We start from the raw sequence: 52,352 nt of genomic DNA on the forward strand, positions 1-52,352 counted from the left end.
TTAATGTTTAAAATATTTTATAACAAAAATACATATGAAATAGTTTTTTCGAAAATAATTATATCTCATTTTATTTTATTTTATTTTTTTGTAAATCTCCAATAATAATCCAAACATCGTATACATAGTCTAGTGTACTAAAAGTTTTATTTTAAACGACTACTAATAACTTTTTGTTTACTGATCTGAATATATGATAAGTGTTTGTGTAATTTTTTTATATTGATAACATATAATAGATATACACATTAATTAATAATTAGATAAGAAAAATTGGCAAATTTAGGAGGCGCAATGACTCGGACGAGTGGGTGAGCCGACTCGGACGCAACGAGTATAACGACGAGTTGACTCACCTTGATTTAGAATAATAAAAAAAAACTCGGTAACTGAGTCTCCAGAAGAAACCAATTTCCCTCTTCCTTCTCGTTCTCTAGGGTTATCGTCTTCTTTCGCACCTTCTTCTTATCTCTCCAAAAAATCACACACACTCCATAAATTGTTCAAACTCACCTCACACTCTCTCTCATTTTCCGTCTCACGAATTTTCGTTTCTAACCGTTTTTACCCCTTCCATTTTCTCGAATTTACCATCGACTCTTCGATATAGTTTGAAGTTCCTCCTTCGATTTGCGCTCATTTCTTTTAGATCCGAACAATTCATAGCTTTAAGAGCTCCGGTGGATCAGAATTAGAAGTTTCCGAAGGAAATCGAAGTGTTAGGGTTCCGGTTTTTCTGAAATTTTAGTTTCCGTTTGAAAAAGCGATGGAGCCACCGGTTGTTAGATCGAGAGGGAGGCCGCGGAAGCGTAGAAGAAAAGAGGAAGAAATGGAAGCTCTGGAAGCAAAGAGGCAAGCCTTGGCAACCAGATCGATAGCGTTGGTTGGACGATTCGTGCTGAAGGAGTTCCCGAAAATCGGTGTTTTCCTCGGTAAAGTTGTGTACTACGAGTGTGGCTTGTATAGAGTTAGTTATGAGGACGGTGATTTCGAGGATTTGGATAGTGGTGAGGTTCGTGCTGTTCTACTAAATGACAGTGATTTTGATGATGATTTGACTAAGAGGAAGGGTAAATTGGAGCAATTAGTGTTGAAGAATAGTGTAAAGGTTCAAGCTAAGTCGGTGAAGGCTTCTGATGAGATGAATAAAGATGAATCCAAGGTTGATGGACCTGTTTCGGGAGAACTTAACGGTGAAAACGGTGAGGAACAAGCTGAAGGTGGCGATGATTTGTTGAGTGATGATTATTCTGATTCAGATGCTGAGGCAGTGCCTGCGGTGCCACCGCGGCCGCCTTTGTTGCAGTTGCCACCATCGTCAGGGACTATTGGTGTGCCGGAGCAGTGTGTTTCGCACCTTTTTGCTGTTTATGGTTTCTTGAGATCATTCAGCACTAGGTTGTTCCTGGCACCGTTTACTTTAGATGATTTTGTTGGTTGTCTTAATTGCCGAGTTGCTAACAGCTTGATTGATTCTATTCACGTCTCCCTATTGCGGGTATTGAGGCATCATCTTGAATCCGTTTCATCTGAAGGCTCAGAGCTTGCATCGAAATGCCTTAGGTGCTTAAATTTCTTTCTACTATTTATTTATTTATTTTTTCGGTTTGGCAAGATTCATGTATACTGCATTGATAGTAGAAATGGTTTGTCTACACTTTATTTTGATTAGATTGAAGTTGTTGTATTTGCAGGTGCAATGATTGGGGCTTGCTTGATGCATTGACTTGGCCTGTTTTTGTGATTCAATATTTATTAGTTAATGGACACACAAAAGGACCTGAATGGAAAGGGTTTTATGATGAGGCTTTTGCTTGCGAGTATTATTTATTGCCTGTAAGTAGGAAGTTAATGATATTGCAAAAACTATGCGATGATGTTTTGGATTCAGAGGAGCTAAAAGCTGAAATGAACATGCGGGAAGAATCAGAGGTTGGGGTGGATTATGACGCAGAAGATATCATTGCTGCAGAAAATGGGCCTGGAAAAGTCCTACCAAGACATGCCAATACTGCTTGTGAGGATAAAGGAGCCATGAAGATAGTTTTGGCATCAAATTTTGTGAACCAACATGTTAACCCTAATAATTCCAATTCCAGAAATGCAGGAAACGTTGGTGATGGCGATGATAGAAATGGAGATGAATGTCGTCTTTGTGGTATGGATGGGACCTTGATTTGTTGTGATGGGTGCCCCTCTGCTTATCACTCCAGGTGTATTGGTGTTATGAAAATGCATATACCAGAAGGACCGTGGTATTGTCCAGAATGCAAGATTAACATGATTGGGCCAACAGTTGCAAAGGGAACATCACTTAGAGGTGCTGAAATATTTGGAATGGATTTGTACGGGCAGCTTTTCATGAGTTCTTGCGACCACTTATTGGTGTATGTTCAACATCATTTTGTGTTATTTTTTCTTACTTTTTTTTGTTATATCACTACTGGTGCTTCAGTTCTATTTTGTGTTATTTTTTCTTACTTTTTTTTTTTTTTAAATTTGTGCTTTAGTCTACTTCCTTTCCATCCCTTTGCTATCCTCCTTAGAGTAGATGTACTTTTAACTTCCCAAATTCATCTTCATGATCTTTAAAAAAAAATGGATGATTGCAGGCTCAATGTCAACAATGATGAATTCTGTCTTAAATATTACAACCAGAGTGACATTCCTAATGTTATCCAAGTGCTTTGCGGATCCTTGCAGCATAGACCAATATACTATGATATTTGCATGGCAGTTATGCAATATTGGAATATTTCTGAAAGAGTCTTGCCTCTTCCTCCTCCGTCAAGTGAAGATGGTCATAAGCCTGTTAGCTTGGTGAATGGAGAGTACTCTCACACTTTGAGCTTGATTTATAGTGGCAATGTAGTCCCTTCATATGATACCTCAACAACTAACACTGTAAATCATGGTCCCGAAAGCAGCGGTAATGAGCTCCCTACCACAAATATGAAGCTTCCTCAGGAAACTAGGATGGTGTCACTAATGTCAAATGATTCTGGGTCTGTTTCTGTTAGTAATCAGTCTGAGTTGAACTATCGAAGTTCTGTCAATGGGTTAACTGTGGTGGCTTCTTCACGCTCTTTGATAAACAGCCAATATAGTAATAATGCCCATTCAAATGATATTGTGCTGCCAGTGAAATTTTCTCTGGAAACCAAAGAGAGCACCCGAGTTGGCTTTGGAAAGGTGGAACACAAAACAACTAACAATGTTGGGTACATGGGTTTGTCCTATAAACCTTTGTCATACATTAATAACTATATGCATGGTGATTTTGCTGCATCAGCAGCTGCTAAATTGGCCGTTCTATCCTCAGAGGAATCTAGGTCAGAGGGTCATGTTTCCGACAGTCAGAAGAAAACGATAGCTCAGATCACATATTTGCAAGCAAAAGCGTTCTCACAAATAGCTTCACGTTTCTTTTGGCCAGCTACTGAAAAGAAGCTAATGGAGGTTCCAAGAGAGAGATGTGGCTGGTGCTTTTCTTGTAAAGCCCCTGTTTCAAGCAAGAGAGGATGCATGTTAAATCATGCCCTTATAAATGCCACAAAAAGTGCGCTGAAAGTTCTTGCTGGTTTTCCTCCACTAAGGAGTGGAGAGGGAATCCTTCCTAGTATTGCAACATACATTTTATACATGGAGGAATGTTTACATGGTTTAATAGTTGGGCCCTTTCTAAGTCCAAGTTATAGAAAGCAATGGCGAATGCGGGTTGAACAGGCCACAACATTTAGCTCTATCAAACCACTCTTGCTTGATGTGAGTGGCATTTAATTTTCCAATTTGGTTGAATGTTGTATTTTACTTCTGCATGTTTTTTAATAAATTGAATACATACATTTTTATTTAGTCAATTTAACACTTGTTTTGATTTTCAAATTCTGTATGTGAAGCTCACTATCTATCGCACTTTTTGGAGTGTGCTAAACTTGGTGAATTTTAACAGTTTGTGTACTTGTTATTGGATATAGAATGCTCTGTACATATGTGCATGTTACCCTTTCTCAAAATTATTCATTATGATGCATTTATAGGTTGTACCATATGAGTAGGTTTGTTAAGCCATTATTTTTCCAGTAGCTGATGAATTTTCATTTTCAGCTTGAGGAAAATATTCGCATGATTACTTTCTGCGGGGATTGGCATAAGTTGATGGATGATTGGTTGGTTGAATTTTCTATGATTCAAAGGTCTGCATCTGCTCTTGGAACAACACAGAAACGTGCACCAAGTGGGAGGCGTTACAAGAAACGCTCAGCTACTGAAGAACCTACAGCTGATGGTTGCCATGAAAGCTTTGAGTGGTGGCGGGGTGGGAAATTCACCAAGTTTATATTCCAAAAAGCTGTTTTGCCAAGATCCCTGGTCAGGAAAGCTGCACGCCAAGGTATTCTATTTTTGCCTCAAAAAATTATACCATAATGATGATGAGCCTGAGTAAGAAATCCTGAATTTGATTTTTCTAAAACAAAGCACATATTGATTTGAAATATGTTCTAAAATGTTCATTTTTACTATAATATTTTTGGTTATTTATTATTTATTTTTTCTAATACTAAGAATAAATTAATTGAATTTGTATACTTATTACTTAATTGACATATGGAGCATTTATGCTTCACAATGTTTATTGTATAATTTTTTTACCCCGTAATGCTACTACACATGTATGGTTTTAAGTTCATTAAATTTGTGAAGTCAATAAATAAAGCATGTTATTTATTGTGAGCAACAGGTGGTTCGAGGAAAATCTCTGGTATTTTCTATGCTGATGGATCTGAAATCCCTAAAAGGACCAGACAGTTTGTGTGGAGAGTTGCAGTACAGATGTGTAAGACTGCATCACAGCTGGCACTTCAGGTTTGTATAGTTTATTGTCAGTTTGCTTTCTTCTTTGAGCATATTGAATGTTGCAAAGATTGCTACTTATGATATAAATTGTTTGCATCAGGTCAGATATCTAGATTTTTATATCAGATGGAGTGATCTAATTCGTCCAGAGCAGAATATTCAGGATGGTAAAGGTCAAGAAACTGACGCTTCTGCTTTCAGAAATGCAAATATTTGTGATAAAAAGCTTGTAGAGGGGAAAACTTGTTACGGAGTAGCATTTGGGAGCCAAAAGCATCTTTCTACTCGTTTAATGAAAAATGTTATTGAAATTGAGCAAGGTATAGAAGGAAAGGAAAAGTATTGGTTTTCCGAAACACGCATTCCTTTATATTTGGTGAAAGAGTATGAAGAAAGCAATGGAAACGGACCATCTGTTGGTGAGCACTTGAATACTGCATCACAACAATTGCTCAGTCGGTGGTTGAAAGCATCCCGCAAGGATATTTTTTCTACCTTACCTGCAAGAGAGACAATTTGGACATGTTCTTGTGTTCTGTATGTCATACTGGTGTTCCATTAAGGTTGCCTAACTTTTACTACTAGTTCATTGATTTGTTTTTAATTTCCCTTGCGACTTTTCTTTATTCCTATTGTTTGCTAGACATTAATCTTTATCTGGCATGGTTTCAGGAATGCGCTCAAGTGCAATACTTGTCAAGGTATATCAGTCATCCTTTTACTATTATGCTTTCATAGGTCTCTTGTATATGCAGATATGATTCAGTTATATTTGATCCACATGTTAAAAGGAACCTTGCCTTTTGTAAATCATTGAAAGTAAATCCAGAACTAATTTTTTTGCTGCTACTTTGGCATTGGGGTTGTGTTAGATGGTTTTCTTCATTCTTTATTTTATTTTTTCTTTATAGTTCATTAACGTATCCTGTTTAAAATTTTGTTCGATTGAGCATTAGGTTTTTGTCACGAGGGCTGTTCCCTAAGGTCAACAATCTTCACAAATAAGAAAGTTGAGTACTTGACCACGTGCAACCAATGTTATCATGCCAAGTTCCTTGCTCAAAAGGAGACCAGTAATGAATCTCCAACCAGCCCCTTACTCTTACAAGGACGTGAAAACAACTCTCTTCCTATCCTAAAGGGATTAAAGTCTAAATATTCTGATCTAGCACAGAAGTCTGCCAAGGCAAAGGATAGCCGTCCAGAAGCAAAACAAGTTGCTTCAATGACAGTTTTGAAGGAAGCAAAGACTTCCGCCAGGTCAAAGGATAGTCATCCGGACAGAAAACAACTTGCTTCTGGTTCCAGCTCGGCAACTGCAACCCGTCGTAGGAATTGTTCTTGGGGTGTGATATGGAAGAAGAAAAATATTGATGATACAGGCGATGAATTTAGGCTCAAAAACATACTTTTAAAGGGAGCTTCAGGAATTCCTCAAGAGCCACCAATTTGTCACTTGTGCCGTAAGAAATACTGTTCCGATCTGATGTACATTCACTGTGAGTCATGCTCAAGTAAGTATTCTCTATTAACCTACACATTTTTAAAGGCTTTTTTTTTTCAATTTTTTTATCTCTGTATTTTGGTTTTGGCTTTTGACAGATTGGTATCATGCTGAAGCTGTTGAACTCGATGAGTCCAAAATTTTTGATGTACTGGGCTTCAAATGTTGCAAGTGTCGCAGGATAAAATCACCTGATTGTCCTTATGCTGATACTAAGCGCAAGACACAAGAGGGTAAGAGGACAAGGACTTCAAAGAAAGAGTATTCTGGTCCAGATTCTGATTCTGGAACATTTTCTGATATGAAAGAGTGTGAGCCTGCTACCCCTGTCTTCCCAGTAGAGGATGATCCTCTACTTTTCTCTCTTTCAAGCGTGGAGCTGGTTACAGAACCTAAGTTAGAGGATGCTGAGTGGAGTACTCTCTCTGGCCCTGGGCCTCGGAAACTACCAGTGAGACGGCATGTTAAACGTGAGGGGGACTGTGATGGATTTTACGTAGAGAAACCGTTGTATGATGAAACTTTGGCACATAATGAAGCGGGTGATATGTACAAACCCGAGCCTTTAGACTATGACTCTGTCGTGCCGAATGATAGCAATCTACTTAATGAAGTGGAAGGTTCACAGTATGAATTTGCGGACTTTGAACCTCATACCTACTTCTCTGTAACGGAACTGCTGCTCCCAGATGATAGTAGCCAGCTTGAGGGAGCTGATGCATCTGGTGAATTGTCGGGATATTTGGGGAATTCTTGTACACAAGTTCCTGAAGAATGCGGTGTAACTTTAGATGACAAATCAGAACCTGCCCTATCCTTTGAAGACGCTGTTTATAGTTGTTGGCAGTGCGGGCAAATGGAACCAGCCCCTGATCTGTGTTGTGAGATTTGTGGGATTTTTATTCACAGTCAATGCTCTCCTTGGGTTGAGTCACCATCAAGGCTTGGAAATTGGAGGTGTGGCAATTGCCGGGAATGGCAATAGCTGATTCACATGTCATTTTGTTGAATTTGAATTTGGGAAATTCTCCCTCTGGATTGAAGTGGGTTGAAGCTTCTGATGCCTTAACAGTGATAAATCGTACAAGTCAGCTCAAATGAATATTTGCACTTTCTTGGCAGTATCTCCCCGTGGACGAGGTGAATTGTTTGCGAATCTTTCAAGGGCAAATTATGCTGTGTGCTTTGTCTTGCCATTATTCTGTGCACTGTCACCGAAATATAACTGCCTGTGCAGTGCCCAGCGGACCCGGTGTACTCAATCGACGAAAGGATCTGGTGAGTTTGTCGTTAGTTTGCTTTGATCCTATAACGAGATTTTTTAATCAAATCAGTCGGTCACTCGCATGGGGGATTGTTTTCCCATTTTACGGTTCGTAGATAAGCATTGTTTTTGTGACGCTTATCTGATGGAATTATTTGTATAGATGAGAATCCTCAATTTTTTATGGAGGTTGGTTAAAACTATGAAGCTTCGATCTATTACGAAAGAAGCTTCTATACTGCTTCCATTCATTTTCACTCGTAGTAGTGAAAGAAAGCACGTTAGGATCCAATGCTGGCCTGGCCTTACTCAACTCTTTTGTGGTCTTATATTAAACTCAGGTTTTCCGCCGAATTCGTGTGTTAGCATAGCACCGAATCCAGTATTATTATTGGCAAAAGAAAGTAAACATGTGATACATACAATCTAATCTATGACGCAAAATATTTTACATTATAAATACACCCTGGTAAAAATAGGCAAGAGCTCACGGATAAGAGAACTAAATAAACACTCGAGAGAATTCACTCACTCTAGGGGAAAGAATCTTAAAAAATGCCGACCTACCGAGACTACACTGACAGTTTTCTGATTCCGCCAGTCCACGCATCATGAAATTGTATATGCAACTCAATTGGCTTACGATAAATCCACCTCAATAACGTACAATAAATCATTGGCCTTTGTCACAGAAGAGCAGCAAGCATAGCCCCGGGGTCTGTCGATGCTGCCACATCACTGGCTTGTTGAAGTGGTGTTGGAGATGCTTGTGGAGGTTTCTGGATTGCTGGGGGAATGCTGACTAGCATTTCCTTTATAAACATCTTCAACCTGAAACCAAATGCAAATTATATTAAGAAAAAGCTCTTTCAAATATGTTTGATAAGTCACGTAAATTGAAAACTAAATCGCATACTCAAATGTTAGTGTTGGGTCTCCCGAAGCAACCGTCATTCGTAGCTGGGTTCTGTCTGCTGGATCCGTTTCAATTCTTATCTGAATATTTAAAGTGTTACAACTTCTTTCATCCATCAATAATTCAATAATGCTGTGTATTATCTCTACGATGTAGAATTCCTAAGTAAATAGATTCCTAAAGCAAACATGAATACTAACCAAACAGAGCATTGCTCTTGTATTTTCTGAATAGAATGTTGCACACGCAACAAGATTGTTTGGATTGGGATCCTAAAACAAATAGATAGCAGAAAGAGTTATGATATAAATCAATTGGTGTACAATGGGAAGATACGAAAGATAAAAAATAATAGTTGGGAATTACCAGCCCCGGGCAGACTGTCAAAGAGTAACTATCGAATAAGTTGGCCATTTCAAGCAACGGAAGTGGTTTGACACCTCTAACCTGCAAAAATAACAAAATAAACTGATGACTGCATGATCCATATTCAACAATATACATTTGCAAAGTTAAATTCAACTTCCTAGAGTAAGTATACTACTCTAGGTGCATATAATACATACCACTTCTTGAAGCTTTAAAGGTGGTCTAGATAGGGATCTCCATTGAGCGAAAAAATCTTCAGCAGATATAGATATAGGCTGAAGAAATTTATTTAGGACAGCTGGAAGCTGAAGTTTGACGTTGACCTGTGAAAGGACACATATGTATGCAGTTACACACATAGGGTACTGGGAATGAAGCTCAATGATTTTTCCAGATAGTAACAAACACAGGTTCAAATTTACGTACCATATCATTACCAAACTTGTATGAGAAGTCAAGAACAGCCACATCCCTGCTTGGGAGGAGATTAACAACTTCAAGTGGGCATTGCACCTACGCAGCCAAGAGGTCAGGGAAATGTGAACAAATTATTAAAGCAGCAACATTTAACATTGGTCGTGTTGTCTCACCTGTGCCCGGGGAGGTATAGTTTCTGGTACTAATGAGAGCTCCGTCTTTAAATGAGTGGGTGGCAATATTATAGCTTGAACAGAGAGGAGAGGAGAAGTATTCTTGTTTCCCAAAAAAAGAACAACGCGTCCCTGATGAGCTCTCCATTCTGCTTTAAGGCCAATCTGTTGCAAAAATGAATGTACATACAAAAAAGTAAGGACACCAAGAATCTACTATAACGTTGACCCTTAATTACTGAATACTAAAGATGTCTCTGTCAGTGAACTGCAAGTATATTTTGGACTGATGTTACAAAAAAAATAAACAATAATGTTGGAGGAAAAACCTGAATGTAAGGATCCTCATATAGAACACCACTATCCTTCAAGCACAAAGAACGAAACCTTTCAGCGATATTTCCAATTGGCTGCACAAAGGGTGGTATTCGTTACATTCCAATACATACAGGCGGTAATATCTTTCTAATGTTGAATAACGGATGACAAGTCTCCATCAGATAGGTAAAATGGTCTATCATAAAGTATTCTTCATTCATGTAAAGAAAAGCCTTTGGCACAGAAACCAACATTTGACTCATGCCGGATCATTTATGAAAATGAAAAAAGTCTAACAAGAATGTTTTCCTCAAGTGATCAGTAAAATTTAAATATGGAATGTTCTAGTAACATTCCAATAAAATGGGTAAAGTTAAAACTTAAAAGACTTCAGAATTGTTATGGTACTATAATCAATACAAGTACCTGCACAGCATTAGCTTGCTGATCAACAGGAACGAGGGCTGATGACTCAACTGCAAAACCTCCCAATCCCAAATTGGAATTTGACTTAGGTTGGACAATGCTGCTGGGTGGGCCCTCAATAGCCAATGTATCCAAGAGAACACCATCAAGGTCGGCAGATTGAGGCAGAGCATCTACTTTACTCAAAGTCCCATTTACCTGGGGTAATCTTTGATCCTCTGAATCATTATCCTATTAAAACATGAAGTCCACATCAAACTAAGAAGCAACTGGGGTAAACGTGTTATTTCTTCTGAGGATGATAGAATGAGACTTAAACTAACCATGTTACTCCTTGTGCTGGGGTTGGGCACCTTTAAAAGACCAAGTTGGTTGACCATGACTGCTGGTGTACCATTAGCAGGGTGTTGGTCAGATACAACCAATGCATTTGATGTTTGAGAAAGTTGCTGGGCTCGCAACTTCATTGCACTTTGTTCTGCAGTATCAACTTCAGTGTCTTCAGCCCTTTTGATCAATGCAGACTGAAGCCAAAGTAGATTAAACCATTGGTGAATAAACTGATGAAACAATTATAAATAAGCTGCCTCTAAAATACTGAACCAATAAGGCAATAATACCTGCCGTTCAGGGAATTTAGGCATTTCAGCTAATATATCAACTAATGCTGCACCTTTTCTACTCAAGGCAAAATATTCAACAGCCCGCTGCTGTATCTCAACTTCAATGCAACTCTCATATCTAAAGATATGAGCAAATGCATCAGAATCTCAAGCTTTATGACAAACCATAGACCAACTCATGAAAAATAAATTGAATAGGTATAACTCACTTTTTGAATATTGCCCATATCTGATTCTGTAGATCAGGGTCTGGTGGTTGAGTGTGCATAAGAATTTTAGCATATGTTGATAGAAGAATAGGAATAGTAGAAGTCCTGAAAATAAAGCATATCTAGGTCAAACAGAACATCGGAACCCAGCTATGAATTAAGCGAGGCATCTGCTGATATGGACTGATTCTGCTTACGATACAGTAGGAAGCTTCTCATGTATGATGTTAAATATTTCCCTTGGACTAAACCCAGGTTGACTCACTAGAAGGTGCCCAAACTCTCCAAGGATATATGCACTAACCTGTTGAAATGCATGCAACTAGAAAAATTAATAATGAGCTATAATCAGATCTCATGCTATATGCCTATATCACGGTGTTTTGATTAAGTATAAACCAATTATCTGTGTCTGAATTTAATACAAACTAAAAGTTAATAAACATGAGAGGGCGGAAGGGGGGGGGGGGGGGGGGGAGCTTTTACTAAATGGTGACAACAGCACACAAACCTTAACCATTGTCTCATGTATGGCAGGCTTATCAAGATACTCTCGAGCTTTTGCTGCGGCATAAGGCTGATCAAAGACATAAAAAAGTCCCTGTTAGCAATGTATATACTAGGAAGAAGTAAGAGTTGATACGAACTTCTGTTTCACCTGTAGATCATCATTATTTGTAACAAATTGTATCACACGAAACCAGATGTCATCACTAACAAATTCTCCAGCCTTGTCAATTAGTTGAAGGATCACATCTACATACCTGTAATAAAATAAGGATGGCCCAGTTCATGATGGATAGTAGTTTTAATACGCAAATACAGTACAGTGTACTTCAGCAATGCGACAAATAGCAATAGCATTACCAAGAAAGATCTGGTGTAAACTTCTCCGCAAGAATAGCTGCTTTTAGTGATAATTCCTCTCGCATTGCAAAATCTGCTGTGCTGAGATACTACAACATAGTAGAAGTTACAAAGTAATAATTTGGGTGGTTCAATTCAACTGTAACATCAGTTTTTTTTTTTTTTTTTTTCCCCTAAATAGAAAAACTTCATTTGGTAAGGATACAAAGGGTTTAAAATGAGACCTTCAAATTCACAGGAATCACCGTAAATCTAGTTCATACCTGCAGTAGTTCTTCAACTATATCCTTTGCATTTGAAACATCACACATGCTATAAAGCAAATCCAAAGCACGCCTTCGAATACTGAGTATAAACCAACCACTTAGAAATGCTAGATTCAACAAAGAATGACATTAAGAATAACGGAATTAAATATGTATCATACTGGAGATTTTAAGCACTTTTAGAGTTTTTAGTAGAAGAAAACTATATCGTCAATGGCGAAGGGCATTTTTCCCTTCAGAGTACGACATTAACATGCACGTACAATAATTATATCCAATTTGTGCAAGCTTTACTTGGAACACAAATAACGGGGATGAGATATATAAACTATAAAGAATTGATGATTTCACAACATAGGACAGTGTATAACCTGATGTCAGGATCTTTCAATGAGGTAATAATCTGAGCCTGGTGTCTTTTTATGATATCTTGCACATCTGTAATCATAAACATTCTAGTCATATTTTCCTGCATCACAATAGCATATATGTTATGAACTCTACATTGCATTCTGACAGTAACTTTAGCCTTTTAAACTATAAATATGATATCTTCTACTGCATAGTATTTATATTTTATGTCGCACGGTTCTTCCCCAAAAAGAGAACTTAAAACAAAATTAGGGATAAATGAACAGTGTCAGTGACAGCAATTTACCAAGCCTAGATATCGAATATTTGGCTCTCGAACAGCAATAAATTTTCCAAGAAGAGTCACACATTGAGACATCATCTCTTTTTCAGCATCAAGATGCATAACCTGCAGCAGGCAATTGGAATAGATAATATAACAAAATTACTAAATGTAAAATTGCAAGATAAGAGGAAGAGAATGAACATATGGCTACCAGATGCACTGTACAATTCAATTAAGAGCATGGTAGAAAACCCTACAGAAGAGTCATATGTGTCTGTTAATGACAGGCTACAGAACCTACCACATGCATACACAGAAGAGTATAATTTAAGCCACATGGTAACGTTTGTCATTAGGTTCACAACAGCATCTATTATATTTGAGCAGTTACATTCAAAAAACGAAATCAATCATGAGAATGAATGCGGTTGTCCAAGAATAGTATAATTTCTAAGGAAATTTTCCTAAAACCTCAGCTAATTTGACAAATAAATTCAAAATAAAGAATTTGCATTTAGCGAGTCATTCATAACAAGATCATTAACGTAAAGAAAAAATGCTTTTCTTGTTTAAAATATAAAATGCCAATGTACATACCAGAGCAAGGGCTTCAAAAAGAACAGCATGAGATGCATTATTTTTGTTCACATTTTTTACCACATCAGTGCCCATCAATATCCTTTGTAAGACCTGAAATGATTAATCCAAGAGTTAGCAAGACTTAATAATTAAACAAAGTTATTTGTATGTGTTAAAATATCCAAACCTCAAATAGTGATCTTCTGGTATTTGGATCTTCAATGATCGGAAAATACTGAAGGGCCCTCATTGTTTTGACCTATGTTAAGAACGAACCAAACAAGCAATACAAGGTTGACAAGCGTCGTAAGGGAAAGTAAGAGTTGCAAAATTGGGGAAGCATACTTTTTACTTTCATTAAAAGCTACACTGCAAGAATAGCACCCAAAATCTCCTTAAATCCAAAGCTATCAAAGGAAAAGGGTAAAAGTTACACACCTGAAGCCAGGGAGATGGGATGCCGTAGTAAGTGTACTCTTGCGGAATATCCTGGTTCCTAGCAAGGCGTTCTAAAATTTTTACACACTTGGGAAGACAACTCCAATATGCCTCATAATTGTTTGACACCAAAGCAACAAGGAGACTCATAGAAGAAGTCAAAACACCAAGGTCTCGTTCATCCAAAAGTTGTGCCATCCGAACCGCCCTGAAATATATTATAAGGAATTATCAAGATACATTTGAGGTAAAAACATTGAAGACAGCATGTTACCAGCAAAGTGATATTCAAATTACCACCCATCTACATTGACAACATCTGGATTTTTCCTGTATAATCGCAGTAAGCATAAAGCAGCTTTTTTTTTCACAAGCGGTCTGCAACTGCTAGATACCTAGATCACAAAAGAATAAATTATTTTCTCATGGAAAATATTAATTAATTAATAATTATGCATAATTTCTTACTAGCAACTTCTGTACATCAGGTGCTAAGGACTCGGAAAATTCTCTTCCACCAATATTTCCAACCTGCAAAATAGAATACACAATATGATAGCAACGAAAATAACATTCCAGCTTACATAGCTTGGAATTGGAAGGATAATTTTTTTCAGGACAAACAAGTGAACACATGCAATATTCAGAGAGCAAAGAGTGATAGCATGTACAAAAAAGAAATTTACAGATATTCTGATCCTGTACTCAAGTTGGAAAAAAGGTTCAAAATTTAGGGTAATCAAAACCAAACAAATAAAGCTCCACCAAATGTTTCAAAGTTCTCACTCTCTATGTATAGAAGAAAACTGCATTCTCAAATATTACAAATCAGAATAGTGAACCATATATGGAGTGCTCCATAATCAGATCCCAGAGAGCTATATGACCTCAGAGATATTTTATCCAAGCAGTTGAAAACTATATCTGAATACATGTTTTAACAGTTAGAGTGGTACTGAGAATAAAATAAGAGCAAGAAAGGTAGGGAAATTTACTATTAATGCTTTTAATATGGTCATATTTATCTGATTAAATTAAGCACATGATCATAATGACTAAAAGGGAAAACAAATAACAATATAATGGGGAAACTCATCAATTTATGAAATGTATACTCATTGGAAGTCCATATGGCCATTTAAATTTTTTTTTTAGTGTCAATTGCAAAACATAACTCCGCCTATGCTACACCTGTGGTACATAGCCGGTCCCAAGCCCGGATAAAGGAGGAGAGTTGTGTTAGGCCTTCGACAGCCAACATAAAAACTTAGTTGAATATTCATGACATTGATCAATTGCAAAACATAAGATGTAATATACAAACAACGTGGCCTCTTTTCTAGAGCTTCTCATTATTGCATTTTGAATAAGAGAAGCACAGTTGTACAGTTAATAAGAGAGTAAGCCACATAATTATAGAAGGTTGACAATTTTTCCATTACCATACCATAGTCAATGCTAAGCACTGAAATGTTTCATTGCGACCAATAATATCAGTCCGCACAGTATTTATTGCCAATCTCAGAAAGTCATGGTTTTCATTGACCAGACATGATGTCACAATGTATCCAACCTGCAATTAGTTATTGTGAAGTTAGAAACTATGTTTTCTCTGCCAGGTTTACCTTTGAACAATCTAAGATAATGACAACAACAACAACAACATAGTCTTGTCCAATTATCCTACAAGATGAAGTATGCTATTGAACAATCTAAGAATTGCTAATATATATAGCTGGTAACACAACATTGTGGAAAGATGAGAGAGAGATTTTACCTGCTTTTCTGGATACTTTGGAGCAGATATTAGAGAAACGGCTTCCATGTGACCAAAATCCACATCATAGCCAAGCATATATATGTAAAGCATTTTCCATACATATTTCTTTTTGTCATATGGTTTCAAACCCTAAACATAGAATCAAAAGGGATAAGATCAACATGCATTGCCATGACACTTACACTGCTTTGATTAATAGAAAACAACAACAGAATATGCACATTGAATGATAGGATTTTTCCCCCTTAAAAATATTTGCAACCAAAAAATTATGCAGAGTAACTATCCCTATTTGCAATGTATGTAACTGAATCTGACGAAACGACCTTCTAGCATAATGATAATTAAAATGACACAGCTCAAATGCAGTAATAAGCAAAAATTAACTACCAGGCTTCAACAACAAAATTCTTCATCGGAGTTTTAGAGAACTTTAGCATCAAGTATATTAACAACACTTTCTAATGTCATTCTACATGAACTTGAACTACACAGCTAATGAAATAGTTCAACCACATAAACTCGAAGATAAATTCGACGGAACATTCAAATCCTACGCGAAAAATCAAATAGCGAAAACCGAATCAAACTCGAAGATAAAAGAAAAGCAAAGAATCCTAACCTTCTCGCTCTTGAAGCGAGTTCGGATTTTTCCGAGCTCCTTGTCGACGCGTAGCCTCTCCTGTTCCTTGTTCTGACAGTTGCGGACATCGCTGATGAACACCGACAGACCTCTCATTCCCGATAACGCCATCTCCACAGCTCACAGATCCGCCGGGAGATGGAGCGGATCCCGCCGTCTACTCTTTCGAATGAAAAAAAACCGGTAGACAGGTTCCACCGTGGCTCCGATGATGACGGATTTTGAAGTTCGATGGATCCAATCACCAATGGAAAATTCTGGTGTATGAACGAGGTTCAGATTTTCAGCTCACGGATTCGGAAAAACGAAAATGCATGCTCAGAGAGAATCTAGAGAGATACAATGGCAGAAAAGAAGAGAGAAAAAATGGAGTGAAGACCAAACGAACAAAATTGTAAAAACTGGAACACACTCGCGGAAGCAGCTATATTTTAACACTTTACGATTAAACCAAATATAGAATGATTTAAATGTTATGTATCTAATTAAATAAAATAATCGTATAAAATTCTTTATATTTTTCTGTATCAAAATTATACTCATATAAGTTATAAAATTTACATTTACATAAAGATACATTTTATACCTAAAGAGCTAGGTTAAGATGTACAAATATAAATAATATCTTCATGTTGTAGCATATTCATTATTATTCCATTTCACCTAATCCTTTTTTCAGTTATTATTATAATTATGATTATGATTATGATTTTTTTTTTCTCTGACTGATCTATAATCAATTCTTTTGTTCGTGCAGCAATTTGAGATTGGTAACTTTTAAAATTTATATTGTATGTTGTGACTTTGTGCCTCATACTCTCGTTGCAATCCTCTTTTGTACTCGCAATTTCAATGGTTGAAGTCAAAGGTATCAATGTATCATACACTTGGGTCAAAATGGAGGGAAACAGGTGTGATGCACTTTGCAGTTTGTACCATACACCATAATTCAACTCCTGAAGTGACGCTACTTTAGCTGACACTATAAAAGTTCATTCAAATTAAAGTTTTGAGAAATATTAAACAGCTTAAATATTTACACGGTTGGTTGAGCACCATTAATTTTGTGAGATAAGGCTGACCTGCTTAAATAGTAATGTAAACGAACTGTAAGAATTCTTTAACTTAATTGGCCCCTTCTTCCTATTTTTAGTACTATTGAATTCTGATCAGAAGACACTACAATTAGAGATGTTCAAATCCAAACCAATCTAAATTAAATCGTTCATCCAAATCGATCTAAACTGAAAACCGATTAAAACCGCACTAATTCGAATTTAATTAGATTCTATTTTTTGTAAACCGCTAGATTGCATCAGATTTCGAATTTACTTTTCATAACCGATCCAATTCAATTCAAACTGCACAATGTGCTATAATATTATTATTTTATTATTATATTTATAATTATACTTATAACATGTTCAATTTATTATATATTTTTCTATTATTCATGTATTATTATTATTTAATAAATATTTTATATTCAAAATATTATTTACTTATTTATTTTAACTAACCTATAATTTTATTTCTATTGTTATGTTATCGTTGATTTTTTAAGATATTGTTAAGACTTGTTATATCATTGTTAATTATTTAAAATTTGATGTTGAGACTTGTTATATGTATTTAATTTTTTATTTAAAAAATCGCAAATTCAAACCGATCTAAACCACTTGTAATCAGATCAGACCGAATTTCCAAAAAAAAATCATCCAATCTAAACTACACCACACATAAATTAAGCAACTTTTTCTTTAAAACCGAACTAAACCGTATCGCGAACACCCCTAACTACAATTATGAACTGGAAGGAGTAATTTTATTTGGATAACAAATTGTCTTGCTCTCTTATTACTTTAGTAAACTCTCATTTAATCACAATACCACAACTTACTACAATAACCAATAAATTTCACCAACTATATTAGGTCACATTTCAACTCTTACTCTTTCCATAACTCATCAAATCCAACTATAAATTAATGTCTCACACCTTTAATAAAAGGTATCCATTGAAGACTATATATCTTTATGCAATTTTTTTTAAATAAATTTAGAAAGAAAAATAACCATTACCCGAAAAGATCAACTAAATTAGAAAAAATGGACTTACAAAAATAAAACGCAACTTCTTAATTAATTTTAATATCCCACCATATACATTAAAAACTAAAATAGCACACTAGTTTTTACAAAGGTCCATACAATCCGCATAAGACTTAATTATTCTTGAGTAACAACTAACAACCTTCTGTAAGTCTATAACTATACGATTAAGGAACTAAGATTCCATTTACAAAATTTACTAAAAAAAAAACGAAGTCGATTTTCCTATGCTTCCTCTCCCTCCTCTTCAAGTTTGTTCACTCGTTCACACTCATCAATCCACTCGCTGTATCTGCATTTAGATGATATATAAAACCACATCAAAGTTATGTAAGAAATCCAAGATATAGTGAGTGATTAAGGAAAGAAGTTTCCGATAAATTACAAGATAGGCACTTACATATCTATTGGTTCACTCAAAGCTGCAGCAACAGGATTAAAAAAAAAAACATTAGTTAGTATAAATTCCCAAACTCTTAAACCAGGATAGCAGCCTTAATGAACGTAACTACGGATTAGGGGGAATTTTAAATCATCAATTACCATTCAATTTACCTGTGATGGCTGTGCTGAAACTCTCCTGACATATCCTACATGCAAGCTCACCGATCATATTCTTCATATCACTGAACCCATCACAGCTAGTGTTACAAATAACAAATCTTCAAAGCATCAAAATTTACGCATACAGTTGAAATTAGTTATTAAAGCCAATTGGGTATGCAATTGCCATCCCCATGTTAATTATTTTCATAGCAGTATCTCCATCAAGTATCAATGGCATCATTGCTTTAACATCTATTCATACATTGCAAGAAAATCATAAATGCCACGACATGCAAAACATCAATCAGAGCAATCACACAGTTTAGTTCAAACTTACATATGACACTCAACACTGTTCTCATGGTTGCAGAAGGGGCAACTGAAAACAGTTTCAAGCTTTTCTCGCTTCTTCTTTGGCGCTGCAGCCTTCTTCCTTGATTTCCTTTTCCCCATCGGTTTCGTGTTGAAAAAAATTAAAACCAAACCGTGCCTCCACCTTTACAATCATTCACAATATTCAATATTACTAACATTTTCTTAAAAAACCTCAATAACTCTTAATTAATCTTTATTTCATTCTACCTAAGAATACCTAATCCCCCTCTGATAACCTCCAAGGCAATCAAACTCGAGAGTTCACCCAAAGTCATGGAACTTACACAATTAAATCAATTTAAATCTTAAAAGTAAACTCGTATACTTTTTAGGACAAGTTACCGAAATAAATTTTTTGAAAACTAATATTACTAGAATACAACATTTGAACAAGAAGACGCAAATACAACTTTTATAATTCTATAGAAACTGACATATTAAGAATTGACGTATTAACATTTGTGCCAATTCTATAAAAGTTAATGCTTATAGCAGATTAAGAATTGACGTATTAACGTAAACTGTTACGGGGTGCAGCGATTTAAAGAACTGAACAAAGAAGAATCCGCGGCACTCCTATAGCAGTTTCTTCCCAAATGCAACATTGAGAAAACCGTGGTACTCCTATAGCAACTAACTCCTAACTAACCATAAACGTCTAAAATTTGCTGTTAACGGTGCAAGGAGCTGAATTGTTCGGAAACACAGAAAAAAAATACTGATAAGCTTGGAACGAAGAGAAAGAAATAAGAAACTCGTTATTTAGAAAGAAAAAAAGAAAAGAAAAGAAAAGAATAACAGTGTGATGAATAATAGTGAGAAAATTTGCAATGAGAACCGAGAACGTACCAGAATTGAATTGGAAGTGCAAATGTAATAGATGCGTAAAGAAGAAAGGTTCTTTATAGAGTTTTTAGCATTGAAGCAAAGTGTGACACACTGACACTTGTATTTATATGCTCGCGCTTGGTGGGTGCCATTGAAGTTTCTGGATACTGTTGTTTCTACGACGTCGTCACGAGGTAGTTTACTTTTGGAGGGAAAGACCCAAAAATGTTTAACGGTCAACGTTTTGTATCCTTACAAATTGTTCATACAATTTCTTGTCATAAACAATGATTCAATAAAATCCGTATAAAGTAGCAAATTCAATATTTGATGTTTTATCTAAAATCATATACTACCCATAATACTTTTTCCTTTTTCTAACCGGTGCTATAAACGATCGACAAAACATTAAATTAAAAAGAACACTTCACTAACATCTAAATTTATATACGTCTATATCTATATTAAAAAAAAAAAAATTTGCTCTCCTTCTATTAGCTACTAAAATAAATAACTAATATTCTCTTTTTTTCTATTTATAAAATATATATATTTTTTGTAATTTAAAAAAGTAATCTATTTTAAATTTTCTGTATTAATTAATGTTAATTTTATTTATTTTTTAAAAAAAATTAAATTATTTTTTATAAAAATACCCTTTAGCAAATATTTTAATTTTTTGTCATCAAATTTTTTTTACCAAAATACTCTTTAATAAATTTTTTAATTAATTAAATTATATTTTACCAAAATGTTTTTAAAAAAATTTAATAATTAAATTATTTTTATATTTTACTATTAATTTTTTGATATTAATATATATTATTTTAATATTAAAAAAAATCTTACCACTGTTAATATGTATAACAACATATTGATATTGAAAAATAATTTTACAAAGATTTTTTATTTAATATTAAAATAATATATATTGACATTGAAAAATTAATAGTAAAATATAACTATAATTGTTAACGAAAATTTTGGTAAATTCACAATTTAATAATTAAAAAATTATTGAAGAATATCTTAGAAAAAAATAAATTAATTATTAAATTTTTAAAAAATAGTTTAGTAAAAATATAATTTAATTAATAAAAAAATATTTTATTAAAAGATATTTTTTGCTAAAGTGTATTTTTGTAAAAATATTTAAAAAAAAATAAAGTTAACATTAGTTAATACAAAAATTTAAAATAGATTAAAGAAGAGTTTTTTAAAAATTATAAAGAAAAGGAATGTATATTTTACAAATAGAGAGGAGAAGAGTGTCATTTTATCTCTCAAGAGAGAATGGTGAAATTTTCTCAAAAAAAAATTGTGTACAAATTTTTTTCAAAATATCTTTTATTATATATAATTAATAAAAAATTATTTTGTTAACTATAACAGTTAAAAGCATGTCATTTTAACTTTTGTATAACATATTTACTGTCTTAACTCATCTCAAATTTGTTATTATTGTTTATTTTAATTTATAAAAAGATAAATTAATATGCACCTTAGTACCTTCCAATACACTAGTGTAGATAAATTCGAATGGATGTACATCATCAACTATGAATATTATTGATACACTTCTGAACTAAAATATAATGTACATCTTGCTAAACTTTAATTGTCAATTTCATGGCACAACACTAACTTTGAATTTCCATCTGTATAAAAGTGATATGTCACTAGCTTATGGTTGATGAAGAATAAATACAGGGATAAATATAATAGCATTCCCCAATTCAAAACAAGAACAAAAACATCCTCCAATTAGGAAAATTTGATGTTTCCCGGTGAAACTTTACTTCTATGAAGTCTACATGTTATACACAAGGGAAAGAAATGGAAAATGTCCATTGTCCAAGCTTGAAGCTTGTAAACTTCTCTGAAATTTATTATAAAAGAAATGGATCAAGAAACATTTTCCTTCCCTTTCCTTTGTAGAAATTTAGAAACCACACAAAACTGCAAAACTGCTATGTATGTGTAAAGAGGAGCCATTATTTGTTTATATTACACCAAAGAAAAACTTTTTCTGTGTGCAGACCTATGTGATTGAGGTTCATATTCAATCGATGCTCTTGATCGATGACCAGTGCGATCACGAGTTTCTGGTTGAGTCTCTGAAGATCGACGCCGACCAAGCTTCCACCCAATTTTCCGGGCAACTAACCGAGGAGAGCTAAGGGAACTATGGGATTTTGATATGGTTTTCATTTCTTGCTTTATTTTACCAAATTCTTGTTCAAGTTCTCCAACTCTAGACCTCATATTTTCCATATCCACCTTTAGAACTTGATTTTCGCGTACCACAGTCACCCATCCATCCCTTTGTACGATTTGACCTGCCGTATCGCCTGCAACAATTGAAGGAGCTGCCGGGTTGATTTCATTGTCCAATGCATGGAGACAGCTGGCTAATGCCGTTCTTAACTGCAGCTGTTCGAAGAACAACACTTGAAGAACAACTCTGAGGGGAAACCTATCGTTTTGTGATGCATGTGTGCAGGCATGGATTGAGAGTTTCTGGAAGTCAATAATGCCACACAGTTCTTCTTTCTCTTTGTCTGAGAGCCATGGATGTGCCTGCACAATACCACAGCAGTTACTAAAACAACTGCAAATTGCCTTTCAATTGAAGTGCATCTCAAGAAACACAAACCTTGAAATATATGTCGAGTGCTCTGTAAAGTCCATCATGCAATGATCTTGATGACTCTGGAAGGGATTCTGCGAGGGAGCGTATCTTTCCAGGTTTCAAATTTACATCAGAAGCAATTTCTGCAATGTAGCTATCTATCAACTTTCCAACTTTCATTAAAGATTCAGATGATGGTAGTGCTTGTGGATCAACTGATGAAGAAGAAAAGGCGGTTTTATTTGATTCTGTAGACATAAAGTGATGGACAATCCGCTCAATGCAGTCTGTGTTATATAGCGTATCGGAATCTGAATAATTAGGAATGAGAAGACTATCCAGAGTTGCCAGTTCCAATTGTGTACCTACTCTCCTCTCTAATGAATCCTTGCATGTCTGATTCACATTCAATATCAAAGCCACGCGAACAAGCCCCAGTAGGAAACGACAAAAGGATGTTCCCTTCCTGAAAGGAAGGAGTTTCTCTATGCTTTCCAATAGAACCCTCTGATCAACGGCAGCTGGTGTGAAACTGAAGCTTGCAACCGTTCTAGTCTTGCTACCTTGTCCACTCTGCCAACGATCCAAACCTGGTAAGTATTTCCTACAATAGTACATTATGGCACCTTCAAGGTTTTCGGGTCTTATACCCCTCACTTGCATTGTCTTAAAAAGCCTCTCAAACAAACTCACACTCAGAAATGAGATGTCTTCAAACCACCAGTCAGACTCTGAGCTTTGAATTCTTGCGCCGGTATTTATACCATTCCATAGAATGCTTCCACCAGGACTTTGTAAACTCCCATACATCATCCTTGGCCATCCGAACAAACTAGGATCTGTACAAACCATCACTGAGAGAGCATTCAAACACTTGTCGACTAAGTGAAGCTTTTCAGCCTTCTGTAGAACAGGCTCAGAACTTTGGAGAGCCAAAATACAATCTTTCCAATTGTGCAGAATATTCTTATGGAAAAAGCCCTCTGATCTCGATAACAAATTATCTTCCCCGAATTCATCTGTCATTTCAAGGTAGTCTGCGGCACAATAAACTAAAATTACATTTCTGGCTGTCAATTCCACACGAAAACCGTAACAGAATTTGGCCACAATTAAGAAAGTGTCAGGGCCACCAGGGAATTCTTCCAGCACCAGCACCATATTACTGGATTCTTCATGTTTTTGTGCAATTTTTCCACATTTTGCCACAAGAGGGAACTGCATTGTTGCCAAAGAATATCTTATTCAAAGTACAACTTAAGAATATTCATATCAAATACATAACATTATGGCTAACATAAAACAATTCCTTGTATTATTATTATTATTACTATTATTAGAGTTTTGCTAACAAAGTGCCTTAAGATGATTAATGTAGAAAGTTTTTCATTGAAAACACAATAACTTTAAGTTTCCAATGCTTTTCCAACCCGTATCCAATCCTAAATGTCTGCAAATTATGCATAAACTTAAAATAGCAACAAGTGATCCTTCAAAACAATCCAATATGGTTGACTTTTCTCATCATTGAAGAATGTACAGCATGAGCAGCAAGTATCAATGAGTCTTATTATACTTTTAATTACAGAGGGGTGCTAAACTCATTTATTAAAATAAAACTCTAAACCAATAGCATCTAAGCAATTAATTGCATAGAAGTAGCAGACTGAACACCTCATACTGGAGCTCAAAGCACAAAGTAGTAGAAAGAATAACAATTATTAAAGGAAGCCATTCATAGTATACCTTATGAAGATGGAAAGTAACGCCTTCAATGGAAACACTAATATCACTAGGCAGTTCACCATTGCAAAACCTACCAAAACCACACAGAAAAAAAAATCACCAATCAAACACTGTTTCCTTTCTATACACACAAATGCATGCAGCACACAAAAAAGCTCAACAACAACAAATCAAAGCCCATAGCTCATTCAAACCGATCGTGTACAATAAATTATGGAAGCATAACAATGAATCGAAATTAAGATTGAAAAGGAACATTAAAAAGGGTAATAGTGATAACAATACCAGTGATTGCCTTCTCTACGAAACCCAGAATGCTTCCCAGCTGGAGCCATATCTGAAGGACCCTTCCTTTTCCTTTTTCTCTCTCTAATTATAATCTCTACCAACCCAACAACAACATTCTGTTGCCAAAAAAACCGATTTGGTAAAAAAAAATCAAAAAGGAATAATAAGAAAATGAACGATGAAGAAAAGAAGAGAAAGAATGGATATAATGAATGGAAGAGTCAAATGAATATAAATAAGGTCATGTATGGAACAGTCAACAGTGACGATTGGGTCAGCTAAGAAAATCACCCGATTAAACACTAAAGTCTAAACATAACATTGTAACATTCACAATTCAATTTTTTAATATATTTATTATGTATTTATTTATTAACAATAATAAATTTCATGTTAAAAAAGTATAATTTTTCTTTTCAGTGAAAAAGGGAGTGGTTTTGTGGTTAAAAAAAAAATGAAAAATGACGCACGGATCACGACGCTAAAGACGGTCCGGTCGTCTAAAGTCGGAACCACAATAATGTAGGCACCAATCTTTTGTCCGTCTTCCCTCTTCAAATAAATTAAGGTGATTGTTAAGGTAATTAAAAATTAATGTTTATTCAAATTTTATTATAAAAAATAAGTTATATAAAAATTGTATATAATTAGTTCCCTCCCAAACAAATTAGTAATCTTAGAAGAAATTATTTGATAAACACTTAAATGTTCATAGAGATTGAAATAGGATAAAAATAACAGTAGTAGTAACGCGAAGGGGGCAAAAAAACTATACAAACAAATGACACACCCGGCGGGGATTTAGCCGGCTCTGAAATCATTGGTGTCCCCTTCCTTGTCTCAAGCTTTGTTCCTTTCCATCTTGCCATTTGTTTTAAAAAATTATTGGCTCTTTCTATTCAATTATGTGGGTCAAGGGATTATAAAATAAAATAGAAAAACATATATCTTTAGTTAAAACATTTGTAATTTTAATTGGCGGTACAAGGACATTTGACAAAATCTAATTCCTGAAATTGAACAAATTTCAAAACATCCAGACAAGAGTAGCAAAGTAAATTAGAAATATCAAACCAGAGGACCACTAATTATGTTAGAACTTTAGGGGAAAACCTTTAAGTGCAGTAGAAGGAAAGTGACAATGGTCGCCCCATATAATTGTTTACAATGACAAAGCTTTTACTGGTTCTGCTATGGTTCTATATAATATATATTCTTAAGATAGAATGTTCTCTAATCATCGTCAGAACTCAGAAAGCACTCCATGTGCCCCCAAAGGTTTTGATGTATTCGGTAATTCACCTTACAAACCCACTTAACTCCGCCTATGTTACACTTGCGGTACATAGCCGGTCCCAAGCCCGGATAAAGGAGGAGGTTAGTTTTGTATAATTACAGTTATATGTATGAATATGCATACATACACAAATGATAATAGATTAACGAGTAAGGAAATATCTAAAAATTATGGGTTGAATTTTAATTATATAAATCACGAATAAAATAAGAAAGATCATATTCTTACATTCAACAAAATTATAATTGAAAACCTTTCACTAGTACATGTGAAAAAAAATTGAATTAAAGAAAAAGTTGGCCACACCATTTAGAAAATTTTCATCAATCTTCTTTGCTAGATTCGACAGAGAGACATGATGATGCTAGTAAGTGGAGTGGTCCTTGGTTTTTTTTTAGTTCTTGCTGTCGTTATTGGCACTGCATTGGAAAGCTGAGCTCATGCCCTGTGACTATGGAGAGCTATGGGGTGTATATTGATCATTATTTGATCTTTAACATTAAATGGATTCGAGCTGCAGATGGTGTTAGGAATGGATATGACAAGCAACTCACTAGTAGATACCATTAGGAGGTTATTTCGATGTGGAAGCAAAAATAAAAGAAAGCCTTATAGTCCCACATCCGTGGTGGAGCATATTATAGCACGCTAAGCTGTCCTATATAAAGAGACCAACGAGAACTTCAAAACTATCTTTGCGCTTGGGGCAATGACGCAGCTAGTGAGGTTCTAACCGAGGCGCGTCTATTGCTGGTTGAAAACTATTTCCAAACCCCCTCTTAGGCCTGGGTTTGGCCCAGGCCTTCGAGAATTTCTGGAAGGGCTCCTTTTTGGTAAAGCCCTACAAGTTTAGTTTCAAAATTTATTTTTATCTTTATGTTAAAGCTAGTGTTAGTACTAAATAGGAAACAGGATAGATAGTGATAACACTGATACATGCGTGTGATTTGCACTCTTAGATAGAATTGATCTCTGCTAAGTTTATTTCTTGTAAGTTCTGGCACCAATTAATCAGAAGAACATGAGTTGCTTAAAATTGGTTTCTGCGTAACTCTCAAGCCTACCAGTGATCTTAATTGTAACAAGGTGAAGCCGTGTAGTATAGACTTTTGTCATTAGTTAAAAAGGGTGGACAGTATAAAATAAAATCATCAGTTAACAAAGTCAATCCTAAGATAAATTGAAAAAAACTTCAGTCAACACGACATGATCAAACAGATATTTGAGTTAGGAGATCAATTCCAATTGCTTATATGATTATACCCTACCTTTGTTAGCGTTTGACTGTTTTTCCCATCATCACCATAGCGACGATACAGTGCTAACCAAATATTGTCTAATTAATAGAGAATAAGGAGTACATAATTTTCTCCGTTCCAACTGGAATCCTAACTTATTTCTCCAACATAATTTATTGCAGATTGTTAATATTGCAATTAAGGGGAATAATAATAGTATAAGTTGTATAACACATGCAATCCATTTAACAGAATAAATTAATGACAAATAATTTAGAGCACATGGCTTAGAGGGTCAAACAAAATGTTTTACACTTACATCAGATCTGGAATGACAACACAGTAGTGACCGACAGCCATCTAAAACAACAAAATATGAAAATAAAAAACAAAAAATAAAACTCTATAAAAGGCCTTCAACATGTCTAGTAGCACAAAGCTATTAAAAATACACAAATTGCCCATATGTAATTCCAACTAATCAATCAATAGACACACCTTAGAGCACGTGCTGATTTTGGAATTGGGCTAAATTCCTATTGGCTACGAACATTTTCACAATGTATGCAAAACCAAGAGTAAAATATGCGTTATGGCCCCATGATGGGTTAGTGGAACACTTTTAAGACCAGAAAATAAACCCTTCTGAAACGTTTGTAGTATAATAGTAGTATACAACCCCATTACTGCATAAGCTCAACTTGCAACAGGTTTAGCAATGACTTTCTTAATGGCTTCAGCATATGTCCTGTGCTGATAGGTCAGTGTGGACTCAAGCAGGTCCCAAAGTGAGGTCTTTGGGTTCCATCCTGTGAGAGGAACAACAAAACCATAAAAAAATAAAGAAGCTTGACAACTTGAATATCAAATTCGATTAATGAATGAATGAATGAATGAGGAAACCTACCAAGTTGCCTGTTTATTGTGGTCATGTCAGGAATTCTCTTGTCGCTATCGTCATATCCCTCGCCATAAAATTCTTTCGAGCTGACGTCGATTGTAGGCGTCTCTGGAGGTTGTTCTCCACTTACCTTTGAGTATACCTGTAGAAATTAAAGGTTAATAATTCTTGAATCCCCAGAAGGAGTAACGTGCATGCATTCTGATATGCAATGGTGAATAATTTGATCATTTCACCTTAATCATCATTTCAGCAAGCTGCCGAACTGTAACCTCATTGTTGGGGTTACCCACATTGAAGATATGTCCATTAGCCCTGGCAGGGTTTTCCTGTTAACAATAAAAGGTAACAACAGTTTAAGAAGGACTTCCACAAAGATCAAACGATCAGAAATTCAGAATGAAAAATAAAAGTCAACACTAGGGGTATGAGAACCTACAATCATCAGTGTTACAGCTTCAATAGCATCCTTGATGTAAACAAAGGTTCTCTGGGATTGGCCACCGTCCACTAGCTTGAGGGGCTGCCCTCTGAGAAGATTCTGCAAAAATGAATAAAGGAAAAAAAAATTGGATAATATTGGCAAAGAAGGCAAAGTAATAAAACACCTACAAACTCCTAGAGCCAAATAAATGTAGCTTACATTGCTAAAGCATGCAAGGACCCGGGGAACACCCTCACTAGGACCATCAACGCCAGGAATGAAATCCATTCTAGGTCCAATCCAATTAAAAGGCCTCACAATTGTGAACTCCATACCATTTTCAGCACCCTCAGCTGTCAATGATCACAATGTCACTGAGACTATTCAATCCAATATTGGAAATGATCCCTGTCCTTATATAGATATAAGAGGAAAGAAGTTCAGCTCACCATAAATCAGCCTCTCAATCAACTGCTTTGCACAGGCATAGGACCACCTCTGCTTCTCAATCGAACCAAAAATGCATGGAGACTCATCTTCTTTAAGAACGTAGTATGCAGGATCCTATCACCACACAATATTGTGAACAGTATATAGCACAGTTGATCAGCTCATCACAAAAAGAAACAAGCAAAGCACTCCCTATATCTCAATACAAAATATGAAAAGGCAAACGAAACAGACAAAATGACAGAAAGGGACAGTCCATTTTTAAAAAGTCCCCCATCATTTCCCAAATAACCTGAATAATAAAAAGCCAAGAAACCCAATCTTAAAAAGGAACAATCATATGCATATTTAGGACATTACACAAATCACAACATGTCAATGTCCTTTTAACTTAAAAAAACTCTCTATTCCCTTTTTATTTGTTAAAGATACATAACAAAAAGTGACTGTAACATATAAAAGAAAACAGAGGTAGTATCATGCAATTTTATAAGGGAGCTTAATTTGGGGAGGTGTGATGGGATTCGCACCGACACATTTTTAACACTTTTGTACTGTTAAAAAACAAATACTTTGAATAATATGCATAGATCTGGAAGAAGCTTCCTTTACCAAACAAAGAAAGATTTAAAAAAATAAAATAAAATAAAATCAACAAGAAAAGGAAAGGTTACCTGACGAAGAGGACTATCTTTGGGGAGAAAGCTTCCAATCGTTTTCCCATACACTTCACAAGTAGAGAAGTGAATAAGCCTCTTGTTATTCTCAGAGCAGTACTTCACCTGAAACAGAAACAACACATCAAAAATCAAAATCACACATCTCATTCAGCTCCAACATGAATGTTTGGTCTTTAATTATTTACAATTTGACCTAATCACACGAAGAACACGTACCACAGGGAGAGCATCGATGAAGTTGCTGTAAATTGTGTCAAGGGGACGGGTATTGTAATCCGCAGGGGTGCAAATTGCAGCCAGATTTATCGTCTGAAAAACACACACACACAAATGTTCAATTTCAATTTCGCAATGTAAGCACAAATCCAAGAACAATAACATCAATAATTATAGAATGCAGTTAGATTCGAGCTATATTACACATCAAATTGGCATTCTGCGAACATATCCAAGAACATAAAAAGCTTCAATTACGATAAATTAGGGCATTTAATTAAGAAATAAATTACCAGATCCGACATCTTGATGAGACCTTCGAGCCTTGAATCGTGCTTGATGTTGAGTCGGTGGAAGGTGATGCGACCGTGCCATGGAAGGTTATCGGGCTCCAAGAGGTGCTTGATCTTGTCGTTGTAGACATCCAATGCGAGAACCTTGTGCTGCGTTTCGGACATGAGCTTCTCGCAAAGGTGTGAGCCAATGAACCCTCCGGCACCGATCATGCAGATCGTTAATGGCTTTATCGGGTTCCCATCTAGATCCACGCGAGCTGAGGCACCAACAGAAGCAGAAGAAGCCATTATGTTGTTGCTTTTCTTTGTTTCTTTGGAGAGTGAGGTGTGTCTCTCTTTAGAGGTGGTTGTTATGGGAAAATGACGAGTAACGAAGTGTGTGAGGTGTGCGCTATTTATATATAGTTAGAATGAAGAAGAGGGAAGAAGGAACAAGAAGAAGAAGAAGCGAAAGAAGAAGAAGAAGAAAATGTAGAGAATCAGGAGAGGGAAAAGAAAAGAATATGATTGGGACACCCTTGCGGTCGCGCCACTTTCTTACTCTCATCACTGCGCGCGTGTATCTCTCTTCACTTCTTTTCCTTATACAAAAAATTAACCATTAAATTAATAAAAAAATATAAACAACTTAATTATGTTTTTCTTGAAAAATTGTTTAAATAATATATAAAAAATAATTTATAAATAAGTTATTTTATATTTAGATTTTTAATTTTAAAATTGTGTATTTTATAAAAATATGATAAAAGATAATAATATTATGAGAGAAGTTATTTTTTTAACTTTTCTATAAAAACATTTCTAATGGCCAAAATATGAGTCTCTGTTCCTGACAAAAGTAGAGGCTCCTCATTGGAGAAGAAAAAAAATGAGTTCACGCGTGATTTTCAATAGAAGAGAGTCTCTCTAAATAGAAATTTTTATCATCTAATAATAACTTCTCATGTGACAAGTTATTATAAAATAAATAATTATATAAATTTATAATTAATTTATTAATAATTATAATAATTAATTATATTAAATAATTATATTTTTATTTTATTTAATTTATATTAATTATCTAATAAAATTATTTAAATAATAATTAATTAAATAATTATATTAAATAATTAAATTGTATTTAATTTATTAATAATTATAATAATTAATTATATTAAATAATTATATATTATTTAATTAATATTTTATATTAATTACCTTGATTAGGTGAGAAAAATTTTGTACTGTACCATTAATTTCTGTAAAAAAAGATATTCAATTTATTTTTAAATTTATAAATTTTAATAATATTATTACAAAAAATAGTAACTATATTAATTTTAATTAATTAACTAAGTTGGGTTACAATAGAGACTAAAGTTAGTTCATCCTAATGAAGAAGAAAGAGATACTTTGAGTTCTTATTTACTGTTTATGACGCAAAAGCTGACGTGGAGTTACTTTTTATGACAGGTGTCCCATAATTAGGGGCTGAGATGAATTCTCTACTGAAGATGGTCTAAACTCTTAAATAACTCTTTCAAAAATTGTAAAATTTTAAAAATTGCACCAGACATTAATACTGTAACTTTTTATAAGTCAAAAGCTCAGTGGATATGTCGGATAGTTATAAAAAAAATATGTCAGATGTTCAATTCAATAAGTATGCAAATGATTATGTTGATTATTTTTAATTGGATGATTATTTCTTTTGATTCGATTTATCCATGCACAGTTAATAATGGTTGGATGTTCAATTCATTAGGTGTGCGTTATTATAGTGTTAAGATTTAGAAGGTAATTTAAAAATGGAATATTTTTATACTTTATTAAGTTAATTTTAGAATTTATTATTCATGTTATTTATAAAAATTATTATCTACTTAATAAAATTTTAAAATAATTAATGATATAAAATATATATTAAAATATAAAATATATATTAAAATTAGATTGAAGGATATTTATATTATACAAATATATAATAATTAATTAAATAATTAATTTTTATTTGCAACTATAAAATTCATGAATCATATTTAATTTAGCATGGAGGTTAGGTAATTATTATATATCTTCAAAGGGAATCGTTTAATGGAGGGTAGTTATTGGATTTGTAATATTGTAAGTTGTCTTTTATTTTATGCTTTATTAAAGTTAATTGAGTATTTTTTTTAAAGAGTTTTATTATATATTTAAATATTTTTATCAGTTTAATTCAATTAAATTAGCTAAAATGTAACAAAAATATCTACATAAGTATGTGTGAATTATGTACCTTTTTTTTGTGTGTTTTTTTTTTTATCGTTCTTCTATTTTTGATATTATTGTTGTTTTTTTATTATTATTTCTCTTTTTTTTTCCTTTTTATTTAGTGTTATTATAGTTTTTTTTATTCTTGAAAAAATAAATTAAGAAGGATAAAATAAAAAAGAAAAAAAAGAAGATGATAATAATGATAAAGATAAAAAAAAGAGAAAAATTTAAAATTGTATATAATTTATCAAAAAATAATATCAAAACTTTTTTAAGATTGGCATAGGAAATTTTTGAATTTGAATACTAAAATTTCTTAACAGTAATACAAAAAAAATTTTAACTAATTGAAAATTATCAGAAATAAAAATAATATCAAAATTTTCTTAAAATAACACCGAAATTTTTTAACCGTAACACCAAAATTTCGACTAATATATTTTCTTTTTTTCTTTCTATTATATCTTATTTTTCCTTCTCCCAATATGTCTTTATTTTTCTTTTTTCTGTATCTTTTCATGTTTTACTTAAAAAATAAAAAATTTAATTTAAACAAAATTATTTTTAAAGTTGAATTGTATATTTCTAAATTCTAAACAACAAATTGTTTTGTAATATAACGTAGAGATCAATTTAAATTATGTATTTATCGTGATAAAATTTTGAAATTTATATAATTATTTCGGTATTATTATTATTATATTTTTATGTTTTATATAATTAATGTTGGTGTCTTTTTATTATCATCATTATTTTTTTATTCTTTTTTTCTATAATTTTTTTAAATACACAAATAAATAAGTAAATAAGAACCACAAAATATAAGCAGTTTAAATAATTTATTGCAAATTTGACACGTGAAAAGATATAAAATGATATCATAAAATTTATAATCTTTTGTACGGATTTGGATCCTCTAAATTTTTATTTTTATTTTAGAGAATAAAATGTGATCTCTCATTATTTATTTTATAAATAAAATAAAAAAATATAAAAAAAACTATTTAAGTGTGCGAAATTATAAATTATCTTCAAAAATAAAAATTCAAAATTTAAAAGATTCAAATTCTTTTTTGACATTTACATCAAATATAGACCAAATTAAATGATACAAACATCAAACAAAACACAACTACTAAACCAGCACAGGTTATAAGTAGACATTATTAGTCAATTTATGGTAAATGATTTTGTATATCAAAGTTTTATAATGTGACCGTCAATATCTACTTTGTCATTTTCAAATATATAGTGAAACTTTTATTGAACAATGTTAGATATAGTCAATATAATTTGATGTATCATGCGCTATATGTAATAATTTCATAGCATTCCCTTTCAAAATAATAATAATAATAATAATAATTTCATGGCATTTAAACAATATGATGCGACTTCATCGTGATTTATTTATTTTAATTATTTTATATAATAGCATATTACTTGATATAGTTCACAAAAATACAAGTAACAACGCTATCAGCGTGGTGAATTAAATATAGTTTGAATGAAAATATCTAACTCGTTTTGGCGTTAGGATGCTACTATCTTTTGACTAATTTTGGATTATTGATATTGCTATTTTATTATTTTATTATTGGTTTAGTTAAAGATATCTAAAAACATTGGTTAAGAATATTAAAATAAAAGATCAATAATGTTTAATAATAAAAAATGATTTGTAATATTGTTAAGAAACGTCCTTAACAACACATTTTTATTATTACTATCTAAAAATAGTAAAATTAAAATATTTGCACTTCAATGTGTTTATTTGGGCATCATTATTTTAATAAAAAAAGATTTTTTTTAATAAAAAATATCTTTTATTTTTTATTTTTTAGCATGTTTGTTAAATTTCGAGTAGTAAAAGTAAAAATACTAGAACTAACTTGGGTTAGTTGAGTTGGGAGTTCGAACCTCGCCTTGTGCATGCAGCAACTCATTGGCCAGCAGCAACTCATTGGCCAGCGGCAGACCCTTAAATGGAGCTCAGATCCGCGACGGATTAGTCCTTAACCTGTCGGGTTGGGAGATACTATTTGGGTAAACAAAAAAAAAGTAAAAGTATTAAAAAAATCATAAAAATATCTTTTTAAAAAGCTGTAATTTACATCTTTTTTTAAAGATTTTTTTTTAAAAAAAAAGATGTTTTTATGTAATAAATAAACAAAAAATACTTTTATATTATTATATCCAAACATAGTCACCAAAAAAAAAATATCCAAACATAATTGATAAATAAAAAAATCTTTTTGTATGAGATACTAAAATATAAAATTATTTTTACTTTTTTATAAGATCTTTTAAAAAGAGATAACTCGAATTTTTTTTTAAAAGTTCACTCAAACAAGCTCAATATCTGCAGAAATTATTTACAACGAAAGAGATTAATAAAAATCCGCAAAATTTTATGAGGACGGATATCCATCAACACGAATAAATAGATGCGAGAGAAGATTGAGTATTTGTTCTACAGAAATTTATAAAAAAAATGTACTTAAATATCTTTATACATATAAGTTGTATAAGTAATTATAATTCATTTTATTTTAATTTATATATTAAAATTTTTATGTATATACTATTATATTAAATTTATATTTAAAATTTAAATTATATTTGATTTAATATATTTAGTTAAATTATATATAACTTTTTTATAACAAAAAATTTAAAACTTAATATTTATAAATATCCATCGATATCTATTTTTTCCAAAAAAAAAAAGAGAATTTACGGCAAAAATGAGAGAAAAACAAAAGGTATTTTACTAAATAAAAATGAGAGACGAAAAATGAAAACTCATTACCATCCCTATTACTACGTGCTAAAGTGCTAAATAGTGAAAAATAAAATTAAGAAGAGAATAAAATAGAGTTCGATCACCGTCATATAGTCATATTATCATGGGAACACGTGAAAATTAAGGAGAAAGAGATAGACACGGTTAGTGGCGTAGCCATAAGCCATGAGCTGTACAAGTTTCATGCTCACGTGCTTCATACACTATCTCACATATTCACATAAATTTCCAAATTTAAAAGAATAAATCTCCTTTTATTTCATTCACGCGCCCAACCTTCACCACGCTCTTAATCCTGTCTTGGAATAGGGCAACCACGAGTAGAGGGAAATAAAAAAATCTAAGAACTTTTACAAAATTCCAATAGTGTTTTTGGACATAAATTTTTAGAAGTAAAATTTCTAGATATAAAAAAATTCTTCTAACTATAAACCTACATTTTTTTTTTGGTCGTGAACCTGCATTCTTAAATGTTTATTCAATTAGGATAAAGTTTGATATTTGACAAAAGTTTTAAAAATATTTTTAAATTTTATTTTATTTTAATTTTATTTCAAAAGTTTTCAGTTTGTATCAAAAATATTATCGACGGTTAAATTTTTAAAAAATTTAAGACTAATCTAACAATAATGTATAAAAATTATACTTGATTTGCTTATATTGAGGGTTGTTCTTATGAAATTGTTGTTGAATTGATTTTTTTTTGAAAAATTAGCCACCAGTGAAATATTTGACGCAAATCGAAAATTTTTGATACAAAGTTGAAACAAAATAAAACTTAGGAATAATTTTAAAATTTTTGTCAAACTTTAAAGATAAAAAACATATTTTACTCGATAAAAGTGTTTTTGTTTTCGGTCAGTTATAACACATAAATCACAATGATAAAAGTTTTTTTTTTGTCAAGTGACAATCTTCAATCCTAGGTATTACAATACACCTACACTACACACTTTCTTATACAATATTTAAGGATTCATATTTAACATTAAATGTATTCACTAAGATTTAAATTCGGATACAGTATATCAAGAAGCATATGATTTAACCAGTTAAGTTAAGTAAAAGTTTAAGCAACTTTGTTTTTGTTTAGTTTTTTTTTTTTTTTGGTTTCCCACGGTATCCCCCAACCTGACAGGTCAAAGACTAATCCGTCGCGATACTGAGCTCCATCAGCTTGTTATATGTACCAAAAATGTCATCATCCTCTAGTTTATTGTTTAGCCCATCTCAATGTGCTATGTGTAAGTTACAAACGAAATTAACCTTCAGCGTGTTGACAAAAATTAATGGGCCACTCGATAAGCCGTATTACTTAAGGGTTCTTAGAAATGGTAGGTTTTATTACAAAAAAGATTTTGCTATCCTCTACTTTAAGGATATTGATAAGGCAGCTGAAGTTTAGTTCAACTGGTTAATATTCGGTGAATGTATCAAATGTTGAATATAAATTTTTAAATATTGTGTAAATAAATGTGTAGTGTGAATATATTGTGATATCTAAGATTGAAAGTTGTTCAATTTATTTTTAATATATATTCATATTTTAATATATATTTTATACTGATAACTGATTTTAGTGTACCCATAATATAATTAATATTTTAAATTTTAAACTCTAAATTCTAAATCTCAAACTCTAAATCTAAATTATTGATATAAAATTAAAATTTATTTAAGGACGAACCAATTATTGTTCTCAGAAATTTTATTACTCTATCTCAAATAGTATTCCCTCCTATAAAATTAAAGATGCATCATCACACATTTTAACCAACATCCAACTTAATATTGACAATAACCAATAAACTCTTTATTGGAATATCTTGATTACCCTAAAACATATTTAAATATTTGGCTTTGTTGTTTTCTTTTATTTTTATGTTTCTTCAAATGCTCCCCAACTTGTTGTGTTGAGTTTTCTCGTTAATTTTTTTTTTCAATAAGAACTAGTATTTAACTATAGTTTTCAAAGTGCTTAAAAAAATTGGTTTCTTTTATGGAAAGCTTGCATTAGAACGTTTGTTAATAAAACTCTTAAATATAATATCGAGTTTCATTTAAGAGAGTTGATGGACATTATTCCAAATATTTGATTTTAAAATGGTAGGGAAGAATCAAATCTCAAAAAAAATAAGGAACAAGCACAAATAAAATCCATCAAACAAAGAGGAACAAACACAGATGATAGAGTATCGATGCTTCTATATTAGTCTCTTCTTTATTCATCAACATCCCAGATTGAGTTTCAAATATAATTCAAATTATTTTATCTATATACTGTGGCACCATTTATCACTTTCGTAAGAAATTCACATTTTTTATTTTTCCAAAGCAGCGTCGAATTCAGAATAAGAATATAGTACATATACTATAGGAAGGTTATCAGATGTACCGAAAACACTGGTGTTCCAATTATTTTAATCGTTGATCTAAATTATAAAAATTATATATAATATATATTAATTAAAATCAACGGTTAAAACAATTGGAACACCAACGTTTCCGAATACACATGATCATTTTCCTATACTATATGAAATTTCTATATTGTCACATCACACTCTGTTTTCAGAGACTTTAGGACTCGGTGGTGGTGGAAAGTTTCCAAAAGGGTGGTGCCATTGCCACATAAGAAGCATAGAAACGTCTCTGGCTTTTGACACGTAGATCATCCACTTGCATGCAAAATTCAAGACATACAAGTGTACGTCTAAAACAGCAATAAGGACTTGGCAGAATTATATGTTAAGAGTAATTAGTGTAATGTCATGTACGTAATCATATTTATTAGCAGAACATTAATATACCTATTTTTTATTTTTGTGTGTTGTTCAATTTGGTCAACTTGACTCATTCTAAGAGTCTATGAAGTGGAGGCACATTGATGAGTGTCTTTGGGTGGTTGGTTATATACTTATGTCTACACAATTTGGTGGCTTTTATGTTTTGTGGCTGCACTAGGTGGTTTTCATGGACAAGAATCACCAGCAGGAGTGAGGGAGTGACTGCACTTCACCCTGTTCTTCTTCTTCCTGGGATTTTCAATGGTGGCTTGGAACTCTGGGAAGGGAGGCCTTGTGCTCAACCACTTTTCAGAAATCCATTGTGGCCTCCTACTTTTGCTCAATTCTTCAAAAGGTATCAATTTCAATGCATTCATTTTTTAGTGTACCAAATTAGTTAATCATAATACATTTAGGGTGGCAATGGTTCAGGATGTTGTGAAATCTGTTTTCTCCATTTTCCTTCACAAAATCCTGGCTTAAGCGAACGAGTAAGCTGACTACTCAACTAATTCATGTTGGTTGACGTATACGTTTATAAATAGAGCGAATCCATATAATTTTCTACCTCATTTTGGTCTCCAATTAAACATACCCTTAGAGTTATTAGCTATAGTGTTTTTGGCAATTTGACATGGCCTAATTTTAATTCTAGTTGAGAAGTAGTGACTTGTGAGTTGTCCATTGTTGGTGTCATAATAGTACTGTGAATCGATTCAATTCCATATACTATAATCTTTTTTTGTTCTGTGGAATTCAGGCCTCTGTGCTATTTAGAACATCTTTCTCTGCATAATGAAACTGGAATGGATCCACCAGGCATTAGAGTGAGGGCAGTACCTGGGCTTGTTGCTGCAGATAACTTTGCTCCTGCTTATTCCTTTTGGTCTCTGTTAATTCAAATTTGGCAAAAATTGGATATGAAGGGAAGAACTTGTACATGACTTCCTATGACTGGAGACTTTCTTTCCAAAATACTGAGGTTCAATTATTATTTCAAGAGTCTTCTCTATTTGAAACTGACAAAAAATTTTTCTCATTATAATTTCTGGAGAAGTATACTAGTCCATCATTTTTTGGCAAGACATTTGATCAAATTAAGGTTGTACATTTATATCTTGTTTTATAAGGCATTTGATCACTGAGACTTTGTTTACATGTTGTAGAACAATAATGTTTTCGAGCATCAACAGGAAATTGCATGTGATGATGTATGGACTGAACATGATGAGATGAGCAGAGAAAGCACCCAAACAGTTGCTACAGAAAAGGTTTACACAGCAAGAACTGTTATTGATCTGCTTAATTTTGCAGCTTCAAAAACGATGAAGCGTGCTAAGGCTCACTTCTATCATGGAATTGCAGAGAACTTAGATGATCCAAAATATGCTCATTACAGATACTGGTCCAATCCACTTGAAACCAAGAAAGGATAGTGTTAATGTTGCAAGTGTGAGGAGTGCATGAAGTTAGTTCACATCAAAAAAAGCAAGGAAGAACGAGGAGTTTACACTTTAAGATTTTGAGTTGGATTGGACGTGGTGTCTTCTCATCTTATGTTATCTTAACTGATTCTTTCTCGAAATTTCTTCGGTGGTAAATAACCATGTGACCTATACTCAAAATAACTCATCAATATCACTCACTAATATAAAATATATATTAAAAATAAATTAAATTATATATATATATATATATATTGGTAGGTGATTTTAGTATTTTTGAATCTCAAAATAATAGAGGATGAACGAGCAATGTCACGAAGAATAAAATATATATTAAAAATAAATTAAATTATATATATATATATATATATATATATATTTATTGGTAAGTGATTTTAGTATTTTTGAATCTCAAAATAATAGAGGATGAACGAGCAATGTCACGAAGAATAATATAGATTTGTTGGTGGAATTTGATACAATCTTCTGTAGATATCTGCTACGAAGAAATTACAAAGGTGGTTGCATGTTCATGGTTGTTTTCAAGAGGTCATCACCTCTTAATTACACTATATACTATTCCATTAAAATAGTTAACTGCGGTACATACAAATTCCGGTTACACTGTTTATATGGATAACTATAAATATATCTAATCAACATAGTTAAAACTTAAAGTTGAACAATTACATACCCTTTTTATTTGCACTTGCAATTATTAAATCAAGCAAGGAAAAAGGGCGAAAAGTTTTCTCTAGCACCATTATATAACACATTAACACCTCAATTGTGAATGTATGACAAATGCCCATGCGAATATTCAAATTATGTGGCCGAAATGCTTGTGGGGCCTCCTGGGAAAACAGGTGTCACAGGATCAGAAATCATTTCGACCACAACAACATACTTTATTAGGAAAAGATAGATATAATGATTACCAATAAAACAAGTTTGAAAATAGTTCCTGCAAACACATTATTAAACCAAAACCTATATTATGTTTTCATATTAGAACATTGCTAATATCTGATTAGCAAAGGATAATAATAGTATACAAGTATAATAATCCGTGCATAATATGTGATAAAATTAAAATTTTAACTTATTTTATTAAAATTAATTTAAATTATAATAATTTGATTAATAAAAAATATATATTATGCATTTAAAATAACTTTTTAATTTAATATTAAATGTATAAACTCTAATGTAATTATTAATCGTTTTTATTAATTTATATTTTTAATAAGTTAGACATATATACTCAATATCAAATTAAATAATTTAGTAATATTTAAATTCTCTAATAAATATTTATATGTTGTTTTACTTATTTTACTGTGAAGTAAAAATATATAAAAATGAGCTTAAAATGAATAATAATAAATTAGTAGTGAATTCAAATACACAATTTTTTTTAATAAATAGTAAAGAATTTAAAATCAATAAAAAATAATTTAACACTTTTTTTTTATGATTGTAAAATATATACCTGAAATAATATTATAATAATTTTAATATTCTCAATATGTAAATGTGGAATAAGAATGTATTATCAATTAACACCTAAAATTTTTAATTTTTTTAATTGATAATAATAAATTTTAATAAATTTGATTAAGAAATTTAGATATAACCTTTTTATTATAAGCTCTCAAAAACTTTTCTATTATTCTATATACCGCGTTCAAAAAGAATGCTTTGACTCTTATATCTAAACTCACAAATCGCAAAAAAAAAATACTATATATAACTTTTAATAGTTCAAAGATAATTATGAAAATTAATTATTGATATCAATATCAATTTACCACTATCAACATTAGTATCATATTTAGGACAATTAGAATTACAAATTTATGTTTATTTTTTTATTTTTAATGATTGATATCTTAATCTTTTTAAAAATATATTTTACTTTTTTAAAATATAATGTGTGTGCTGTTTAGACATTTTCTATTATTATTATTATTATTATTATTATTATTATTATTATTATTTTTGATATCAATATCAATTTGTCACCATTAATGTATGTATCAATTTGCCACTTGTTCTGCTTGATTAAAAAAATTTATATTAAAAGTTTTAAAAATAACATATCTAAAAAAAAATAGTTGTAATATATAAATTGAAGTAACAATTTAAATTTTTCTAAAACTAATTTAATCAAATACCAATATTAAAATTAAATTATTTAAATAATATTGAATCTATTATAGTCCTTAGACATGTATATATTAGAGTCATTCGTAACGACAATCAACTGAAATAATATCGTAAGTTCGAACATTTAGAATTTGTGTAAATTCAGACTATTCCCTTGTTAAATAAGCTTCATTATCTACTATCTATGCAATGTGGCAAGGTATAGAATTGTCACACCAAAAAATTAAATTGACATTTATTTCCCTCAATGACATTACATTAATGCAAAAGAAGATCGGTACTTTCTGAAAAAAAGAAATCACAAATGTTATAAAATTATTTTAATTATGAAAAGTTTAAAATAAGAAAATTTGAATATATTACCCATCTTTAAAATTATATCTCTGAGTTTGATCTACAAAAAAATATTATATACCTTTATTAGAACAAAAATAATTATATAAATTAGTTATTATTAAATTAAATTTTTATTATTTACGTTATACATCGTATATTTGTTTTGTTAAAATTATAAGATTCAATTATATCATAATTACAATCATAGATTTTTATCATTATTAGAATAATCCATGCCATTATCATATCATATACATTTTATCATATATATTTTTGTCATGATTAGAATCATAGACAATGTTTGACAATTATGTTAGTATTTAATTATTGATATCTATTATTATTATTATTATTGTTGTTGTTGTTGTTGTTGTTGTTGTTGTTGTTGTTGTTGTTGTTGTTAATTGATATCAATATAAATGGATCACCATTAATGTAACAATTTGTCATTAATAAAATTATTGTATAATGAATGAGAATTAGAATTATATCAATATAATTAAAATGATTAAAAATATTTTCGATTGATAATTAGTTTAATAATGTATTAAATATTGATTTTATATAATTATAATAAAAATATTTTTCTCAATTAGTATAATTATACATTATTCATTAAATGCTAATTGTAATCTAATTATAATAAAGATATTTTTCTAAAATAAATTTAGAAGAAAGAATAGTACTTTTATTTTGGAGAAAAAATGAATTCATAAGAAATTGACACTCCACTTTCATTAGTTGATAGTGTATTAACTATTAATTTTATATAATTATAATAAAGATATTTTTCTAAATTAGTATAATCATGCATTATTTATTAAATGCTAATTATGATATAATTGTAATATAATTATAATAAAGAAATTTTTCTAAAACAAATTTAGAAGAGAGAATAGTGCTTTTATTTTAGAGAAAAAACGAGTTCATGAGAAATTGACACCTCATTTTTTTATTAGTTGGAAGAAATTCAGTTTCAGTATATTAAATAAATAATGCATTAAATATTAATTTTATATAATTATAATAAAAATATTTTTTTAAATTAGTATAATTATGCATTATTCATTAAATGCTAATTATAATCTAATTATAATAAAGATATTTTTCTAAAATAAATTTAGAAGAAAGAATAATGTATTTATTTTGAAAAAAAAATGAATTCATGAGAAATTGACACCTCACTTTTATTAGTTGATAATGTATTAAATAATAATTTTATATAATTATAATAAAGATATTTTTTCTAAATTAGTATAATCATACATTATTCATTAAATACTAATTGCAATATAATTATAATAAAGATATTTTTTTAAAATAAATTTAGAAGAGAGAACAGTGCTTTTATTTTAGAGAAAAATTAGTTCATGAAAGATTGATACCTTACTTTTTCATTAGTTGAAAAAATTCAGTGTTAGTATATTAAGTAGATAAATAATGCATTGAATATTGATTTTATATAATTATAATAAAGATATTTTTCTAAATTAGTATAATTATGCATTATTCATTAAATGCTAATTGTAATCTAATTATAATAAAGATATTTTTCTAAATTTAGAAGAAAGAATAGTATATTTATTTTGAAAAAATAAATTTATGAGAAATTAATACTTTACTTTTATTAGTTGATAATGTATTAAATATTGATTTTATATAATTATAATAAAGATATTTTTCTAAATTAGTATAATTATATATTATTCATTAAATGTTAATTGTAATATAATTATAATATAATTATAATAAAGATATTTTTTTAAAATAAATTAAAGAAAACATAGTATTTTATTTAAAAAAATGAGTTTATAAAAATTGATACTCTATTTTTTTTATTAATTGAAAAAAATTCAGATTTAGTATATTAATAAATAGATGGATAGATACAACAAAAATAGCAATATAAATAACATATTAATAGTCCCACCATGTGTTAGAATCCTATCAACTAAGAAAAAGCAAAAACAGCTAAGTTCTAAGTGTTCATAAAAAAAGGCTTTTAAAGTCAAACAAGTCAAATATTGTGACAGTGATAACCGACAGAATAAATAAGGCACGCAACACAAAAACACTAAGTGGTCACCAACAACAACCGCATTATACTCTAGTCAATATCTCATGTTTGCCCCCACAGTTTTTTTATAATGTTGGTGTGGCCTAGTCATAGGAGCCTGAGACAGCTCAAGATTCAAGACATCAAGTGTCAATAGTTCAACACAGTTATACTTATTTGAGGTTAGTAACCAACCAACATCCTTTAATGTTGCCGTAATTGTTTGTCCCTAGTTTCTTGTACGATGAATACTTCATTCAGATTCAAGTGATTCCATGCATGTATTTCAATCATTTGATGAGTGACATTGTTTATTAGAATTTGAGTGAATAGTACAGATTGTGATTTCTAGTTTAATCCATTTAATTTTTAATCTCCTTGATTTCTGCTAAGATTGTTAATGCCAATTACTTCTTACATTCAAAGCATACTTCTGAGGTTGATATGATTGTCAGTGGTTAAATTTTCTTATAATAAGTTGATACATTAATGTTACAATTCTTGGAACTTGCAGACTTCTTAGCAGAGCCATATTCAAATAGCAAGAGTAAATTAAAGTCATCACATATTTTCCAATATTACAAACCATCTTGAGAATCTGCTTTGTGGTGTGTTTGCATGAGGAAGAAGCTCATTGCTTGAAGAGGAATTTCAAATTTGTGACTTATGGGGTATTCAAGGAGTTCTATATTTCGTTCCTTTGTTGTTGTAGTTGTTGTTTTTGTTGTTTTGGTGGTGAATGTGGGGAATGGACAACTAGTTCCTGCATTGTTCATATTTGGGGACTCAGTTGTTGATGTTGGCAACAATAACCACCGATTAACTCTTGTTAAAGCAAACTTCCCTCCTTATGGAAGAGACTTCCAAAATCACTATCCAACTGGAAGGTTCTGCAATGGAAAGCTGGCCACAGATTTCATTGGTGCTTTCTCCTTAACTCTCTCCTTTTCCCCTCATAATCCTTGAATAATCAGAGAGTTGTGTTATTTGAACTAAACTTTTTCTTGGATTCTAAATCAACTCACTTTTCTCCTTACATTAATTCATTCAATGCAGTTGAGATTCTTGGATTTACCTCTTATCCACCAGCTTACATGGACTTAAAGCCTAGAGGAAAAAACCTCTTGAATGGAACTAACTTTGCCTCAGCTGCTTCTGGTTACTTAGATGCTACAGCCACACTATATGTAAACAATTTATAAGTTTAAAGCTCAATTCTTTCAAAATTTTCAATTCTCCTCCCTAGTTTCTCATTGTAGAAAAATATTTTGTGTATTCATTTTATCTCGCACATCGAGCTGACATATAATTCTTCAAAAGAATGTGTCAGCTTGGTGTGTGAGACAACAGTGAATATAAACAGCATCATAGCGAGCCTTGATCTTCAATTTTTCTTCCCACCTTTTTTTTGGGGTGTAGAATGCTGTTCCATTGAGCCATCAGCTGGAATATTACAAGGATTGTCAGAACCAATTGGTGGAAACAGCAGGGCAATCAAAGGCTGCATCAATTATATCTGATGCTATATATATTGTTACCGCAGGCAGCAGTGACTTTATTCAAAACTTTTACATAAATCCTTTGCTAAACAAGGTTTATACAGCTGATAAATTCTCGGATCTTCTCTTGCAACACTACTCCAATTTCATTCAGGCATGTCTTTTCTCAACCTTGACATCTTATTATTAGTAATTAAATCCAAGGGCATGTTTGGTTATTGAATAAATTGAAATAGTATGACCTGAGCTTATTCATCTTAAGGGTATGTGCATTTTATCTAAAAGAATATTAATATTTAGTAATGAACAGAATTTGCATGCACTAGGAGCAAGGAGAATAGGTGTAACAACATTGCCTCCAATGGGTTGTTTGCCAGCATGCATAACTCTGTTTAATCCTCACAGCAACGAATGCGTGTCGAATTTCAACAATGATGCTATCAACTTCAATGCAAAGCTGAATGCAACTTCTCAGAAGTTGAGACAAATGCTTCCTGGACTCAACTTGGTCGTCCTTGATATCTATCAGCCTCTCTATGACCTTGTCACTAAGCCCCAAGACTATGGTACCAAAATTTAATCATGTCACATTATTATTCTTTAACAGTACAATCCCTGCAAGTTTTTCTGATTATTATTACACTATGACAGGATTTTCTGAAGCAAGGAGAGGTTGTTGTGGAACGGGGCTGGTAGAGACAGCAATATTGTGCAACAAGAAGTCCATAGGAACATGTGCTAATGCAACTGAGTATGTATTCTGGGATGGTCTTCATCCCTCAGAGGCTGCAAACCAAGTTTTGGCCAATGATTTGTTAGCTGCTGGCATTTCTCTCATATCCTAATTAATCACAAACATTCACTATGCTTGTGATTATTGTAATGCTCTATGCACTTGCCTTATATTATACTATGTAAAAGTCAAATTCTAAATCTGGTTTCTTATGTTCTATTGCGAAGTTACCTGTGTGTTCTCTTTTCTGTAAGGGTAATTGAACAACACTAATAATATACTATTATATAATTTATCATATTTTTTATTGTTTATCATGTCAACACATTTTATTTTTCGCTTTAACTCTATTTAATATCAATTGAATGAGGTGAGTTAACAGAAACTAAAACTAACATTCATCTAATAGGGCCAAAAAGGAAATTAGTAATAGAGAATAAGGAATCAAAATCAAAATAATATAATAAGGGACCAAAATTGAAACAAAACAAAACATGCTTATATAAACAAAATATTATTTTTATATTGATAATTTGGAATGTGTGTGGTTTGTCTTTTAATTTTTTTTTTAAATTTTCTATTTTTATCTCATACAAAAATATATATTGAAAATAAGAAGGCAAATTAAAAAGTAAAAACAAAGATAGTTATCTCTTGGGTTTCGGAGCCCAATATATTTGTTTCAGCCCGATCGGGATTTTTGGAGCCCAATATATGTTTCAGCCCAATCAAGGTTTTTGAAGCCCAATCTGGTTTTTGCTTCAACCATTATCGCAAAGCAAATTAGCAAAGGGCGGAGAGAGCGGGAAGAGAGAGAGAGAGATGGATTACAGCGTAGCAGCGTTGAAGGTGGTGTGCTCGCAGCTGAAGCACGCGCGTGAGGTTCAAAATCACTCTCAAAGCAGTTACACACTCGGTGGCATCCTCTTCCAACGCGTTTGGTTGCAGGTACTTACTAAGTTCCCAACTGTTTCCGATTCTCTCTAAACGACGCCGTTTAACTTCAACCGTAAATAACATTCTCGATTCTTCTTCTTAGGGCGCTTTGGTCTCCGACACTCCTCTGGTTCTCGATGACGGCACCGGAGTCATTGAGCTGTCCGTCAGCCGCGATTTCCTCCACCGCCATTGGCAACCTGGTCATCATCCAACTCAACCTCACATTTCCTCCTCAAAATCTGCAACTATTTTCAGATCTAGTTTCACTAATTAATTCATCGTTTTTCTTTGTTTTTATTCATCAATGGCAGGGATGTATGCGATGGTAGTTGGAGGTTATGTTGTCGGTACCGGAGACATTCCCATGGTAAAGGTAATTTACATTTCTCACTGTAATTCTGATTGAATCAAACGATTATAGAACTTCTCATTATGGTTAATTAAGGAATTAGGAGCAAAATGTAGTAATGCACTGTAATATAATAACAGGTTCATAAGATTGTTGATCTTTCATCATGGCCTGATCGAGAGGCAATGTGGTATCTTGAAGTGATGGAGGCATATAAACTCTTCTATCAGCCTCTTATTGAAGATTTCATCTAATCCCAAACACATTATGAATCTTGAGCAATGTATATCACTCTAGTCAAAAGACGTGGAATGAAAAATATGTAGTAAAAGCAAGAGAATAGACTGTGCTAAATATTGTTTGCAATATTCTTTAGATGGTTAGTGTTTTTGATAATCGAAAATTATTAGATAATTTAATATTTTTTATTAAATTATTTAATATAATACCAATTATATGATAAGTATGAGTTTTACATGAAGACATGCGAAGGTGAGAACTGAGAACTCAGAAGTCATCTATTCTTTGTTGTTTCTTTTCTCTTTATGATAAGTCTCTAACAAAAAAAAATATGTCAATTATTTGTGCTTTGTGTTTTTTTTTTTTTTTGGGTCAAGTTTGTGCTTTGTGTTTGAACGCCCAATTTTTTTCGCGCCCAAATCTTTCTATTGCTAAGTTGGGCCATAAGACAGGACGTAGCAAATTGAAGCATCTCAATTTTTGGACTAAAAAGACACATATGTTTGTTGTCCACAGAGATTTTTTTATAGAAGATATGTAATCGCCTTTCGCCAAGACGCCAACGGCCAACCAATCATTGGATACTTTTGAAAATATTAACGTTTATTATAGGGTAGGGCCCTATGATCTCTGAATATTAAACTTTGTTATAGACATCATACATAATTAAGAAACCAAAATGTGATAAGAACTTAAATTGATGTTCTTCTGAATTTCTTTTTGTCTTTTAAATTTCCTACTATACAGATTAGACAGAGGCAGCTTTACCTTTATAAAGTGGAAGGGACCAAAGAGGAAACAAACAACGTAAAGTGGCAAGAGTCTTGCAAAAATTACTTACTAGAGAATAGACCCACTCCCTAAAGATTTTCTTTTCCTAGTAAAGACTAAAGAGACCCTAACATTTTCTTTCTACGACTATAGAATATTGATAATACACAAGCATGGATTACTATTGAACATTACATTCATAATTCATTGATTAAGACGAACAACTCATTGTACAAGGGAGAGAGATTTCGTGATTTTTCAATTAATTATTGATGTAAGTGGAGGAGCATCAGACACGTATATCTTGCAAGAAAAGTTTAGAATAAGTTGGTGAAGCAAAAAGCTGATATGGTATACCCTTATGCACAAGCAAATGAAACTATATATAGTCCACTTTACTCTATCAATCACTTCATCCAATGGTACTATTTTCCCAGCACTTTTCGGTCAATTTTAACTGGATAAGGAAAAGAAGGGAAAAAGTTGCATTATCTTTATGATTTTTATATTGATTTTTTATACGGTTCATATAGTTAATAAAACATACTCAATTTCATTTAAAAAAGAAAACCTTAATTTCACATTTTCTCTATTAAAATACACTAGGTTTGTGGAAATATGACATACGAATTTGTGATGAATTTATCTAAAGCTTTGTTTTCTAAAAAAATAAAAGTGTATTTTATGGTGTCTATGTATAATTACCTAATTTATTAAAAAGAGATAAAAGTTAGTATTTAAATTAAAAAATATAAAATAAATAATTTTTTAATATTTAAAATTTAATATAAAAGATAAGTTCCACAAATTCGACACCAAAATTATAGACACCAAAAAATTTATCCAAAAATAAATATCTGGCGTGGGCATTGTCCATTGTCCATTGTCCATTGTCCATTGAGAAGGAACAGAACCGTACTAAGTACTTGTCCTCCACGGTTTCTCTTCTCCGCACGCAGCTTCCTAACTTTCTGACACAGCATCTGCATAATAAATAAACAATAATGGCAATGCCTTTCTCCTCACTATTGCAAATCCATGCCCCTCTCTCTTCTTCTGTTTACTTCCCATGCATGCACATGCATTTTTATATTATTACTACTTAAAAATTAAATAAATAAATAGTGGGTCTTATATCGCATCTAAGATATATGATCAGTGTGATGAGCTCAAAATATGTTTTGTGGTTATCAAAATGTGAATGAAGCATGGAGATTTGTTTTTGGTCTTGTATGTGCTTATTATTATTGTTTAGAATGGTATAAGATTTTATTGATATAGTCTTAGATTTGCATTCTTTTATCAATTTAGTCTGTAACTCTGTATTATTGTAAACAAGTCTGACCAAATATCAATAAATGATATATGTTAATTAACAAAAGCAATATATTTGTAAGGAGAAATAAGACAAACAAAAAACAAATAATCATTAGACAATTACTGCTACTCCATTAAATAGGGATATAGGAACTTTGGCTATTTCCCGCTTTATATAAAATATAATTATCCTCCACATTGCAGCACAAAAGATGAATATGGTGGACAGAGGATGTGGAAGGCATTTTCCTTATAAAAACCGACAACCTAATGTCAATTTTAAAATTTTAGATAGTTGGGATTGGACCTTCATTTATTAAAAGTGATATAAAATTGAACATATAGCAAAAGATCAAAATACTTTTCCAATGCCTCACTTTCTTATGACTTTTTAAATTTGTATGTATTTATATGATGAGTGATTAAGTAATTATTTAAAATTCTTAATTATAATTATAGCTTTTTGGTTATATAGCTAGTTTTATCACGCAAAAGATATACTTTAAGTAGTTCTCATCATATGTTTTAAGAAAATATTTATATTATTGCAACTTCAATTTGAGGGGAAAATACTATATGAAAGAATTTTTTATTTTGTTTATTTATTTTCCTGAAAAAAAGTATTTGTGACCTACATATTTGACCCCTCTTATTATCAAAGTGTGTTTATGTTATATCAAGTAATTGATTGGATGACAGATTCTGTTGTTACTTTCAAACTTTTGGATTACAGATGTTTGGCTCACCACCTGGAGGATGTGAGAGTATTCTTGGCTTTAGTTATATTATATGGTATGTATTATATATATATAGTTGGGGAAAAATAAAAATAAAGTTGTGAGAAAATAAAGTAAAGGTTGAGTTATAGTGTTTTTCCTATACTAGTATTCTACTCACCAATAGAAAATAAACAGGACCATTGCTAGCAAGATTCTATATAAGATTAATGATACTTTTCACCCAAGTGTGGCACCCATTTTTTAAAAGGAAAATGGATTATCCGTTTGATCCAATAATTTACTAGTTTAAAAGGAAACAAATAAAGAATATTTCTCGTACTTTTGAATTTTTTTTTTTTTGGTCATGCCCTACTTTTGATGTTGAAAATCCTATGTATGTTTAAGCCTGTATAAAATTGGGGCATTTTTTTTGTTAAATAAAATTTTATAATCGAAATTGATAATTTTAAACTAAAAATTAGCTTATAAGCTAAAATAATATTTTAAGTATTATGATTGTGAGTAAACGTTTTTTTATGTATATTTTTTGTTTATAAAATTTGTTAAAAATTTTAAAAATATTCGTAAATTTTATTTTATTTTAATTTTGTTTTAAAATATTTCAATTTGCATTAAATATTTTTTTAATCGCTAATTTTTCAAAAAAATTAAGATAAATTCAGTAACAATTTTACAAGAATAATCTTTAATATAAACAAATTAGTCATAGTTATATATCATGCATTATTTTTAGATTAGTCCTAAACTTTTTAAAAATTTATCTGTAAAAAATATATTTGATATAAATCAAAAATTTTTGGAACAAAATTAAAATAAATTAAAATAGTGGGTGTTTTTAAACTTTTTAGTATATTTCAGAAAAAAATATACTTTATTTTTTATAATAATTTTACTAATTTAATTTTAATTGTAAAATATAAAATAATAATATAAACAATCATCTATATCTATTTTGTAATTATATCATTATTAAATAATAATATAAATAATCATCTATATCTAAATTTAAATAATATTAATTAAATTTGTAACAATAGAGTTTAATGAATCAATGCACTTCACTAAAATGAAAAAAAGGTCATTTTATTATAGAAAAATAAAAAAGAGTCCAATATAGTTAAAAACAGCAATTTTATATAACGACATAAAAAAAAGTGAAACTGCTTGCGTGCGGGTACTATGTTTGGTAAGCAGAAATATCTCATCTTGGCGGACGAATTTCATTGTTTCAATTTCATAACTTATAACTTTTTTAATAACTTTGAAAAGAAAATTATAATTTTCATGCAGAAAATTATTGTGGTTGCACAGTTGTTCTACTTCTGTCTCTGGCAAAGTTCAAAACCAATCATTTGAGTGAGTTGCAAGTTTAGTAAAAACCAAAAAGAAAGTGGAGTAGTATTTACCTAGAGATTTGTGTCAAAAATTAAGATGACTTAATCATTAAGCATGAGTTTATCATTTATAGCCTATAACATGAATATTAGTATTTCTGCACCTAAATATATATGATTTTTATTTTTATTTTTTTATTTTATCTTTCATGCATTAAAGAGGGTAGCTACTAAGCTCATACACAGCGCTTAACATAGGAGAAACTAATTAGGGGAACC

The 52,352-nt window shown here is 31.6% G+C and overlaps 7 protein-coding genes and 2 non-coding genes across 14 annotated transcripts; 5 read left to right on the plus strand and 4 right to left on the minus strand.

Moving 5' to 3' along the window:
- The first annotated feature begins 391 nt into the window (after nucleotides 1-391).
- Nucleotides 392-7,938, plus strand: LOC112784964 (DDT domain-containing protein PTM-like). The gene is given in 10 exon segments (XM_029294923.2): nucleotides 392-1,563; nucleotides 1,695-2,387; nucleotides 2,613-3,765; nucleotides 4,108-4,393; nucleotides 4,742-4,866; nucleotides 4,958-5,345; nucleotides 5,348-5,420; nucleotides 5,530-5,558; nucleotides 5,814-6,371; nucleotides 6,460-7,938. Coding segments are annotated over 10 exon segments (4,989 nt in total). The 5' UTR covers nucleotides 392-766; the 3' UTR covers nucleotides 7,347-7,938.
- A 1-nt stretch (nucleotide 7,939) lies between these two features.
- Nucleotides 7,940-16,874, minus strand: LOC112784971 (AP-2 complex subunit alpha-1). Its single transcript, XM_025828368.3, has 27 exons — nucleotides 16,266-16,874; nucleotides 15,641-15,772; nucleotides 15,311-15,436; nucleotides 14,332-14,394; nucleotides 14,161-14,258; nucleotides 13,864-14,071; nucleotides 13,613-13,684; nucleotides 13,444-13,536; nucleotides 12,868-12,969; nucleotides 12,581-12,678; nucleotides 12,207-12,288; nucleotides 11,944-12,032; nucleotides 11,735-11,840; nucleotides 11,588-11,653; nucleotides 11,274-11,380; nucleotides 11,077-11,181; nucleotides 10,865-10,985; nucleotides 10,568-10,768; nucleotides 10,245-10,475; nucleotides 9,830-9,910; nucleotides 9,501-9,665; nucleotides 9,337-9,423; nucleotides 9,108-9,233; nucleotides 8,908-8,988; nucleotides 8,742-8,813; nucleotides 8,542-8,621; nucleotides 7,940-8,456 (listed from the first exon to the last, which is right to left on the minus strand). The coding sequence occupies exons 1-27, from the start codon at nucleotides 16,395-16,397 to the stop codon at nucleotides 8,312-8,314; spliced, it is 3,069 nt and encodes a 1,022-aa protein (XP_025684153.1). The 5' UTR covers nucleotides 16,398-16,874; the 3' UTR covers nucleotides 7,940-8,311.
- A 1,527-nt stretch (nucleotides 16,875-18,401) lies between these two features.
- On the minus strand, nucleotides 18,402-20,245 carry LOC112784982 (transcription elongation factor 1 homolog). 5 transcript variants are annotated; one of them, XM_025828406.3, is made up of 5 exons: nucleotides 20,169-20,245; nucleotides 19,282-19,440; nucleotides 18,954-19,024; nucleotides 18,799-18,820; nucleotides 18,402-18,690 (listed from the first exon to the last, which is right to left on the minus strand). In XM_025828406.3, exons 2-5 carry the CDS (start codon nucleotides 19,395-19,397, stop codon nucleotides 18,624-18,626), a joined length of 276 nt encoding a protein of 91 aa, XP_025684191.1. In that variant the 5' UTR covers nucleotides 19,398-19,440; nucleotides 20,169-20,245; the 3' UTR covers nucleotides 18,402-18,623. The 5 variants fall into 5 exon arrangements, with proteins under 5 accessions (XP_025684191.1, XP_072088279.1, XP_025684169.1 ...); XM_072232178.1 differs by having other exon boundaries at nucleotides 19,537-20,178; XM_025828384.3 differs by lacking the exon at nucleotides 20,169-20,245 and adding an exon at nucleotides 19,527-20,136 and having other exon boundaries at nucleotides 18,954-19,039.
- A 1,448-nt stretch (nucleotides 20,246-21,693) lies between these two features.
- LOC112785012 (BTB/POZ domain-containing protein At3g44820) lies at nucleotides 21,694-25,138 on the minus strand. Of its 2 annotated transcripts, XM_025828417.3 has the most exons (4): nucleotides 24,811-25,138; nucleotides 24,526-24,595; nucleotides 22,804-23,997; nucleotides 21,694-22,727 (listed from the first exon to the last, which is right to left on the minus strand). In XM_025828417.3, the coding sequence occupies exons 1-4, from the start codon at nucleotides 24,858-24,860 to the stop codon at nucleotides 22,155-22,157; spliced, it is 1,887 nt and encodes a 628-aa protein (XP_025684202.1). In that variant the 5' UTR covers nucleotides 24,861-25,138; the 3' UTR covers nucleotides 21,694-22,154. The 2 variants fall into 2 exon arrangements, with proteins under 2 accessions (XP_025684202.1, XP_025684214.1); XM_025828429.3 differs by lacking the exon at nucleotides 24,526-24,595 and having other exon boundaries at nucleotides 24,811-25,018.
- A 1,663-nt stretch (nucleotides 25,139-26,801) lies between these two features.
- LOC112793636 (U4 spliceosomal RNA) lies at nucleotides 26,802-26,951 on the plus strand. The gene has a single exon (XR_003198337.1). It is a non-coding gene; the product is annotated as a U4 spliceosomal RNA (small nuclear RNA).
- Nucleotides 26,952-27,592: 641 nt separating this feature from the next.
- On the minus strand, nucleotides 27,593-30,870 carry LOC112785031 (UDP-D-apiose/UDP-D-xylose synthase 2). Its single transcript, XM_025828438.3, has 9 exons — nucleotides 30,313-30,870; nucleotides 30,020-30,112; nucleotides 29,798-29,905; nucleotides 29,123-29,237; nucleotides 28,893-29,026; nucleotides 28,689-28,790; nucleotides 28,486-28,578; nucleotides 28,256-28,391; nucleotides 27,593-28,157 (listed from the first exon to the last, which is right to left on the minus strand). The coding sequence occupies exons 1-9, from the start codon at nucleotides 30,601-30,603 to the stop codon at nucleotides 28,045-28,047; spliced, it is 1,185 nt and encodes a 394-aa protein (XP_025684223.1). The 5' UTR covers nucleotides 30,604-30,870; the 3' UTR covers nucleotides 27,593-28,044.
- Nucleotides 30,871-38,160: 7,290 nt separating this feature from the next.
- Nucleotides 38,161-39,730, plus strand: LOC112785049 (uncharacterized). The gene is made up of 3 exons (XR_011878224.1): nucleotides 38,161-38,500; nucleotides 38,906-39,127; nucleotides 39,312-39,730. It is a non-coding gene; the product is annotated as an uncharacterized protein (transcript).
- A 4,445-nt stretch (nucleotides 39,731-44,175) lies between these two features.
- On the plus strand, nucleotides 44,176-46,690 carry LOC112785039 (GDSL esterase/lipase At5g22810). Its single transcript, XM_025828449.3, has 6 exons — nucleotides 44,176-44,333; nucleotides 44,666-45,073; nucleotides 45,208-45,338; nucleotides 45,571-45,804; nucleotides 45,961-46,216; nucleotides 46,302-46,690. The coding sequence occupies exons 2-6, from the start codon at nucleotides 44,818-44,820 to the stop codon at nucleotides 46,493-46,495; spliced, it is 1,071 nt and encodes a 356-aa protein (XP_025684234.1). The 5' UTR covers nucleotides 44,176-44,333; nucleotides 44,666-44,817; the 3' UTR covers nucleotides 46,496-46,690.
- A 469-nt stretch (nucleotides 46,691-47,159) lies between these two features.
- Nucleotides 47,160-48,152, plus strand: LOC112769185 (uncharacterized). The gene is made up of 4 exons (XM_025813630.2): nucleotides 47,160-47,331; nucleotides 47,423-47,522; nucleotides 47,634-47,695; nucleotides 47,812-48,152. Exons 1-4 carry the CDS (start codon nucleotides 47,206-47,208, stop codon nucleotides 47,923-47,925), a joined length of 402 nt encoding a protein of 133 aa, XP_025669415.1. The 5' UTR covers nucleotides 47,160-47,205; the 3' UTR covers nucleotides 47,926-48,152.
- Nucleotides 48,153-52,352: the final 4,200 nt, after the last annotated feature.

The sequence above is a fragment of the Arachis hypogaea genome, chromosome 3 (assembly GCF_003086295.3).
Source record: "Arachis hypogaea cultivar Tifrunner chromosome 3, arahy.Tifrunner.gnm2.J5K5, whole genome shotgun sequence".
NCBI lineage: Eukaryota > Viridiplantae > Streptophyta > Magnoliopsida > Fabales > Fabaceae > Arachis > Arachis hypogaea.

Coding starts and splice junctions, on each gene's coding strand:
- LOC112784971 (XM_025828368.3), bottom strand. CDS start 16,397: ATGGCGTTATCGGGAATGAGAGGTCTGTCGGTGTTCATCAGCGATGTC. Junction 11,381..11,587: donor TACATGAGACAATGGTTAAG/GTTTGTGTGCTG, acceptor GCATTTCAACAG/GTTAGTGCATATATCCTTGG. Junction 10,986..11,076: donor ATATGGGCAATATTCAAAAA/GTGAGTTATACC, acceptor TCATATCTTTAG/ATATGAGAGTTGCATTGAAG.
- LOC112784982 (XM_072232176.1), bottom strand. CDS start 19,924: ATGTTGCATTTGGGAAGAAACTGCTATAGGAGTGCCGCGGATTCTTCT. Junction 19,040..19,281: donor AACAGTGTTGAGTGTCATAT/GTAAGTTTGAAC, acceptor TTGTAACACTAG/CTGTGATGGGTTCAGTGATA. Junction 18,821..18,953: donor TTTCAGCACAGCCATCACAG/GTAAATTGAATG, acceptor CTGTTGCTGCAG/CTTTGAGTGAACCAATAGAT.
- LOC112785012 (XM_025828417.3), bottom strand. CDS start 24,860: ATGGCTCCAGCTGGGAAGCATTCTGGGTTTCGTAGAGAAGGCAATCAC. Junction 24,596..24,810: donor CGTAGAGAAGGCAATCACTG/GTATTGTTATCA, acceptor TGGTTTTGGTAG/GTTTTGCAATGGTGAACTGC. Junction 23,998..24,525: donor TTACTTTCCATCTTCATAAG/GTATACTATGAA, acceptor GCAACAATGCAG/TTCCCTCTTGTGGCAAAATG.
- LOC112785031 (XM_025828438.3), bottom strand. CDS start 30,603: ATGGCTTCTTCTGCTTCTGTTGGTGCCTCAGCTCGCGTGGATCTAGAT. Junction 30,113..30,312: donor TCATCAAGATGTCGGATCTG/GTAATTTATTTC, acceptor TGTGTTTTTCAG/ACGATAAATCTGGCTGCAAT. Junction 29,906..30,019: donor TCATCGATGCTCTCCCTGTG/GTACGTGTTCTT, acceptor TTTCTGTTTCAG/GTGAAGTACTGCTCTGAGAA.
- LOC112785039 (XM_025828449.3), top strand. CDS start 44,818: ATGGGGTATTCAAGGAGTTCTATATTTCGTTCCTTTGTTGTTGTAGTT. Junction 45,074..45,207: donor GCTGGCCACAGATTTCATTG/GTGCTTTCTCCT, acceptor CATTCAATGCAG/TTGAGATTCTTGGATTTACC. Junction 45,805..45,960: donor ACTACTCCAATTTCATTCAG/GCATGTCTTTTC, acceptor AGTAATGAACAG/AATTTGCATGCACTAGGAGC.
- LOC112769185 (XM_025813630.2), top strand. CDS start 47,206: ATGGATTACAGCGTAGCAGCGTTGAAGGTGGTGTGCTCGCAGCTGAAG. Junction 47,332..47,422: donor TCCAACGCGTTTGGTTGCAG/GTACTTACTAAG, acceptor TCTTCTTCTTAG/GGCGCTTTGGTCTCCGACAC. Junction 47,696..47,811: donor GAGACATTCCCATGGTAAAG/GTAATTTACATT, acceptor ATATAATAACAG/GTTCATAAGATTGTTGATCT.